This window comes from Ostrea edulis, chromosome 9 (assembly GCF_947568905.1).
Source record: "Ostrea edulis chromosome 9, xbOstEdul1.1, whole genome shotgun sequence".
NCBI classification, from domain to species: Eukaryota; Metazoa; Mollusca; class Bivalvia; order Ostreida; family Ostreidae; genus Ostrea; species Ostrea edulis.
Window position 1 is genome coordinate 6204633 of NC_079172.1, and position 65527 is coordinate 6270159.

General features: G+C 36.9%; 2 protein-coding genes across 3 annotated transcripts in view; both read right to left on the reverse strand.

The window, feature by feature from the left end:
- Positions 1–19863: 19863 nt before the first annotated feature.
- LOC130049945 (uncharacterized protein K02A2.6-like) lies at positions 19864–22977 on the reverse strand. The gene has a single exon (XM_056148196.1). It carries the CDS (start codon positions 22975–22977, stop codon positions 19864–19866), a length of 3114 nt encoding a protein of 1037 aa, XP_056004171.1.
- A 28494-nt stretch (positions 22978–51471) lies between these two features.
- Positions 51472–65527, reverse strand: part of LOC125658790 (uncharacterized) — a 19880-nt gene continuing 5824 nt past the window's right edge. For both annotated transcript variants that reach the window (XM_048890208.2, XM_056148358.1), the window contains exons 4-12: positions 65273–65372; positions 63167–63286; positions 62619–62675; positions 60902–61069; positions 59973–60279; positions 56683–58432; positions 53755–54460; positions 52744–52899; positions 51472–51990 (exon numbers count right to left, since the gene is read on the reverse strand). In XM_048890208.2, the coding sequence (XP_048746165.2) occupies positions 51826–51990; positions 52744–52899; positions 53755–54460; positions 56683–58432; positions 59973–60279; positions 60902–61069; positions 62619–62675; positions 63167–63286; positions 65273–65372 (3529 nt within the window). In that variant the 3' untranslated portion in view covers positions 51472–51825. The remainder of the gene's footprint in view (positions 51991–52743; positions 52900–53754; positions 54461–56682; positions 58433–59972; positions 60280–60901; positions 61070–62618; positions 62676–63166; positions 63287–65272; positions 65373–65527) is intronic.

Sequence of the window (65527 nt, forward strand, 5' to 3'; positions counted from 1 at the left end):
GGGCTGTACAGCGTGTGGTGTGATTTTTCGAACTTCTTTATTACAAATTTTCTCAAAAACACACAGGAATTATCTATTGTTAAACTCCGTTGTAACTGGTAAAGAAGAGAGCATCCCAGTACAATTAATTGAGATGTACCATGAAGCCACTAGAGATCTCAAAGAGGAGCAAAAAGCTAAAGTGAAAATGACATTATCAAGGTTTCAACATTTGTTTTCCAAGTCGAGAGACGATTTTGGAAGAACTTCATTAATTAAACACAACATAAACACAGAAGGTGCAAAGCCGACTAAGCAACCGCCAAGACGTTTACCACACCATGCAGCAGAATTTGCCAACAAAGCGGTAGAGAATATAATTGAGCGGGGTATAGTTGAACCCTCATCAAGTCCATGGGCTGCCGGGGTAGTATTGGTAGAGAAGAAGGATGGCACTAAAAGGTTTTGTGTAGATTACAGGTTTCTAAATAGTAAGACTGTAAAAGATGCATACTCCAACAAGCTGGGCTGAAATTGAAACCCTCTAAGTGCACGCTGTTTAAAAAGGAAGTTGTATTTCTTGGTTGCAGAGTGTTTTGCATGGAAGCGCAAACTGATCCTCAGAAAATAGCAGTGATTGAAAATTGGCTTGTACCAATTGATGCAAGTAAAGTGCGATCTTTCTTGGGTTTATGCGGTTATTATAAGAGGTTTATAGCTGGCGTCTCCTCTCTAGCTAAACCATTGTTTAGGTTGACAGAAAAAGGTAGAGTGTTTAAATGGACCACAGAGTGGCAGGGGGCTTTTGAAAAACTAAAAGGTCACTTAGTTAGTGACCCTATTCTTGCTCCTCCTGACTTCTCGTTACCCTTTGTTCTCGATACCGAGTCAAGTAGGAATTGGTGCACTCTTGTGACAGGAAATTGAAGGTCGGACGAGAGTAATTTTTTATGCTAGCAGAACTCTTTCAAAGAGTGAACGTAAATACTGTGTGACAAGGAAAGAGCTTTTAGTGTATACATGCCAACATTTTCGTCACTATCTATACGGACACAAAGCTATTGTTAGAACTTATCATGGCGCGTTAAAATGGCTGATGGATTTTAAAAACCCACAGGGCCAGGATGCAAGATGGATTGAGTTTCTTGGTACATATGATCTAGATATAAGACATAGACCAGGTGCAAAACACTGCAATGCAGACAGTCTGAGTAGATATCCATGCCGTCAGTGTGGGATCACTGAAAAGAGTGACATTGATAAGAAAGACCCCAAAGTAAACATTATACATGCAGTAGACACAACCGAAGATGAGAGTAATATGACAATAAAAGAACTTCAGAAGGAAGATTCTGACCTACAAAAGGTAAAAACCTGGGTTATTAACAAGAAGCGTCCAGAATTTACTGAAATAAAAGGTGAAAGCAACGTTGTTAAATCATTATGGTCTCAGTTGAATTCTCTAGAAATTGATTTCCTTTGTAGAAAATGGATAGGTAATAGAAAGGCGTTTAGGCAGATTTTAGTACCATTGTCTGAAAGAAAAGAAATTCTTAAACAATGTCACGATGCACGTACTTCGGGTCACCTGGGTGTGACCAAAACATTGGCAAGAGTTCGAGAAAAATTCTACTGGACAGGCTTGCAAAGTGATGTAAGAAACGATGTAACAGGGTGTCCACAATGTCGGAAGAGGAAACATCGGTCTGCAGGGAAGAATTTCATGCAGTTAGACCAGACTGGGTATCCCTTAGAACGGGTAGCTACAGATATTATGGGACCCTTGCCTGAAACAGATAATGGTAATAAATATATTTTAGTAATATCAGATTACTTCACCAAGTGGACGGACGCGTACCCATTAAGAAACATTGAAGCACTGACCGTAGCCGAAGTCATAGTAGAGCAATTCATAACAAAATGGAGTGTGCCAGAAATTATTCATAGTGATCAGGGCAGACAGTATGAGAGTAAGTTGTTTAAGGAACTATGTAACCTGCTTGGTATATCAGAAAAACCCGAACTACAGCTTTTCACCCAAAGTCTGATGGAATGGTGGAAAGATTTAATAAAATCTTAGCTACAATGCTGAATGCTTATGTGTCTGACCATCAGCAAGACTGGGATAAACATTTGGCATATGTTCTCATGGCATATCGCTCTGCAGTTCACGAAACCACAGGTAGTACCCCAAATATGCTTATGTTGGGACGTTAAGTACCCACTCTACTGGATCTAATGTATGAATTACCAAGTGATATGAAACCAAGTAATGTTCATCATTATGTATGGAAACTTCGTGAAACACTGGAAGAAGCGTATAAATATACACGCCAGATTAGTAAGCAATCTATGCTAAGACAAAAGAAATATCATGATCAAAATGTGGTTGGTAAGAACTTTACCGTGGGTGATGATGTAATAGTGTTTTTCCCACAAAGAAAAATTGGAAAATCTCCAAAGTTGATGAGTTTTTGGTATGGTCCTTATAGTATAGAAGAAAAACACACCGATGCTACATACAAAATACGAAAGAAAGATGTCGATAAAAAACTCATAGTGCATGTTGACAGATTACGTCCTTATGGGACTCAGGTCCTAAGTAATGAATCTGAACAGTTTATTGAGAGTCAAGAAAGTACGCAAAATGAGAGTCTGAATGATGAACCTGAAGGTGATGAAGTTAAGATAGATTTGCTTGGAAATTCAGAACTCAGAAATGGCATATTCTGATCGCAGACAGCACAGAAAGCCAAAGTGGCACAGTGATTATCAATTCGATTACACTCCGTAACTGAGTATTGTTACACTTTTGTAATCAAAAACAATATATATACAGTATTGAAAAAAAACACCTTAAGATTGTTAAAATGTAATTTTGTTTATGTGTGGGATAGAATAGGCATTAGAAGATACCACTTACATACTTGACACCTAGAAAACCAGGATTCATATGTTCGATTTGCTTGGTTCGCCTTCCGTCACAAGATGAGTGGAGTAACCATTTGTTGGCATGTGGTTTGGCTAACATGAACAAACGAAAGTTTGAATGTGACTTATGTGACCAAGCTTTTGGGAAAAAGATGATTCTCACCAGGCACATCAAAAGGGTTCACCCGAGTGTAGAACACTTCAGAGCAGCTATTCCAGAGCAAGTAGAGTCTACACCAAAGCCTTCCCAACGAGAAGAGGAGTGGGACAAAGACCCAGGAGAACTGATCTTTGATGATACAGATCTGGAAGTCAGTAGAACCCAGTGTAAAAGAACAACACCACGTTTACCAGGCGTTAAACGCAAAGCTAAAGTAAAAGAAACTGAGAATGAAACGGACATCATTGAACCCGATTCCCAAGAGGCGCCCTTGGAAGATCACCACTGTTCCTGTTGCAAAAATACCAGAAAAGAGATAATTGATGCTGGAACGCAAACCAACGGTGAAGCTTGATGAACAGAAGAAAACAGGTCATCAGAAAATAATTAGAGTGATCAGGAGATACCAAGAGAAGGGTGAAAGTGTAGAAAAAATTGAAGAAGACGTTTGGTATGATTAACTTAAAGAAAACATAAATAAATTATATTGGGTTTGCAATGAAACTGGGTATCTTACCGCTAACAGACTGTTATGTTGGTACATGTGTTGATCTTTATGTTTACAAAATGAATAATAAAAACATTATTAAAACAAAGAGCAAAGAGTTGAGAGAATCAACAAACATGCGGGACGCATGAAATCAGAGGCGTGGGTAATGTAATGATAATATCCTATAAAGAGAAACGTTCTAATGAACTTGATTTATGTGGGAATAATGGAACGACCTGACTTCCCTTGGAGTGGACTACTCCAAGGGTATATAAACTGCATCAAGACGGCCCTCATGAAGTGGCACCCCCCGTAACCGCAATTCCTGGATCCGCCCCTGATTGGAGTGAGATAGACAAGAAATCTACACATTTCAAAGAAATTATCGTGCAAAAAAATATCATGGGGGGGGGGCTAAGTAGTATCCATACTTCAGGTGCCTATGTTTATTTAACCAAAGATTGTTGCCCCTAGTGGGTCCAGGGCATAGTCTTGGTTGGGGCCCAGAGTGCGAAACCCCTAGAAGCTCCTGGATTCTACAGATTTTATAGGGCTTGAAATATGTTTCCTATTTAGTCATTTGTACTATTTTCTATCATTTTTGATAAGGTGAAATTAATAAACGACGGAAATTTAAGGGGTTTTTTTTTGGGGGGGGGAATAAGTTCTCCCCGTAAAGTAATTCAAGAAATCAAAAGATTCTGTCATTTATTTCTCCGGGAGTGGAAGAAATTCTTGCTTCTTTTATCGTTTAGTACATTTTTCTAAACACGATTCACCTTAAATTTGAAAATTTTAGAAGGGGGGGGGGGGTTGCACCCCCTCTCCTTAAATCCGCCACTGCCAATATTGATTTATGTACAATCGTTTCACTTTTTTGTAAGCTTTAGAGTTTGCCTTCCACTGGTATAATAAAATAACAATCTTTAAAGCTAACAAGAGGCCCAGGGGCCTTATAGGTCACCTGAGTATCATGTAACAACCTTCCAATGTTTGAATTAGGTTTGTGTTTAAATATAAGAATTTTACTTTTGGATGGAAGAAACATTGAATAGCTATGTGGTCATGAAGTACATGTGTCATTTTTATGTTCAATCAATAATCCTCTTTAAAAAAACCTAGGTATGAGACATCATAAAGAAAAGGGTTATTTACTCCTTAGATAAAACCAATATAAAAAGATTTTCAAAGAATTTCTACAATTTCACTATATGACCAATAGAGCCCCACCCTAACACAAGAACCCCTGCCCCAGGGGCCATGAATTTCACAATTTTGGTAGAGGGCTCAACGCTCATTATAATTATGCCCACAGTTTGGCTTCTTGATGTCCAGGAGTAAAGAAGAAGATTTTTTAAAATTACACTCATTTTGATGGTTTTTGCCCCACCCCTCAGGCCCCAGGGGGGCAGGGACCACGAATTTCACAATATTTGTTCCCCTCCACCCACAAATGCTATATGCCAAAATTGGTTGAAATTGGTTCAGGGGTTTCAGAGAAGAAGCTGAAAATGTTCAAATGTTAACGCACGACGAACGACGACGGACAAAAACAGATAGCAATAGGTCACCTGAATGATTCAGGTGACCTAATAAAAAGTGTGAAACGATTACATAAATAGAAGACAATGAATCCACAAATTTCAGGAAAAAATCGGGGGGTGGGGGTGGGGGTGGGGTAGTATCCGTACTTCAGGTGCATGTGTAAATAAACCAAAACGAGTAACACTGGCAAAGAAAGAAGAATTTACAAACACTACCTAAATATGTTACTCCAAAAAGATGCAAGAATCATTCTTGATCCATTAAGTGAAAATCACTCTCAAGAAACTTTACTGCCCTTTCATAGGAAATTGAGGGCGTCCTTAATACTGCGTGTCTTTGTGGTCCTTTTTTTCAAAAAAGATGGGAGGTGTAAGAGAGATGGAGAAGTTTACCTCATAAGAGTCTGAAAATTCTTGAAAAGCAAACACGAAACAGATATAACAAAACCCAGTTTAAATCCTAAATCGCTGGGGGGGGGGGGTTGATTGGTTCGTTAAATTTTACAATTCAAACATTGTTTTAATAATTGGAGGTAGTCTATAGCTCAAACTTTGTTTTTAAAAGTTACCAACTATGCATGTACAGAAAAAACCTTTGGCACCCCCTGCTATTGTTACGCGTTTGATAATTATTTTTGTATACATTTGAGTAGGTTGATTTACACTAACATTGATTTCCACAAGAATGAATTACACGTGAGTAAACATATTTCAACAAAAAAAATTGCATTAGAGATGCGTGTTCAATATGATTAACATGTTCCGGTCATTGATACCTAATATTTTTGTCCACAGTGTGAAATGATTACAAGATAATGATTACATGCTTTGTTTGCACATGTAATTTCTGAAAAGTAATAATGAAGAATTGATGATATTCTGAAGATATCCTTAACCCTGATATAAAAATTGTTGAGCACTGCGAAAAATCACACAAGGGACACAAATATAATAAATGAATAAAGTATTGTACATCAATATCATTTGTCAGTAATTACATGATGCTGGACCGCAACCAAACTCTGCCAGAGTTCGTTTTAGCCCGGACCGCAAGTATTCTCTCACCAGAGGGCGCGTTACGCAAGCTTCCCTTACCTCTCTCAAACTCCCCGTCGAGGCCTCATTACGTCACCTACGTTAGTTTGTGTCTAAAACGACCTCTGGCGGAAGTTTGTTACCTCTCTGTCAACGCTTGAAATCACGTGACAATATAATCACATGATATAAACAGCCATTCGCGTTTCCTTTCCTTTTAAAGGTTCTGGCAACAGCTGATATATCAGGCTTTTTAACATTAAGCTGTTTGCCTCTCATTTTGCAAGTTTTAATGAATGTTTTACATCCTTTCTTACTTTTGATTACATGTTCACGTTAAATCTCTACCACGTGAATGACCTACAAAAAATCTCTCGCTGCGGCCTTCAATTCGACATTTAGGTATATATCGATGACATTTTGTCTATTAACAATAATAACTTTCATTCATATGTCGATTTGATATATCTCTCAGCCTGTGAGCTCGAAATAAAGGACACCACAGAGTCGTCCACTTCTGCTTCATACTTAGATATTTTATTGAAAGTAGACATTAACGGCAAACTGACAACTCAACTGTATGACAAACGGGATGATTTCAGCTTCTCCATCGTCAACTTCCCATATTTATATAGCAATATTCCATTATCACCTGCATATGGTGTTTATATATCTCAACTGATTCGATATGCAAGAGCTTGTTCTGCGTATAGTCAGTTTTTAAATCGAGGTAAGCTACTGACAAACAAGTTGATGGTACAGGGATTTCAACAGTCTCGGTTGAAGTCAGCATTTCGCAAATTCTACGGTCGTTATAACGATCTAATTTATCAATACAACCTATCCTGTCTGGTGTGTTTCACACCGATTGTTAGGCCGTTCTTGGCACACTGATTTGACTGCGGATAACTCCGTTTACCTTATCAGGATATAGGGCTCACGGCGAGTGTGACCGGTCAACAGGGGATGCTTACTCCTCCTAGGCACCTGATCCCACCTCTGGTGTGTCAAGGGGTCCGTGTTTGCCCAACTAACTATTTTGTATTGCTTATAGGATTTTTAAGATTGATCACTGTTCGTTATCTTCACCTTGCATTCATATGCATATTACGAAGTAGTTCCAAATTTGGATCAGAAAACTGCGATTTTAAAAAATGTACAGTAAGCACCAATTTAATTACACCAAAAGCATTTCATAATATGACTAAATATTTAGTCCAAAACATAAATGTTGGATATTAAAACTTTTACAAGATTTCTGTGAAAAGTCGTTGACAGATGTCTAGTGCTGGTAGCGTAGGGAACTCGGAGTAGAGAATAGGACCGCAACGTATTATGCGCCACCTGTATTCAGGAGAAATAACTTGCGCTGTACACTGCATGTGATTAATATTTCCCGCATAAATCGTATATATGCTGGGTTGGTTGGGATTCCATCATTTCCTCTACATGCTATCAAATTTACTCTGCAAAACGCTGATAAGTTTAAACAGAAAGATAACCGTCAATCGTGCACTGTACTTGGGTTCCATTTGAACAAAATGATCTGAGAATTTTCCATATGATTTTGAATAAAAACAATATTTACTGTGCTGAAGATGTGAATTTTAGTAAGAAACTTAGCTTACGTTAGAAGGATTCTCGGTCCCCCTGCGCCACAAGCTTTTCACCACCACCACCCCCTCCCCTACGCCACATGGGGTGTTCAGTCAAATACTCGGCATACATGATTTTGTGTTGGTTTCGTCAGTCGAATATTGAGTTCCCATTCAAAGAAAAGGTTTCTGGTCAAAAAACTTGGGACTTTGTGCTGTAGGAATGAAGATTTCTCATTAAATACACCGAAAAATATACTCGGCGCCTACCCTACTTGTATATTGTCGAAGTGTTTGAGTATTTCCAAAGTGTTCTAGACTCCCCAATTGCTAGTGCTAGCTTGTCAATAACCATTGTCTTCCGTGCAATACTTATGGCTATCTAACTTCATTTTGATTAAACACAATCAGCCTTTGAATACTTATTGACCTACTTTCTTCGCTTCGAATTCACATCCCCGCGCTACACCGATCACGGTCCCCGCATGTGGCATTGTACACGGTGTAATTCGAGTTTGCTAAAATCTGATAAAACATGCTGGCTTTCATGAAAATGGCTTTAAGTAGGTCAAAATTGCGTTTCAAAATCCGGACATTTTCTCTTAATGTGGTTTAAAAGACAAAATAACTGCATGAGTAATGATATCTATTATCAATACAACAGTGCAATATACAAATACTTTTAGTCATGAAATTAAGCTCTTACCCTCAAAAACTCGAATTTTCTGTTTTGTAATCATTTGTCTTTGTTCTGAATTTTGCATCTGCAAAGGTTCATACCCTACAGATTGGCACGTTTGCATCCACACCTGTTTAATGCAGTCGATAGACAAAACTACCTACGCACATCCATGTCTTGGAAATAGCGCTAGCAAGTTCAAAGTGATTAGTCTGACACTTTCCTGCATGTGTTCCTCCTCCTCAAATTAAAATGCCTCAAATATTGACATATCAATTTGAAACTTAATCTAGAAATGAATTCCATTTTTTATATATGCTATTATTATTTAATGCAACATCTATGAGGGTAAGAACCGCGACGGTTTTCATGAACTGCGTTAGCGCATCATGAAAAGTGTGCGGTGTAACATTAAATAGTGACCCCGTTGAAAAACCCACGTGACGCGTTGCTGTTCATACCCTCGTGTACTTTCAAAAATGAAATTTTATTTCTTATATTCACGTTATATTTCCATTTCTGTTGGAGAATTCCCAGTCGTTAAAGTAGTCATGCTATATTTTTCAAGATTTATACACTCATCGTTCACATCAATAGAGAAATCATTTCATTTGGTAATTATGATAATAAATTAATATCATAGGCACTTGGTTCTGTATAATGTATAAGCCATGACGTATGTATACTAATGATGTATCTAAGTTATGACGTCTGTATACTAATGATGTATAAGTTATGACGTATGTATACTAATGATGTATAAGTTATGACGTCTGTATACTAATGATGTATCTAAGTTATGACGTATGTATACTAATGATGTATAAGTTATGACCTCTGTATACTAATGACGTATATAAGTTATGACGTCTGTATACTAATGATGTATAAGTTATGACGTATGTATACTAATGATGTATCTAAGTTATGACGTCTGTATACTAATGATGTATAAGTTATGACCTCTGTATACTAATGACGTATATAAGTTATGACGTCTGTAGACTAATAATGATATCAGTATACAGACGTCATAACTTATATACAGAAACAAGTGTCTGTGAATAATATCCTTTATTTATGCAGGTATACAAACTACTTTACATTGTGCTCCTGTCTTTAACATATATCCCTATCGCGAAACCTACACACTGTATATCATAAAACATGAAAATATCGCAATTAATTTACTTACAGATAGGTTGGTAAAGATATCGATGACAAAACCTCAGAAATGTAAATATGAATACACTGTAGATATAAGTTGCACTTGATCTTTTATCGTACATCAGATGATAACATGACAACAGATGCACAGATTATCGAGAACAGTGAATGACATGTAGAACTATTTTCATGTAACGCCTTTAATCATGCAGATAAATCTACATATCATTACATTTCACATCATCTGCACCCTAAAAGTCTTAGCGGTAACAATTGTTTCCCCGGTGAGAAAGATCTCTTCAGACAGGAGGACAACAAGACCTTTCGTGTTTTCGTTCGAAGACAAAAAACGCCCCAACATTAGTTTGAAGAGGAACGTTTTCATTCTCTAAGTAGCTGGTGTCATTTAGCCTAGCTGCAATTATGTAGCCCTATCCGATTTTTAGCTCACCTGAGCTAAAAGCTCAAGTGAGCTTTTCTGATCACCCGTATTCCGGCGTCCGTCCGTCTGTCTGTCTGTCCGTCTGTAAACTTTTAACATTTTTGACTTCTTCTCAAAAACCACTGGGCCAATTTCAACCAAAGTTGGCACAAAGCATCCTTAGGTAAAGGGAATTCTAAATTATTAAAATAAAGGGCCAGGCCACCTTCCAAGGGGAGATAATCAAGAAAAGGTAAAAATAGAGTAGGGTCATTAAAAAATCTTCTTCTCAAGAACCACTGGGCCAGAAAAGATGAAATTTATAGATAAGCTTTATTAGGTAGTGCAGATTCTAAATTGTTAAAATCATGGCCCCCAGGGGTCGGATGGGGCCACAATAGGGGATCAAAGCTTTACATACAAATATATAGGAAAAATCTTTTAAAATCTTCTTCTCAAGAACCACTGAGCCAGAAAAGCTGATATTTACATGAAAGCTTTCTGACATAGTGCAAATTCAAGTTTGTTCAAATCATAGCCCCTGGGGGTAGGATGGGACCACAAGGGGGTATCAAATTTTTACATACAAATATATAGGAAAAATCTTCTCAAGAACCATTGGGCCAAAGAAGTTCACATTTACATGAAAGCTTTCTGACATAGTGTAGATTCAAGTTTGCAAAAACCATGGCCTCCAGAGGTAGGTTGGGGACATAATAGGGACTACGGTTTTACATGCAAATAGATATGGAAAGTCTTCTGATATGGACCAAGGTGACTCAGGTGAGCGATGTGGCCCATGGGTCTCTTGTTTTTTATTCTGACGTTTTCGGGATAGGGCTACAATTCCATAGGATCTCCGTAATGGTGCAAAATAATTTTATGAATAACCGATAATAAGCTACGTCAACAAACGAAATCATTTAAAGCTGGAAGTTTTCGGATCGTATGGGGCTTTAATAAATATTTGAAGGTATATTTGGACACAAGTATAGTAGGAAAATATGTTTAAAAAAATTTTGATATTAAATTTATGAGACAGCAACACAAGAATACAAGGATATAAGGCCTCAACTGTGCGCAGCTTTTTGTGCGCCGTAAATCGAAAGGTTTTTATAAGGGGTGGATCTGTAGCTCTCTGTTCCGTCAAAATATTTTTTCAGAGAGCTACAGTTCTGCAGCTAATTAAGAGACTAACGAATGAACTTTTTTGCATTTAAAATAAACTGTTGATATATTTTTGTTAAAAATAACACTGTAATTTAGATAAGTTATATACAGAATACTGATGGCGTGGTACACCTTTAGACATTGTAGTGTATTATGTTGTTATGCATCGGGTTCGATGTACGTATTATTAGTATTAAAATATAGGCATCCATCTTGTATTGTCGTATAGCACATGGTATCAGAATAAACCATGTCTGTTCTTAATTTCGAGCAACAGTCCATGGACTGGGACAGTCCCGATATTTATAACGAATATCTTAGATTCAGACAGCATGTGGAATTTGTTTACAAAGGTCCCTTGTGTAAAGCTGACAAAAAGGACAAGGCGGGTTGGCTCGGAATGTGGCTAGGGAAACACGGACGGGAAGTCTACAAAACACTTACCTGGGATGAAGGGGAACAAGATGATCCAGAGATAATCTTGAAAAAGTTTGAGGATTACGTAAGACCCCGGAAGAATAAGAGAGCCGCAAGATTTCGCGTGAAACAGAGAAAACAAACAGACGGTGAGTCCTTTGACAATTTTGTGAAAGATTTGAGACTGATTCTTATGGATTGTGAGTACGCAGATACAGACGACATTCTTGTCGACGCGATTATCGCAGGCGTTGCGCACACGAAGGTCCGAGAACGCTTACTCGACCAAGGACATGACCTAACAGTCGCCAAAACCCTACAAATAGGCAGACAATATGAACTCTCTCAAAAACAGCTAAAAATGTTCCAAGGAGCTGAATGCTCAGAGGCTCAGGCAGTATCCAGTATCAAAACCTCTAGACCACAGCACAACAAGAAAACAGTGCGACAGACATCAAAGCGGAAAACTAGTGTTCCAAAACAACAGAATTCTAAACCTATGTGTAACAGGTGTGGTTTGGACCCTAGTACGAACCATCCGAACAACAAATGCCCAGCTCTGAAAAATACATGCCGGTACTGTAAACTGACTGGACACTGGAAATCAGTATGCCGCAAGCGACAACAGTCTCAGATGAATATCAGCGATGTGGACGAGCATGATCTTCTCGATCTTCTCGCTACAGATGATGCAAGGTGAAGATAACGAACAGTGATCAATCTCATAACTCCTACAAGCAATACAAAATAGATAGTTGGGCAAACACGGACCCCTGGACACACCAGAGGTGGGATCAGGTGCCTAGGAGGAGTAAGCATCCCCTGTTAACCGGTCACACCCGCCGTGAGCCCCATATCCTGATCAGGTAAACGGAGTTATCCGCAGTCAAAATCAGTGTGCCAAGAACGGCTTAACAATCGGTATGAAACACGTCAGACAGCATTTGACCCAATGCGAGGTTTTATTGACGAACTAGATCGTTATAACGACCATAGAATTTGCGAAATGCTGACTTCAATCGAGACCGTCGAAATCCCTGCACCATCAACCTGTTTGTCAGTAGCTTACCTCGATTTAAAAACTGACTATACGCAGAACAAGCTGTTGCATATCGAATCAGTTGAGATATATAAACACCATATGCAGGTGATAATGGAATATTGCTACATAAATGTGGGAAGTTGACGATGGAGAAGCTGAAATCATCCCGTTTGTCATACAGTTGAGTTGTTAGTTTGCCATTAATGTCTACTTTCAATAAAATATCTAAGTATGAAGCAGAAGTGGACGACTCTGTGGTGTCCTTTATTTCGAACTCACAGGGATATATCAAATCGACATATGAATGAAAGCTATCATTGTTAATAGACAAAACGTCATCGATATATCTAAAAGTCGAATTGAAGGTCACAGCGAGAGATTTTTTCTTCTCACGTAGAAGTTTTTGAATAAATTCTGCTTCATATGAATATAAAAACAGGTCAGCTAACAAAGGAGCACAATTCGTGCCCATGGGAATTCCAACAGACTGTTGGAAGACCTGATCACCAAAGACCACGAAGATATTGTCAATGAGGAACTCTAGCATATTTTTTATTTCAACTTCAGAGTACTTGTGCGTGGAATCAGAGTGGTGTTTAACAAAGTAAGTTTTTGAATGACTGATCACTAGATATGAATATTTCCGTTTTTGTTGAAGAAGCAACTGTCTATGATGTCAAAAAGTCTAGTCTTTAATTTATCGTGAGGAATGGTCGTGTATAGTGTTGAAAAGTCATAGGTTTTAATGCTATTGATTTGGGAAAAATTCTGTGATTTCAAGTTTACTAAAAGTTCTTTAGAATTTTTTAGAATCCACATTTGATTAACACCACTTCTGGCATATGTAGTCGCACAGTAAGTTTGAAGTTTCTCCTTCACAGCTGTTAACATTTTCGTGAGGAGCAAAGATACATGTAGGGGCTTGGTAGAGCACTTACTGGATCCAGCAATGTATCTTGTTTGTAAGGGTTTTTATGTAGTTTAGGAATCCAGTATAGGTACGGTAACTCATATTCATTCGACCCATTGACTGGAATATTAAATGTGTCTAAAACTGAAGCATGGTTTTGAAGAATTTCGTCTTTTGAAAGGGCAGTTGGAGTATAAGTATGATTACCAAAAGTGGAATTAATGCCAAGTTCGTTTAAAATACAGTTGTAATAATGAGCCTTACAAACAAAGACAATGTTGTTACTAGCTTTTTCTCTCATATCTACGTATGTAAGATACAGATATTCTATGAAAGAAAGGTATGTAAGATATTTCTATCTTTCATATCACGTGACGTTTATCTTACATATCCCGTGACGTCATAATCAATACACAACTAGCTTGAAACTTACCTCGCCTCCATTGACGAACACTAACGTCTTGTACAAATAATGACATATTGTAATGTCCCTGATAATCTCCAGGTGTATGTGACCGGACACAAAAATACACATTCCTTGGACAATTACCGCACACTCAACAATAGTCACAAATTCCTCATACACCTATGTCATCCTGTGCATTAGGCCCTATGCCAGTTCACAGAAACCCAGCCCACACGGTCTATTACTTCTAGGCCTACCTCCACATTCACTCTGTCAACGTCTACTGTCCGTGTCTCAGGTGAAATAAGTGCCTTCAATGTCCATGAGACTCGAGTTCTTGCACGCGTGGAAAACGAAAGTCTAGCCATGTCCATATATCCACCAACAAAAACCACTTGGAATCTCTCTTCACACACTCGTCATTAAATAACTGCTCAATTAATATCAATGCTCCTCTAAGAAAAAAAACGTGCAGTTGTGGATTCATATTCTGATTAGGTCTGTCTAGCTGCAGAACTGTAGCTCTCAGAAAAAATATTTTGACGGAACAGAGAGCTACAGTTCCACCCCTAATAAAAACCTTCGATTTACGGCGCACAAAAAGCTGCGCACGGTTGAGACCTGATATCGTTGTATTCTTGTGTTGCTGTCTCATAAATTTTTAAAATAGCAAAAAATTCTTAACATATTTTCCTACTATAGTTGTAATATTCATTAAAGTCTCATACGACCAGAAAACTCCCAGCTTCAAATGAATTTGTTTGTTGACGTAGCCATGTTAGGTAGCCGCTACAGTTCTGCAGCTAAGGTCTGTCAAAATGTTTCGCGCTGATGGACTGTCGAGTTACGTCACGCATCACCCTGATTATTGATTTATTCAAAGAGGAATAACTCTAATACAATTCACTTATACACTCGTCGGCCGATTTTTTGTCGGCAACGTAGTTGTCAAAATGAGGGTCGTAGAATTCGATTCTGGTGTTATTTTTAATGTTCAGCGAAAAATTAATTGGGAATTTCTCAAAATGGCGTCGCTAGGCACAAGGAAAACAGAAAACTCTAGAAATATAAGAGAAAAATACTCTCTTATGAGTTGCCATGAAATATTAAGGTGATTCCACCCTCGGAGTTGCAAAAAAAGCGGTAAAACCCTCGGCAAAGCCTCGGGTTTCACGGCTTTTTTGCAACCCTCGGGTGGAATCACCTTATATTTCATGGCTACTCATAAGAGAGTCTTATAGTCAGCTGGAACCAAAACATACTCCTCATGTAACCTATCTAATTCTTTTATCACTTCTGGTTTACTAAACACAGAAGGATAGATGGTACGTACTTTTGTTTTCATGTGTCTAATGCGGGATTTTAATATCCCTCTTATGCTTTTAACCCATTCTGACAATGTATCAAGTTCTTCTTTTTCATATTTAGCCCATCGTCTGGCATAATCTTCGACAGATCTCATAATAGAGATGAAGTTCTGTCGCCAATTAAAAGACCGAGGTTCTCTGTATTTAGGACCTTTAAGAATAAGTGATTTGAGGTCCTCATTTTCAACTATATCAACATCACCAGTAATGACATGTCCAGCTGGACTGTAGTTGAAAGAAGATGAAGAACAAGAACATGTTGGTGGATTACGTATAAGATGGTCTATATCTAAGCACTGCAAAGTTTGTTTATAATTAAAAAGTTTGGATGCAATAGTAGAAGTATAGCTGTAGGAAATACAGGGTGTAGACTTGAACTTGAAATAAGTTGGAATACACGACTGAACCCTTTTATGACGAAGAATGTTGCTTATTGCTTATGTTGACGGCATCTATTCCTTTGTTTGTAAATTTGAGCTTAAGGAACTGACGGCATGATTTGGAAGGAATATCATCCATGGTCCGTGCTGGTTTATAGAGCCTGTGGTAGGCAACATCCATAATCATAGAGTTAAGTCTATATTCAGGGTTTTATAGCATATCGGTTAGTGTACAGCTAACTAGGTGAGAGAGTGCTCTAGTCTTGTTTTATAAAATGGGGAGGAGTGTAGTCGGGTTAGATATTACAACTCGTCTCGGGTCACTTCCGGTGACCTGTGACGTAGGGAGATATATATATATACTACCAATTCCTGGAGCGCGGGAGTCTTGTGCATACCCTACTCCTACCTTGACGTGCTGCTTTATATGTTGTGTGTTCATATGATGCCTGCTTAGGTAACTATACTTTGTTGTATGTTGTTACTAATGTATTAATGCTATGCATTAACTTGTGTATATCTATACGTTCTAGTATACTTGTTTGTTTACATATTGTCAAACTAATCACAGCGAGTTTGACAACAATACAATGCAGGCCCAGTAAACCACACAGGTAAAACTCTCGACCACACAGGTCTATCATTTTCACACATTGGGCGGACACACCTTCCCACTTCCACGACTTGGTCAGAACTTACACGTAAGCATTTACAAACCGGTCTGAGCCGTGACCAGCTATCCGTAACGATTATATGGTGAGAACAAACTATGGAATGCCATAACAAGCATAATAACACAAACTCAAATTGTGACAATGTGATTGTCATACATTTATTAGATGTAAAGCAAAACACTGAGATTAGAGAAAGTTAAACGAGAGAAAGCTTTCAATTGTTACGTCACAGTAGAATGACGCAAAAACAAAACGTCAAACGTAAACATTTCGTAACGTATTTCAAAACAAAAACGTAAACATCAAGTGAAATGCAAAATTGCATTCGAATGGGAATATTTTTCTTCTCATTTGTTATTTGTGACCGTTACTGTTCACACTGAAGTTATCACTTTCTCCCTTGTGCCATTAAAATTTATCTTCTAGAGGGAGACAGCACATTTGTCACCCTGCGCGTGAGGGAGACATCACGAATTGTCTCCCTCCACGTGACCAGCCCTTGACCAATGAAATTGACTGTATTATTCTGAAGGATAATAATACAGAATAAAGACTATAAACATACACAAAAATGTTAAAATAAGATTGTTAAAATAAAATTAGAGAATAAAAATGTTAAAGTAGAATTGTTAAAATATAATTGTGGCACTGGTATATCTTCTTACTTACTCGTTAATCACGATTGAAACCTGTCGAAATTTCATTTAATGCAATGTCAGAAAATGATTTTTGTGATTTCAAAACGAAGTGTTTGCTTTTACTATCAATTCGAAAACTCTCATTTGAATTCCTTCGCATCTCACTAATCTCTCCACAGATGAGTTTCCAAAAGGACGTCTCTTTCTTCCGGCGTTTGTAGAGAACGAGGAGCGGATATGTGCACGTGTCACAAAGAGCGAACCAATGACAGAAGATCCAGAGCATGTGGGCAAACGAGTGATCATAGATAGCGGGATAGTGGTCTCCGACTATCGTAATCACCTGTAGTGGTAACCATAATATAGCATAGGCGATGACGACGAGGATTAAGAAGACTAGCGTCTGCGAAAAAAAGAAAAGAAACATATCTAAGTAGCCATAGAGATGCGTACTTGTCAAACTCGTAAACCAATAAAAATCTGTAAACATACAGGGGGGGAAGGATGTACTAAGTACTTGCAAATGATAAAAGATGTACGTCTTGCTGAAATTATTCCGCAAGATGAAACGGAAGAATTGATTGAATATTGAGTTGTTAAAACGTAGTCGTACCTTTCTCTTCGATCGTTTCAGCATTCTGTCTCTCGTTTGATTTTGTTCTCCTGGAACCTTTCGACGAAATACAGTCGTGAGGACACGGGTGTGAGTAACGGTCAAGATGACCAATGGAATCCCGTACTGAACTAAGGCGATAGCAATGGTGTAGCTCTTTCTCATGTAAGGAGCACTCCAATCCTCAGCGCAAACTCCGTAGCCGCCAGGCGTGAACTCGTCCAGAAATATGACCTTGCTCTGTAGCACCGCAGGTAAAGCAAAAATAGCAGAGAATATCCATAGAAGAATTGTAATGATAGCTCCATTTCGTTTTGTTAGTTTTTTGGCTGAAAAATACACGATGGATCGATGACGATGAAGAGTTAGCGCTACTAAAGAACAGACCCTCTGGATGATCACAACTAGCTGAATGTAGGACGTAACTGGACACAACCATCCAGGAAATGCCCAATAGTAAAATACAATGTTGCTGACCACCGTGAAAGGCGTGCACAGGAGGGAAATTGTTATATTGCTAATCGCGAAACTACATACAAACAGTGCACTCACTTTCTTTCGTTTCTTGGTAAGAAGACAGCATTTGATAATGAGGCTGTTTCCAACCACGGAGAGAAGAAGAATCACGATGTATAACCCGACTAATATGATTCGAAATGTATCCGGTAAGGAATAAACATCGTCCTCGGATGTTGAATTGAAGTCTGAGGAATTGACCATCATCATCTCTGAATTTGTGCATCTATTTTCTTGTAAAACTTCGTTAGACTGAATAGATTATCGTTTTCTTTTCCACAACGTGACTGGTTAAATGTCGTATTTATCTGTCATTAGCTATAAATTAACACCTAGAAGCTCGCGCACTATACTATGGAAGTTTCAGTTTATATATGGTAGTGATTTTCTTAAAACCTCAACCAATTCAAGCCTTCGAGACACACTATAAGAATATATAATAACGGTGTAATGAAGTTGATTCAGTTTTGCTGATTTAGTGTTTTGTATTTTTCGTTTGTTTTGTTTTTGATGCGAATGGGTTATCGTAAGAGTGAGTCGGGTGTGAGTTATTTTTAGTTGCTAGTATAAAAGAGACCGGTTTGGCTGGCTGTAAATTAGATATGGCACGGTAACGACATCAGCTGGGTGCCACGTTGACAGGTCCTAGAAGTTCAGGGGATATTTATTTTCCTGTCAGATTTTATGTAGGACATTTGGAGAAATATAACTACTGAAATAGGAGTTTGTTCGGAGGGCACATCTTTTTCCTAGCCGTGCGTACATGGGTGTTTAGAAAAACCACTTTCATTCCGAGGGCAGGCAGAGAGTTGTGGGATTCGGATATACGGAGGTCCATGCGGATATTGTGCTACAATATGGAAGGGCGTGGTGTAGATCCGTAGAGTTGACGATACCTCGTGCAAGGCTTGCATGGTGGTGGATTGTTTTCCGTTCTGGGCGTGCTTATTGCAAGTTGGCGGGAAACCGGAACAGTGTCTTCAGAGTGCAGATTAGTTACATTATGAAATTAAAGTGCCTCGAAATTTAGAAATAAAAACAAAGAATATTATATTACAGAAAAGGAGAATTGAATATTTGGAACTTTTTCTAAATTATACTACTTTTGAATATTGTTTTAACTTGAAAAGTTAATACTTGTACATTTGCTTTACATCTGATACGTACTATCGAACTTTTTAAAAGAACTGTTTACAACGTATCAGATATCTATATTGTTGTAGTTTTCTTAGTAATACATGTATTTAATAAAGGCACTACAGAGCCGTTACGGTTTCACGAATGCTTTATTTACACTATGTACATGTTAATAGTAAGACAAGCAAACTCAGAATGAATATTAGAGTGCTAAGGCATGGCATTATCAAATTACAAGTATGAATGAAATATCAGCATTTTCCCAGGCTAAAACTGCAAGGCCAGCAAACACGCGCGGTCCCCAACGGAAACACCTGTCAGATTCAATAAACAGTTTATATCATTACACCTTCCCTTTGAGATTAGAATTTACGGTAAACAAATATATGCCTTAGCAAACACAATTAATTTTACAATTATTTTTTTCTGAAATAATTTGAGGTAAGAGGTTCAAGCACATAACCTACCGTTGGAGTGTTGTCTTTACCACAACCTCTTACAAGATAATATATCAATGATTACACAGGAATACATTGAATATATAATCATATAAATCCTATATATATATGAGTCTGATACACCATAAAGTTTTTTACATTACAAAGTCTGAGAATTTTTCAGGCACCTTTATTGTTCTGCCACTGCGCGTTTTCTGCACGTGCTCGATATCGTTCTGCGCATTGTCATTCACTGCAGCGTTATCGCTTTCGATCTCGGTGTTATTTCCTTCCCCAGATTTGTCAGTTTCGCTGTTTTTCATCAGATGTCTTTGATTTCTACGGTATTCAACTCCTTCGGATTCTACGACATATGATCGTGGTTCCGGACATTTCTGTACAATTACTCCTTCCTTCCATGGTTTATTTTCTGATTGAATGTTAACGTTGTCTCCCACTTTCAGATTGGGTAGTTCGCGTGCATCACGGTCATAATAAATTTTTTGTTGATTCTGCTTGTTGACAAGAGCAGTCCGAATTTTACGGGTCTTGATATGTGGTTTCAGTAATGCCTCGTGCGTCGGTAATATGGATCTCGTCCTGCGTCCGAACAGAAGTTGAGTAGGAGTTCCTACCCCGTCGATCGGTGTGTTACGTATTTCTAATAATGCGAGGTTTGGATCCGTTTGAGCTTCATTTGATTTTTTCAGGAGGTTTTTTACAGTTTGGACTGTACGCTCCGCCATGCCATTACTCTGTGGGTAATGTGGGGACGATGTTGTGTGCTTGAATCCATATTCAGTAGCAAATTTCCTGAATTCGTCACTGACGAGATTCGGTGCATTGTCGCTGATCAGTTCCTCGGGTATCCCGTGGCGAGCAAATATTGGTTTTAATTTTTTGATGATACTGGAGCTGGTTGTGCTCTGCAGTTCACATATTTCAAAGAATTTTGAAAAGTAGTCCACAACAGTAAGAAACGATTTTCTGTTTAGCTCAAACAAGTCGAGTCCAAGTTTCTGCCATGGCCTAAGTGGTACTGGATGAGGTTTTAGAGGTTGTTTGGGTTGTCTCCTTTGGTATTTATTGCACACTCTGCACTCTGCAACTTTCTTATCTATGTCCGAATTAATTCCTACCCAAAACACAACTTCTCTGGCTCGACGTTTGCATTTTTCGGCTCCCATATGTCCATAATGCAATTGATTCAGGATGTCGCTTCTGAGTTTCGAGGGTATAATTAGTCTACGACCCTTTGTGACAATCCCGTTGTAAAGACTGAGTTCCTCTCTAAAATTCCAGTATTTCTTAACGAAATAGTTGCACTCTGTAATATCATCTGGCCAGCCTTCAAGAATTATTTTTTGTAAGGCATTTATTTCTTTATCTTTTGCAGACTCTATCGCCAATTCGTTTACCTTTTCGTCCGATATCGGCAAGTAACGAACAGCAAACACTTCAAATTCATCCTTGTCACTTTGACTTGATTCTGACTCAGTCGCACGGCTTAAGGTATCCGCTATGTACAGATATTTCCCTGGTTTGTATTTGACATTCAGGTCGTACGGCTGTACTTTAATCATCATACGTTGAATGCGCGGTGGCGCCGATGACAATGTTTTCTTGAACAAACTCTCAAGGGGTTTGTGGTCAGATTCTACATGGATGTTTTGTCCATAGATGTATTGGTGAAATTTCTTGCAAGCGAACACAATTGCTAGCAGTTCCTTTTCTATCTGTGCGTAATTTCGTTCCGATTTGTTTAATGATCTAGAAGCATAGGCAACTGGCTGTCCATTTTGTAAAATGCAGGCTCCTAGTCCTGTTGATGACGCGTCTACAGAGAGTGTGATGTCTTCGTCCGGATTAAAGTACTTTAGTACTGGAGCACTGATGAGCACGGACTTCAGCTGATCAAAACTTTGTTGTTGTTTTTCATGCCAGTGCCATGCAACGGTTTTTTCAAGTAACTCCCTCAAAGGCTCTGTGATCGTGGCTTGGTTTTGAATAAATTTTCCTATGTAATTTACCATTCCCAAAAATCTCTGCAATTCTTTTACATTTGTAGGCTCTGGGAATTCACTAATGGCTTTGATTCTGTCATTACAAGTTTTTAGTCCATCTTCTCCGAAAATGTGACCCATATATTTAACTTCATTCATCTGTATTTTACACTTCTTCTTGTTCAATTTTATTTTCTCATGACGCACTGCCTTTAGAACTCTCTCGAGTCTTTCATTATGCTGTTGTACAGATTTACCCCATATAAGAATGTCATCCATTATGACATCACATCCTTCAATTTTTTCAAAGATTTGAGACATCCTTTTCTGGAATACTTCTGGCGCAGATGAAATTCCAAATGGCATTCGTTTGTAGCGATACCTCCCAAACGGAGTATTAAATGTTGTTAGCTTTGAACTTTCCTGGTCAAGTACTATACCCCAGAATCCAGAGGAGGCGTCCAAAGTACTGAATACTTTGGCCCCTGCAAGCTGATGTGTGATGTCATCTACGGTTTTCATAGGATAGTGTTCTCGTTTAATAGCTTTGTTAAGATCACGGGGATCCAGACAAATCCTCACTCTGTTTGGTTTCTCTACTATAACCAATGAGTTTACCCATTCAGAGGGCTCGTTGACTTTTTCTATGACGTTTAATGATTCCATTCTGTCCAGTTCTTCTTTTAATTTGTCGCGCATTTTGAAGGATACTTTTCTCGGTGCATGAACAACTGGTGGAACAATTTTGTCGATATGAATATGATGTTTGCCTTTCATGCATCCTATGCCCTCAAACACATCTGAGAAATCTCGAAAAATTTCTTCTGCGGTCTTAGATTCACTTACTGTTTCAATAAGTTTCAGGATGTTCATTTCCTCACATGACGCTAATCCTATAATGGGATCCACCTTTCCAGGTACAACGTAAAACTGCAGCGCATAATATTTATTCTTGTGCTGTACTGTGCACCGAATTTTGCCATCTATCTTTAACTTGTGGCCCGTATATGATATAAGTCTTGCTTTAGACTGCTGTAATTTCGTTATTCCCAATTTATCGCACATGTTCTTTGGAATAATGTTACACTGAGCACCTGTGTCTATTTTGAACTTTACATTTGTATTTTCTACTTTCAGTGTCGTAGTCCACTTTCTTCGGGTGTCATGTGTATCTTCTACAGTTTCTATTCCGAATTCACTGTCGGAATCTGATTCTGGGTCAACTCCATGAATTTTCTTGCTTTTTGTCTTCTTAGATCGGCACATTTTTGCGTAGTGATTCGGTTTTCCGCATTCGTGACATGTTTGTCCGTAAGCTGGGCATTTTTTCAAAGCATGTGATTTTCCACATTTTTTTACAATTCTGGATATGTTTTATTTCGGTTTTATTTGTTGCTCCAAATTTCTTCCCACCTCTTTTCTGAACTGCATCGATTTTTTGTTCCGTGGATTTTGATTCCACAAATGTTTTCATTTGGTTGTCAGATGTTTCCGCCGCCCTGCAGATATCCATTGTTTTATCCAATGTGAGGTCGCATTCCCTCAGTAGTCTCCTCCTTACCGAGTCACTGGCGATTCCACAGACAATTCTGTCGCGAATTAAGGAATCATGTAAATCTCCAAATTCACACGATTTGGCTAGAATGCGTAATTCCGTCACATATGCATCTATTTTCTCACCGGGATTTTGACTCCGTCTGTTAAAGATGTGTCGTTCATACGCCACATTTTTCTTCGGATTGCAGTATGCGGTAAATTTCTCAATAATTTTGGCAAGTTTTTTCTCATCCCCTGCCTCTGCCCAGGTGAATGTATTATATATTTCAAGCGCATCAGGTCCTATGATGTGCAAAAAGGTGTTGGCCTGGATTTCTTCGCCTTTTTTACCTATTTCTGACGCAGACAAATAAATTTGAAACTGCTGTTGAAAACGTCTCCAATTTTCTTTTAAATTCCCATGCAAAGTCAATGCACTCGGTGGCTGAAGTCTTTGGGCCATTGTTAATCCGATAATTAATCCAGTTTTACTTCTGACACCATGTTGTAGTTTTCTTAGTAATACATGTATTTAATAAAGGCACTACAGAGCCGTTACGGTTTCACGAATGCTTTATTTACACTATGTACATGTTAATAGTAAGACAAGCAAACTCAGAATGAATATTAGAGTGCTAAGGCATGGCATTATCAAATTACAAGTATGAATGAAATATCAGCATTTTCCCAGGCTAAAACTGCAAGGCCAGCAAACACGCGCGGTCCCCAACGGAAACACCTGTCAGATTCAATAAACAGTTTATATCATTACATATATTGTCAATTACTTAATCATGTAAATTTGTGTTAAGAGTGAAAGGAGTGAGTGCATATTTTTTTTTATATTTAATTAATAAATTTGTTATTGTTTATTCTACAACTTATCGTTAGTCTTTGCTCAATCTGACAAAATCCAAAAAGAACTCGTTAGAAACGGTTTTGGCGTTCAGTCCCCATCTCATGTTCCCACCTGTCTTATGTTGGATCATCCTCGCGAGGTAATGATTCCAATGAAAATAGAAACATTTAGCTTGTCAAGATGATTTTGGTTATGATAATCAACAATATATACAGTAGAGGATTTAAGAGGGGCACCCCCCCCCCCCCCCCCCCAAGTTTTCAAATTTAAGGTAAATCGTGGTCTCTTGTTTAGAAAAATGTAAACGATAAAAGAAACAATATTTTTTTTCCACTCCCGGAGGCATGAATGTCAAAATATTTTGATTCATCGAATTACTTTTATTGGGAGAACTTACATCCCCCCCCCAAAAAAAAACCCTTAAAAGAAGGTATTACACGTCTCATCGATAAAATAAAGATATTCAAATATATGATAAAATCAATTGAAACTTGTGTCTTGATTCAAACATTTTTGAAAATAAGTTTAAAAGACGTGTATTAACAAGAATTAGCCAAAATAATCTGCAAGCAATAAGCGATTTTTATGATTTTTAGCGTTAAAATATAGGGGTATCCCCGAATTTCAGAAAAACTGCCTCCGTGAAACAAAATAAATATAGCATGAACATGTTCTTCGAGATTTCCTCTAAAAAACTGTCGCTTTGAAATTTTGTTTCATACGGGCATTTTGGGGTAAATTTCAAAAATTCGAAACGATTTCACTGATATCATTTTCAACTTCACCTGTACGTTAATTTTCCGATGCTACCCAAGTTCTTCAGTGGATAAGAACCGGTGTCAAATATTTATTGGCAAGATAAACTCGATATGAATTAATGATAAATCAACCATTGAAAAGCGATGGGAAACGGTATGGGTGTTATACAAAACAAAAATGTTCAAAATATTATATTTACATATGAGAAACTTTTTAGGATAGGGAAGTCTGATTGTAAAATGTGTCCAATTTGTATGCTAGAATGCGAGGACGTAATGCATTTATTTATCAAATGTAAATAGTTGGCTGAATTTAAGTAAATGATATAAGCCAAAAACTGTCCATTCTGTTCTTTCTCTCACAGAATGGACAGTTTGAGGCTTATATTCTACTTAAAACATTATATCTTTTGTTCTAAGAATGGACAGACTCGGGTAAACCCATTGACAATGATAATTATGAATAGAGCTATTTTGAATAGTCTGACAATATAACCAGTCTTGTGTAGAATTCTGTTTGTTTTGTTCACTTATTGGACAGTGTCAGGTGAGTAGTCTTCTACTGCAGGTTTTATATTCACTCTTTCTATAGTACTGAGCCATATCAACATGTCTTCCTCTGATGGGGAGAGCATTTTCATTGCATAATCAACATTTAAGGATTTTAGTGAATTAGTGTTATATTCTGGAGATGGAGAGTGAGAAAGTTATGGAGCCAAATTTTGATCTGAAAAGCATCATGGTTTGTTTATTTTGTAAAGAACGACAACTATGGTAGCAGGGGACAGTTTCGCACTATAGGCCCGGTCAACTTTTTAAAAAAAAATGGAAATACCCCATATTTGAAGTGATATTACATGTGTTAAAATGTATTCAATAATTTTAGGATGCATTTCAAATGTAGCTGAGTGCTTAATAAAAATGTTGATATACAACATGTAGGTGTCACCATGATTCCTAGCATATAGATGGGTGCAAATACGAAACTAAGACACGTGGTCAGTTGCTGAAGAAATTCCGGTGAAAACATGCAGGGTCTAGCAAAAGGTCTGTAGCTGTGAGGGAAGGTGGATGGCCCCATATGAGAGGTAGATTTTTGAGAAGGGCAGATAGGGTTCTTGATTGTGCACAATGTCTAAATCCCCATGTTTGGTACTGTGATGGTGTGGGGGTGGTTCGGATTAGCCCAAATGAGGGAAAATCAAAGCAAAAAAGGGGAACCTGTTCAGAGCATGTTTTGTGCACCAGCACCAGTATTTATAGATTACATGTAATTTAGGTTCATAATTTATTAACTGCACTAATATGAAATACAAGTATTGACATAAAAGAGAAATGTGATTTTTCATTAGTCTGTCAAAATCTGACTTTGGTATATACCCCCTATCCACATGTTTCAAAACCAAAGAAACTGTCCCCTGCCACCCATACTTGTAATTGTCAAGATAACGTGTACGTTGATCGCGTGAATATTAAACGAACAACTTGTTGAAACAACAAAAATGGCCGCATTCTGTATCGCACCGCACACCGGTAATTGCTGCTTTATTGCATTGTTCAGTTAAAAAATGAACTTCGTCAATTGCAGTTATCTCTGATTTTATGCAATTTCTATAGTTTATAAAATTAAATCGTTTACATTTGATGTTGGTAGAGAAGGCTAGTCTGGCTACTTCCTAAGGTGCACTCGGGTTGTTTTCATGTTTGTGAAAAATACGTGAATTTGTAGTCTTGTTGTTTGTGGTCGAAGAGAGAGAAAATACCGTGTACGGTGTTGTTTTTCTGGTATCGATAGAAAGGATGTCTTAGGGTTGATATGAATACGAGCAATAACCATAGTTCCAGTAAATTAATTGTACAATTTTACAATGCATTCCATAATGTATGTGATAAACATATGAAAATTTAGGGGGCCAGTAAATTTTACTATGGGTCAGTAAATTCAGACAGTTCACTGGTCCGACTGGCCAGCAAGTTTTAGATGTTTTTGACTGTTAACGCCAGCCAAAAGAACCCAATATGCCTATCTCGTAAAATGAAATTATTCATGAAAGCGAAAATAATAATTCAGAATTAGGATATGCTAATAAAAAAAACCATAAAAAGCATTATGAAGAAATTTCGGAATGTGCCTCTGAATCCAGCGAAATTCAAATACAGTATGGAAATATGTCTTTCAAATTTAAGTTTTGATGCGATATAGTAATGGCCAATGGAATTTAAAAATTGTGAATCTTACGAGTTGAAGCAGAGAACTCTACTACAGGGAAATATCGTTTTTAAATATTTCAGTGATTTTTCCAGTATCTGTGTTGATTCTTACTTATAGGGAATTTAAAATTAAATTTGTATCTCTTTGACAAATGTATTGCAGGGCCGTAAATTAACCTTCAATTTGGAGGAGGCAGGAAATTAGGCGGGAGTCTGGGGGCCGCCCAGGCCCCCAGACGCTGAGCACATTTTGTGCACACTGAACACGTTTCGTGCAAAATCCTTGATTCTAGGGCCTTCTAAGATGTTACTTGACTAACTCATTCTAAAAGAAAGATTTGGAATGCTTTTTAAGGGAGGTATCATGTTCTTAGTTATTGGAAACAACATAAATTCTAATGAACTTTAAATTTTAATTTTTTTTGGCTCAAAAGTTGGAGGAGGCAGCTGCCTCCTCCGCCTCCATGTAATTTACGGCCCTGTATTGTCTTCTCTTATTTTCAGCCTACCTGTAGACGTCTAATAAGTTATTGGGTTTACCTGGCACTGTCCAATAAGTTGAAAATTACTGTCCATCATTTTTAAGAACGGACAGTATCTGTCCATTCTTAAAAATAATGGACAGCAATTGTCAACTTCTTGGACACCTACAGGTAACCTTTTCACTACATGTGGACTTTCTTCTGTATAACAGCCTAAAAAGACAAAGGATTGCGTAACAAAAATGTTTTAAGAACAATTTTGTTATTTATATCATCTTGAATCGTTATTGAAAGATTGTGAAAGTGATGTTTTTAACAGATTAAACTTTGAAGAAATATTCATGACAGCATTACATAAGAGTACCGAAAAAGTGAATGTATTTTTTGTGAATTATTTTATATCAGTATGCGGATTTTATATTTATAGAAGAAGACTATTTTGCAAAGTGAAAAGAAAATTGATATTGAAAGGCTTTGTAGATATACATTGAGACATTACATTTCATATAACCATTATCAATTTACTGTTTTAGAAAAGAAAATGAAACTGTTTAAAGTTTTTCTTACATAGAAATCCTCTATTGAAAGAAACAGAGGGAATATGATTGTTCATATTTTAGATACAAAGTGTTTTAAATGTGATTGAAACTGATGATTAGTCTGTGATATCTGTTTAAATGTTAATCAATAAAAGGGGGGGGGGGAAGGGTCGTAGAATTTAAAGTGTAAAGAAGTCACCTTTTTTAACGACCGGGTTCGAATCCCTCAGGGACACAAAATTTATTTTTTTTCAATATTACGTTTTCCATCTAGATTTTTTTCTTAATTAAAACACACTTACAATGTGCCGGGTTTGAAATAAAATTCCAACCTAGACACTGTTTAGTTTGTAAATGTGAGTCGCAACAAACACGCCGAACACAGCATGTGATACCTGTGTTTTAAAAGTCAAGGCTCTTAAAGCTGACATGAATTAATAAATATAGTATAATTCTATATGTCCGCCATACTTCTCTACTAATCCGCCATCTATTGTTATATGTATCAGGGTTCGCATGGTATATAAGGGGACGAGCTTTGCTACGCTTCACTTCACATCAGTGTCTTCGATTTACCTGTGCGGGTAGCTTCGACAGGTAACACGTACATCTCCGATACTAATTTATAGGACATCAAGAAGAAATGAAATCACGTTTTGGAACACCGCGCAGTGCTCAAAATTATAATAAACATATCGTACAGTAGTAAATCATTCTAAATATATATATTTGGATAAATAAATATAGAATGCCTTTTCTTTACATGAACATGCGTACATTTGCAGTAAATATGTCAAAACTATACAAAAATGCGGAAAAATATTTCATCTATTATCTATTGATAAAATGGAATAAGCAAGATGTATACAATCTATACCATTCACAATTACTTCAAGTAAAATGCAAATACATAAATACTACTGTACTTATAAACATGGCATGTATGCTCGCCATGAAAACGCATCGAATGCGGACGACTGTTTACCTGGGCCTAATCGTAATATCTGTAAAGGACCGCAGATGTACGTGTACACTTGTCGAAAATACTCTAAGTAGTAGTAAAACTCCCTTTATTTGCATAATCCATGAAACAAAACGATAAACTCCATTTGCATTCCAACAGTAAACAACATTGTCCATTGTACAGACTGCGACACACTTAGCCCGTGCCGATCAGCTTTCTTCAATCAGGGGAAGTATCAGAGTATAATATTTACCCTGTATTTTACAGTATTGTGCATGAATCCTTATACCATATTATTTACTGGTCAGAGTATTGCAGATTTATAAATCAGGAAATCATTAAGGTACGTAAATTTGCATATACAACACTGTATGAGTGTATGGGTTGAGATTGAGAGAGAGAGAGAGAGAGAGAGAGAGAGAGAGAGAGAGAGAGAGAGAGAGAGAGAGAGAACGACGATAGAGGGGGAGAGAGAGAACCGATGATCTTGTAATAATCGTGCTCTTATTAAGACAAATGATATCGTTAATTCAATAAAAAGAGAACAGTTCTAGTAACTCAATATTGCTGTTATTAATTGATAATGCAGATTTATTTGATTCATTTAGAGCACGTAATAATTAAAAATTTAAACATATTTTTAAACAATGTTATTTTCAATTTTCAATTACTTCATTTTATGCTCATTTGGCGCTCAATAGATCTTATATATCTATGCCATTTTGCGTTATTACATTCTGCGTCGAACTCGACGCAAATTGTACTAATGCAAAATGTAATAATCGAGTTTATCATATTATGCGTCGTTATCAAACATCAAGGGGAGAGGACAAGAGTGTCTGTCCCCCATCTTTAATAACTATCCCTTTTTTTTATCTTTTTTTTTTTTTTTTTTATCTTTTAATGCAAATAAAAGATATATTGAGTGACAACCCCTCCCCCACTTACCCCAGCTTGAAAGTTCTGATATAATAGTAGAAGACACACACCACCACCAATTAAGAAAATGAAGATATTATGAGGCACTCATAGTAGAGGACTCTAACCACCCCATCCCACCCCCAACGATTGACGAAAATGAAGTGTAGGGGAAAATTATTGAGGTAGTCAAAGTAAAACTCTTATTTTTTTTATTTTTTTTTTGCATTTTTGTCTAACTTATCTAAACTTCCAGAATGTTGCATTAGTATACAATCAATATTTTGTAATTTTGAGCAAAGCATAATGTTTTAAAATGTTATTTCATTTGTTTCTCATTCCCTATATATTACTATCGGAGATGTGCACTGGTCGAGTCCACCTAGAAAAATCACTCAGGTGTGACAATTACATTTGGGGTATATACGGGTAGAGTAAATTAGACTACCTGAGAGAAATATGGCGGATAAGATGAGGAAGGTGTACGCATTTATTAATTCATGTCAGCTTTAACGAGAATATGTCAAACAAGGTAAATAACTGTCAAACATTCTGAATGGATAAGACAATATGTATTCCAGTAGAAAATTGCTATGGTAATCAATGTTTTCAGGAGCATGTACTTGAAATTTTGTTGAACTTTATCAATGCGTATTAAACTTCCCATATTTTGTTTTGTGGTCAGAGTTATGTACAGATGGTACATACGAGTATAAGAGCGTTTAGACGGTAGCATTATAGAATATTAAATATTTGTTGCACTCGTAACCCTATACATTGTGTCTAATATACAGAAAAATTAAAACAATTTAATTAATAATAATAAAATATTTGAGGCTTGTCCTTAGTACTGGGGAATCCCACAGGTATGTAAATGACAAATACGTAATAAGAGTTTAAATAGGAATGAAGGTAAGTTCTACGTCACAAAGCTCCGATTAGGTAATATTACCGCTTCTGTGTAACATCCTCTTAGCATAATTTTATCATTTTCACCTTATTAAAGATGACAGAAAATAGTAATCAAAGTACTGAGAGTACTGAAAAGCGCTAAGCTGACTTCAATAGGAACAACAGTAAAGAAAAAAGTTCATGCATTATTCTTTATTTTCGCACAAATAAATAATACAAACATGGATTGGAAACAATGTCCTGAAACTTTTCAACATGTTGAAATATATACCTTAAATAATGTTGTTAAAAACAATGGTCACTATAATAATTTTGGTCCCACCCAGAACTAAAACCCTGTCCTTGGATCGTGAAATTTACAATTTTGGTAAAGGACACCTGCTCTTTTTAAATATCTATAATCAGAATTTAGTATCAATAGCATTACCACCGCTGCGGTGGTCTAGTGGTAAAGTGTTCGCCCTGTATGCGGACGGTCGGGGTTCGAATCCCGGCCGTGACAGACCTAGGTCGTTAAAACAGGTAATGACAGTTCCATCGCCAAACTCTCTGCCTCAGGTGTGAATATCACGGGTCCTCGGAGATGGCCTTAAAAACGGATGGCCCGTGTCACAGTAGGCGTGGCACGCTAAAGAACACTGCTCAATGACCGTATGCGCCGAACAAAGGCCTAAATTTGCAGCCCTTCACCAGTCTTGGTGAAGTATGTCTCTATATGAATTAAAAATTATCGAGAGGAATGTTAAACAAGATACAATCAATCAATAGCATTATAGGCTATGTTATTCAAATATTTTACACATAAACACGTTATATCTAGTTTGACCCCACCCATCTTCCCAAGTCAAGGGTTTCTGATCCGATCCGCTCCGGCCCCCACCCTGGATCATGAAATGCTCTACATGATTATGCAATTTTTTTTCCTTACAGGTTTGATGTTGTAGAGAAGAATATTTTTGAGAAATTTGTCAAAATTTGGTACAAAATCAGAAAACAGTTGTAATGGTAGTTTTCGGTAAAAAGTGTTCAATTGTTATTATGCAGCTAACTTTCTGTTGTGTTTCAGTTTAATAGTGTATGAAATAGACATACAACTAAAATGAAACAAATGAATAGTTTGATACATATATGTATGTCAAATAATGATAGAAAGAAACAAACAAACAACTGGACAAAAAAGAAAAATACACATAACCTCAGACACTAACTAACAAGTGCCACATATATTCATGTCAGAACACATCAATAATGCAGGTCTATGAAACACTTTACATCCATTTCATCACCTCACCAGAAATCATTTAAATACATACATAAACATGCATTTGTATGACTTGTACTAGAGAATCCAGTGCATAATTATCTGTATATAGCAATCAAACCATGAAAGTGGAATTATTTTTTGTAATCAATAATGAAGTTGATTTCAATTCAAAATCAGGTTGGAGAGAATGTGAATCTAAATAAGTCAGATAAATACATGTACAACTGAAAACAAAATTTAGGAAGTTATTTAAAAAGATGTTCATCATACATGTGTAATATTAATAACTTTGAAACTGAATGCTGCGTTATCAACAAGAGTGGAAAGAGCTCATTTTTAACATGAAAGTTAGTGCAAGAGGATATACTAAATCGAATATGACAAATTAGACTAACATATATGCATGGATTTACATTTAGGCATTGTAGTGATTATTTGTTATACGGAAATCTAAAAAAAAAAAAAAAAATCCAAGAGTTTGTACACAGGTACATTAAACACTGTACTCATCAACATGTGTGTATTACACCCTTGTGTAAAAGCTCATATTCATATTGCAAAGGAAAATCGTCAATTTGTCTGAATGAGACATAATACACATTGCTATTGTTTGAATTTTATAAAACAGTTCTTTATATGAAAATGTAAATAACCCTAGCAAAAAAGCATAAGATTCGCAGCTTGAGTAGGAGTTATATTATGGGGGGGGGGGGGGGGGGAGAGAGAGAAAACGTAACAGAAGTGACTCGCAATAAATATATAATATTTACAGCATGTAAATGTATAAGCTCAATGAGAATCCCAAGCTAGGCACTTAAAGGTTACAAAAGTAATTTTCAAACGGTAATGTTCAAACTGCTGTTAGAAATAATGAACAGGCATCTCGCCGAAAAAAACTAAATGTATTTTTTATATGAAAAGATCGTTCAGCGAAAACAAAATGTGGAGACAGGGAACAACGACAGTAAAACCATGCCCCCTTCCCCTCCCTCATCCTTTGTACGTTCGGAAATACATGTACCATATGCCTATCATTGTCAATTGTTTGTTTGAAGTACAAACAAATTGAAAACACGATTAATTTTCATAGTGTGTAGCGTGCTGTGGACCGCAAACCATTTTACATTAATGCTTGACACAATGGCAATGTTTATCTAACACTTGTTCTAACCATATGTATTTCAGTAAACAGCCCTCGTAAAATTCCAGGCGGTGTTTTGAAGACTTGAAACCGGGGCATTGTCTTCCGTAAGCGCAGACCTATAATTTTGTACCTTTTATCTTTTCCCTCCCCCCAAGATCATTATTTTCAGTCTTATTTTTGAAACTAAATAACGAAATCAAATTTGACTGTGTTGACGATGATTCTGAAGAATATCTTGGTCGTTTAGCAATAGTAAGGTAAGCCTATGTTACACCGTTGCATCCTCTAAATTCCTGCACGACCTACTTACAAATATGATCGGGGACGGTGTAAGTTGTTACGCAATATCGTCCTTCTGAGACACCGATCTCTGTCCTTCGCTGTCAAAACATAATCGTGCACAAGTTCTTTCTCGTTCACGATAAAATTGTACCTGTTTCCATAGCAACCATGATCACTATCTAATTTTTAAATATATTTTCTTGAATATGTTATATAGATGTTTCATTCAGGTGAGTTTCGTGAAAATCGGTGACTATGCGTGCCGAAGTTTTTTAAGTGGTTACAGAGAATGGCTCTTAAATACGACTTGTTTACTACAGTGATGCATAAATTTGCCTATAGGTGGCGATAAACCGGAAACGTGATGACGAAAGCAAAATCCAACTGGCGACAATAAAGCGCAGCTACGCCTAGCGCTTTAAAAATGACTACATAGGAGACATTTCAAGCTCCATAAAATCTGTAAAATCCAGGAGCTTCGCCCCGGACCCACTGGGGGCTTCAAGGGACTGATTCACGATTTTCCCTAATTTTGTTTTTCACTTTTTATGATCAAAATATAGTAGCTCATTTTAGAGAGTGTATTATTTGTTTTGTAAACAAAGATTGCGGTGTCTATTGTTTATGAAATTTTCTAAAGTTCTAAGTTTATCACATTTCAAGCATTTTTTGGGTAAAATGTGTCATCTAAAAGTTAAAATTTGTGACTATGCAAAATTAAGATGCCTTATATTACAAAATTGATATGTCACTGGTTTATATACATAAAAAGATTCGAGTCTTTGTTTACATAACACAGAATTAGGGCTAAAATATTGCTTTTATTCTTGCTTTCAGAAGATCAAAAGTTTGGCTGTCAACATTAAATGCCTTATATTTTTAATGTTTAACATAAAAAAATGAAAGATTTTTTTTTCTTCAAAAAAATCGTGAACCATGCAGCCCCTTTTAAGGTGGCCCCCAGATCCCCTGCCTCATACATTTGCGCCTCCTAACCGCAATCCCTGTATCCGCCCCTGGTGTATACTAATATTCAATCAACCAGTGTAATCAATCAATTAGCTGCAGGACTATATAGCTCTCGGGGGATAATATACCAGAGATATACAGGTTCACCCTTATAAAAAATTTACAATTTTCCTGCGAGGTTTTAGATCGTTGTATTCTTGCATCGCCTCTCAAAATTCTAATATCAAAATATCCCTTACATGTTTGGGGGTTTTCACTACACTTGTCTCCAAACATACTTTCAAACATCCATTAAAGCCTCATACGAACCGAAAACTCACGCAACTTCATAAAAATTCGTTTGTTGTTGAGCCATGTTAGGTTGTCGGTCAATTCGAAAAATATGTTGTGAACATTTTGAGACTGTGATGCGAGAATACACCGGTATCAGACCTCACTCGTGCGCGGGAAATATAAGGGTTGGATCTGGCGCCCTCTGGTATATCCCTATTTTTCCCAGAGAGATGCAGCTATGTGAATTCCCTCATCAATAGAACAACAGATAGAACACAGTGGCATTAACAATCTGTCTAGGATTGTCAGTTGTGCCACATATTTGATGGTTCAGGTCTCCAGAAATGTTGGGGTAGATTTATGGGCATTTTTTTAATGTCATAAAACTGAATGTTTTCGAATTAGCTAAAATTTGCATGCAATTATAAAAAAAAGTTTATTGAAGCAGGGACATAAATTCACCACATGTTCTTGATATACATAAATGAGCGAGGATATGCATATTCTGACCTTAACCTCATCTTACTAAATCATGATTTGGAATACTTTTGTAATCACGGTGCCTTTTCATGTGAAGTTTCATTTCTTAAGCTCAAATATGAAAGAGCATAAATGTTTTGAAAATCATGGTGTCCCACGACTACTGTGAAGAGACCAATCTTCCAGTAGGACAGTCTTAGAGGGATGCAAATGGACTTAATATGACGTAGTGGTGCATTCCTATTGAGACTTATATCATCCTTTCAGACTGTCTACAATTTATATACATGTACATGTATTATCCTTAAATATTTATTATCACTATACGGTCAACTTAAGACTACATTGTTTATACATTATTCCTTGAGTAATTTCTATGTTATTCTACTGTTGCTATATCTACATCAACGTTGTATATGATATTTCTATGACTTTGAAAAATAATAACAAATATTTGATATATATTATTATACATATACTAATATTATGTATTTATATATAAATTATTAATGCCTTACATAAAATAATAATTATACTAAAATACATTCAGTCCAATGGGCCCCTGGCACATCGGTGAGAATTATGTGGGTGTGGGCCTGGCACATCGGAGAGAATTATGTGGGAGTGGCCCCTGACACATCGGTGAGAATTATGTGGGAGTGGCCCCTGACACATCGGTGAAAATTATGTGGGAGTGGCCCCTGGCACATTGGTGAGAATTATGTGGGAGTGGCCCCTGACACATCGGTGAGAATTATGTGGGAGTGGCCCCTGACACATCGGTGAGAATTATGTGGGAGTGGTCCCTGACACATCGGTGAGAATTATGTGGGAGTGGCCCCTGGCACATTGATGAGAATTATGTGGGAGTGGAACCCTGGCACATTCGTGAGAATTATGCGGGAGTATCCGAAGATATTTTATCCCAAATAACATTATGTACACTTTCAAATGAATTATGGAATTTAAAAATACGAGAGGCCCATGGGCCACATCGCTCACCTGAGTGACCTTGGCCCATATCTGAAGACTTTCCATACATATTTGCATGTAAAACCTTAGTCCCTATTATGGGCCCAACCTACCCCTGGAGGCCATGATTTTTGCAAACTTGAATCTACACTATATCAGAAAGCTTTCATGTAAACATCAACTTCTTTGGCCCAATGGTTCTTGAGAAGATTTTTAAAGATTTTCCCTATATATTTGTATGTAAAATTTTTATCTCCCCTTGTGGCCCCATTCTATCCCCGGGGGCCATGATTTTAACAAACTTGAATTTGCGCTATGTCAGAAAGCTTTCATGTAAATCTCAGCTTTTTGGGGTCAGTGGTTCTTGAGAAGAAGATTTTAAAAGATTTTCCCTATATATTTGTATGCAAATTTTGATCCCCCTTTGTGGCCCCATCCTACCCCCGAGGGCCATGATTTTAACAAACTTAAATCTGCACTATGTTAGAAAGCTTTCATAAGTATATCAGCTTTTCTGGGTCAGTGGTTCTTGAGAAGAAGATTTTTAAAGATTTTCCTATATATTTGTATGTAAAATTTTGATCCCCTATTGTGGCTCCATCCAACCCCCGGGGGCCATGATTTTAACAAACTTGAATATGCACAATGTCAGGAAGCTTTCGTGTAAATTTCAGATCTTCTGGCCCAATGATTCTTGATAAGAAGATTTTTAATTGACCCCACGCTATTTTTGTATTTTTGTGATTATCTCCCCTTTGAAAGGGACATGGCCCTTCATTTGATCAAACTTGACAGCCCTTCACCCAAGGATGCTTGTGGCCAAGTTTGGTTGAAATTGGCTCAGTGGTTCTGGAAAAGAATTCGAAAATGTAAAAAGTTTACAGACAGACGGACGGACAGACAGACGGACAACAGTCGATCAGAATAGCTCACTTGAGCTTTCAGCTCAGGTGAGCTAAAATAAAAGTAGTTCAAATACTTGATCTATTGGAAATTTCACCCGTAACCCCAAAACAGAAAAGTATGTAAAACAATTATTTATATCGATTATCGAATACGCAAGTTTCGAGATTCGTCCGAGTTATTTCCCCCTAGAGAACTCTCCTTACATAATAAGGCGCAAAACAATTTGTTAACGCGCGGGGACAATCTCTACCCAGAGTTATCGTTTCTTACACTCACAAAGTGAGAGCAAGGAACGACAACTCTGGGTAGAGATTTGCGCGGGGAACAAATGCCCATAACTGCATAAGTGAAAATGTACAGTAAGTTTTATTTATGCAGTTTCATCATCCGAATTCGAACCACACAAACCAACTAAAAAATAAGTATTTAGGAAATAGGGGGTAACAGAATACATGAAATGCTTATAATGGGTGCGTTCAATTCTTCCAATGGCAACTGTTGGTCTTTAATCACCATTGTTAAACAAATGGTACCAAAGTTCACCAAAGGTAGTTACCATTGGTATATTTTCCTGCAGGCCGTATCTGTGGGTTAGAATAGGTCTTCAGTACCCCCTTGCTTGTCGTAAGAGACGACTAAATCATAATGGATCGGTCCTTTGAATGAAACCGCAAAAACCGAGGCCCCGTGTCACAGCAGATGTTGCACGATAAATATCCCTCCCTGTTCTCAGGCCGTAAGCTCCGAGCATAGGACTAGATTTTGCAGCCCTTCACCGACAGTGGTGACGTCTCCATATGAGTGAAAAATTCTCGAGAAGGACGTTAAACAATATACAATCCAGGGGCGGATCCAGGAATTGCGGTTACGGGGGGCGCCACTTTATGAGGCAGTGGGTCTGGGGCGAAGCCCTGGTGGGGGCCCAGGGGGCGAAACCCCCGGAAGCTCCTGAATTTTACAGATTTTATAGGGCTTGAAATATATCTCCTATTTCGTCTTTTGTACTATTTTCCATCATTTTTTATGAGGGGAAATTAATAAAATGACGCAAATTTTAAGGGTTTTGGGAAAAAATTAAGTTTTCCCAATAAAGTCATTCAAGAAATCAATAGATTTTGTCATTTATTTCTCCGGGAGTGGAAGAAATTATTGCTTCTTTAATTTCTTACATTGTTTAGTACATTTTTCTAAACAAGATACCACGATTTATCTAAGCTTGAAAATTTATGGGGGGGGGGGGGGCTGCTTCCCCCCTAAAATCCGCCACTGCAATCAATCAATCGATCTTGCAGGCCGACCACATTCGCGGAAGAATAGGTAGAGCGGGAATTTCGTTTATTTGTGACATTTCAAAATGGCGACTAATATCACTGTCATGATCGTGTGCAGGATTGGACAAAACAAGATGGCAGACGGCATTTCCAAACAAAGGTAGGCTCTTACCGACTTATTAGACGACGAATTTATGAATTTAAAACACTGCCTGGCCAGGGAGGCATCATTAAGTTGATTGGTTGTTGGAATTCTTAATCATGTACACGTACAACTGTAAATTCATTGATCGAAGTTGACGATGTTGCCTCGATAGAATTCGAAGCGGGCGAAGATGTTTCTAATCATGTTTTCATACATTTTAAGAAAGATACTTTAGGTAAAATAAACTCTGCCCATATCTTTTGATGAAAACTTGAACCAGTGTATGCGATGCCGGATTGGACTTCAATTTTGGTTCAGGATTGGACCCTCTTTTTATCTTTATTTTCAAAATCCTTTATATTTTCGAATCTCGACTTCACTTTATCATATTTTAGATTGATTAATGTAGCTTATTAGATTCTCAGACATTTCCAACATGACCATGGTGTATTTTGAATTTTTTTTTTACTGTTATCAAATTTCATCGTCGTTTAAGTTCCCAACGACGACAATTGCTACCGTAAAAATATCCATTCGCTGTCTCCTTGAATTTAAACTAATATAACAGATCTATACATGAATCAGCAATCTTTGCTTAGGACAGATGTTACGTTGACTGTTTGTATCCAGGATATATAAGGCCATTTTGACCTATAAAACACATGAGAAATTATCATCATTTTATAAGCCTCTGTAACAATATAAATTCGACGTTTCCTGAATTCAATTAACCCGCTTACATATTCCCTAATTCCAAACTCTGTTGTATAGATGTTCTCCTTTGTTTCAGGTACCAAGCTCTAGAACTTCATTCCATGAGATGGGTACACTACGAATGTGCGAAATTTGTGGTGAGGAATTTAAGACCAATTCTGAATTGCGTAGGCATGTAAAAAGGAAACATCAACCAGAGAAATTGTCTTCGTTTGTGACCAGTGCAACACACGCTTTTGCACATTATAAAAGAAACATGAAGTAAAAACAAAATACAATGTTTTCTGAATACACGAGGTGCATACATATACCATGGCAGCCGTTTTATATATCCGTTTATGTACATTATGAAACGATTATTTTTACGGTATTATGCTTTGTTTTACAGAGATACTACTAATCTTTTACATTGCATTTTACACATGTTGATTTGTCATTTCATTGAACCAGAAGTGTTCTAAGTCTTACTTGTTATTAAATATATTTCAATGTTATTGCGTTTGTATTGAACTGATAACAACTAGTGAAAAAATTGCATGGAAGATTTGTTTGGAAATGCCGTCTGCCATCTTGTTTTGTCCAATCTTACACACGATCATGACAGTGAATATACGTGTCCATGCAAATGTCGCCGACATTTCCGGTGTAGTATTAATTGTCACTGCAAATGAGATTAAATGACGAATACTGCAGATTCTTTGTTTGAGAAAAGGCTATTAAATATATATCGCGGTATATATTGGCCCTTGCAAGATCGACGATCATTTTCCGACATTTGAGTGTAGAAGAAAAACGAATTTCACAATTTGTAATGTTCTGTTTCTGCATGAGCAAAGCAGATATCAATTGATTTGTGGCCATGATGTTACAATAATTGCTGGTCTGACACCATTTGTTACCAATGGTTACCATCGGTAACTACTGGTTACCATTGTTAATTTCCCTACCAATGGCTAACAAAATTCTTTTCACAGTTCTGAGGCTACCAGTAATTACCATTGTCAAACAATGGTACCAATAGTACTGTAGGCATTGGTTCTAACAACATTTTTACTGTTGGTAGAACAGTGAACGCAACTTATATCACGTTATTACGTTGCTCGTACATACCATATATTATTATACTTTCATGTAAAATACTCGAATCTGATTGGTCGAGAAGCATTTGAAAAAACATATTGTTACCCTCTGAGAACAGAAAGCACGCGCTCCAGGGTGATAGTATCTAGCAACGGGTAACAGTACTTGACAACGGGTGATATTATAAAAAATTATCACATGCGTCAAATTCATGCGCGTACGGTTCGCCGTAGATTGTTAGACGACGTCATTTGAGCGTTTGTAATAAACGGGAATACCCGCATCGATATACGAAATATCGCAGTGACAGTTATTGATCAAATGTCAACAGACGTAAGTTTTTCTGCTTTCCTGTTTACATAACATTCAGTAATATGTTTTACGGCGTGACCGTGTTTGAGGGCGAAGCAAACAAATTTTGGCATTAGTATCTATATCCAAAACAAAACAAAAACAACCCGAAGTTAGCACGAGGACGAGGACTAATTTTGGATATTTGATCCGCCTATATATTGAACGCGGGAAATATAAGGCAATTGATGTTAACAGTACATTGTGACGTCATATTCAGCGTCGTTATTTAGCAAATTTACAAACATGGCGTTTGAACCACAACAACAAACATGGCGTTAATGGTGGAGTGATTATGTATGATTAAGAAAATAAGATTTACATGCTTTTACGAATTTTATGTAACATCTCAGAACGACGTGAACTAGGGTAGACGAGATTCAAAATGGAGGAATACATGTCCACGTGCTAGTATTCGAATCGACGCCATTAGGTACCAAACTTTTCAAGTTCAATAGGTATGGTTTAATTTTTCATTATTTTCCTTTTAAACATGTATATATGTGTTGCCTATAGGGAGAGCTCCGCTCTCACGGCCCTTCGGACCGTGAGAGGGCTTCGCCCTCTATAATAAAACAAATATTGCATGTAGTTGAGGGTAACATTGAAATTTTCACCCCTCGATAAACCATTGTCAACCTCGGCTACGCCTCGGTTGACAATAGTTTTCTCGGGGTGAAAATTTTCAATGTTACCCTCAAATACATGCAATATTTATATTATTATACCTCAGTATAAGAATGCCATGTAACGCGTAATCTGATTGGTCTAGACGGTCACGTGCCAGGGAGGACAAAACTTCATATCTCCCTCTCAGACATCATATTATTTCCCTATCATATTTACCCCTTGGGCAGCCTCGTGCATTTTCCATAAATTTAACGTCAAAGTAGACGAAGTGTATTGTGACGACACAATAAGTCCGTGTCATTCTACTTTCATAGTTAGGTGGCAGGGGACAGTTTCTTTGGTTTTGAAACATGTGGATAGGGGGTATACACCAAAGTCAGATTATGACAGACTAATGAAAAATCATATTTCCCTTTTATGTCAATACTTGTATTTCATATTAGTGTAGTTAATAAATTATGACCCTAACTTACATGTAATCTATAAATACTGGTGCTGGTGCACAAAACATGCTCTGAGCAAGTTCCCCTTTTTTGCTTTGATTTTCCCTCATTTGGGCTAATCCGAACCACCCCCACACCATCACAGTACCAAACATGGGGATTTAGACACTGTGCACAATCAAGAACCCTATCTGCCCTTCTCAAAAATCTACCTCTCATATGGGGCCATCCACCTTCCCTCACAGCTACAGACCTTTTGCTAGACCCTGCATGTTTTCACCGGAATTTCTTCAGCAACTGACCACGTGTCTTAGTTTCGTATTTGCACCCATCTATATGCTAGGAATCATGGTGACACCTACATGTTGTATATCAACATTTTTACTAAGCACTCAGCTACATTTGACATGCATCCTAAAATTATTGTATACATTTTTACACATGTAATATCACTTCAAATACGGGGTAATTCCATTTTTTGAAAAAGTTGACCGGGCCTATAGTGCGAAACTGTCCCCTGCTACCTTACGTGGTGTTTGGAGATCAAGCCTTCCAGCAGTCTGTTGGAATTCCCATAAGCACGGATTGTGCTCCTTTATCAACCGACCTGATTTTATATTCTTGAGGCAGAATTTATTCAAAAGCTTCTACACGAGAAGAAAAATCTTTTGTTCTGGCCTTCAATTCAACATTTAGATATATCGACGGCGTTTTATCTATTAATAATGTTAATTTTCATTCGATATATCCTAGTGAACTCAAAATAAAAGACACAACAGAATCTTCCAAATCTGGTTCATAATTGGATATTTTATTGAACGTAGATGTTAACGGCAAACTTAGTGACAAACGGGATGACTTCAACTTTTCGATAGTCAACTTCCCACCTTTATCAAGCAATATTCCATTATCAACTGCATGTGGTGTTTATGTCTCTAACTGATTAGATATACGGGAGCATGTTCTGCGTATGGTCAATTTTTAAATGAAGGCAAGCTACAGACAAAAAAGTTGATGTTTCAGGAGTTTCAGTAGTCTAGTTTGAAGTCAGTATTTCACAAATTCTATGGTCGTTATGATATCGATCGTATTTGCAAATACAACCTGTCGTTAGGTCGAATGTTCTCTGACGTGTTTCATACTATAGTAATTGTTAGGCCGTTCTTTACATATTCACTTTGACTGCGGATTACTCCGTTTACCTGATCACGGCTCACGGTGGTTGTGATCGGTCAACAGGGGATGTTTACTCCACATTGACACCTAATCCCACCTTTGGTTGTCCAGGAGTCTGTGTTTCCCCTACTTTTCTTGATGATTTATGAGATTGATCACTGTTCGTTATCTTCACCTTTCATGGAAACCTGGGGATGGGGCAGGTCGTCCTTAGGATTTATCTAATTGTTCGTGTTGTTGGTCATTTTAAAGCTTTCAATAATTTTTAGCTGAATTCTCTACTTTTTTCAACAACAAAAAAAGTGCGCTGCATCAAACACTGTGCAACACTACGATGATAATCAATGGACATCTCTCTGTGACATGATTTATGTGAGTGCCACGTCTTTTTCTTTAACTGGGTTTTTTTTTTTTTCATTTCAAATGACAAAACGACATAAAATAAACAAGTTGAGTATGATTTAATAACAACACACATAATAAAATGTGCACAATCATAATGATTCAGACGGGGCGTCGTATTCATGGACCTGACTCTTGTCAACTCTGTCCTCAACCTAAAAAAAAAATTATTGAACATCAGTTTCCAATGAATTTTCTGCTTAATCAGTAGATTACTTTTATTTGTGTTACCTTTTCTTCAAATTTGATTTCATCTGAGTTACAAAAACTAGTCAGTACGTGTCACAAACTAATTCAGTGAGCATGCTGATACCAGTGACGTCAGTGACATTGCAATATCAGTACCAATCGGAACTCCTCGAATGTCTCGCGAGGAGTTCCGATTGATATCAGTACAATATATTCGATCGTTCATCCTGGATCACATGACTTTGGGGTCATTCAAGAAAACCAGTGACAAGTTTACACAAGTTCTCAACATAATTAAGCAAATTCAAGGAGTGGTCCCTCGTTTCGGGGTTTTCTTCGGAAAGGGGGGGGGGGGATCGATCCAGATATAGTATTCTAAGGAGTCGAGTAAGAGTATATATTTTTGTGATAAACTGACAAACTTAACAATTCGTTTGTGAAAGCGGAGGAAAGGAGAAGGTAGGGAGGGGGGGGGGGGGTAAAACGGGAAAGACAACTCACCGAGTAAGATGACGTTATCATCATCAATGTCGGGGTGATAGACCGTCCGGTACATGGGTCTCCTGTAGACGGGGCGATACCGGTAAATGATGTAAGCAGAGACATACGAAACGAGGTACAACGCCATCAACAACATACACAGGATTCTCAACATCTTTGCCGTATGTGCTGTGAAAAATTTTAAATCGGTAGTTTAGATTCTGTAGAATGTTCTGAAACTCAATGCAACAAGGTATATGGATATCAAACTAAAAGCATCTACACGTGATCAATCAAGAACAAACAGATCTACAAATACAATCAATCATAAAGGGTCTACTTATTTGAATTACCTCACCAACTTTTAAAGTACATATCCTATGCTAAGCAGGTTCTTTGGCATTTTTTAGTTCATTAAAAGACTCTAGAGAGTAAAAAAATTTCTTTCAGTACTACTATTTTCCCCACAAAACCACGAATATTTTAACAATTGTTATAGAATTACATCCAAATAAAAAAGTGGAAAAGAAGTCTTACACTAATTCCTGGCCTTGTCGTAGACGTGGGCTAGTGTCTCTATATATTCTATTCCTCTCCCTATATCTTTTATATACCGTGGCTCGGACTGGTCACACCCCCTCGTCAAATATAGGTACAAGGTCATCAGAGATCAAAACAACACCCGCGACACTGACCAAAAGTGTCCAACGATAAACTGGACGTAACGCTCTACTCAAATTCTTGTAACGGTCATTACGATGCATAATATCTAATTAAAGACAAGGTTTAAGGTGTAATCGTGAGATACATCTCCATTAGCTTCGACTGGCAGGAGTAATTATTAATAATTACAGAACAGTATTCTATAGGGGAGGCTCTTTTACATGACTAGACTGATTCATGCAAAATATCCCATTTCATTAATTACGCGATGAAACATTCTCTCCTACATTAGAGATAGTATGATGAAATAAATATTCTTCTGATATAGGGGAAAAAAATTGACAATGATCTAATTTATTCATGCCTATAAATGTTAAAGCTTAGCGAGAAGTTCAATAAGAAAATAGCGTATAATATAAACATTGTCATTTGTATTTTTTCTGTGATTCTATTGATTTTTCCCTTTTGTCATCTGGGTACCAGTCATGTAAAACGTAGTGAAAGTATGATCGGAGCATAAACTAAAGTGAAGAAAAAGGAGACTCGTTATTCCCTTGACAATTAATGCTAAATGTAACCGTTAGTTTGTCAATCCTGATGTCTGATTACGATATAAAATCTGGCACATATACATACGAAATTAGACACAGGTAAACAGAAATACTCGGCGTTTATTGTTTATAATCAGAATGGCATTGCCTACCGATATAATAATAAATCTTTTACATGCCATTAGATACATTTTTTATTTATGTGTCTGACAACACCTGCTATCTATCATCCCTCATAATTTATTAAAGATTATTACAGAGGTAACTTTATGAGTCCATCGTACTACCTTGGACGGTAAAAGGACCACTGGACAAGACCCACCTAAACCTGGGTCAGAAGCATGTATATTTCATAACGGTTCTATTTTGTTGTAATTGTAATTAAAAGATTTATATAGCGCCCTATCAACATTAGTTCTCTAAAGCGCTTTACAAATGTGAAAGAAAATTAAGATAATATAAAATCGATGTGCACATACATGTGAATAAAATATTCATAGTGTCAGAATTAAAATGCATTAATATTATTATTAATATATATCGATATGATATGATTACCCTAATAACATATGAAACAATTTAAAACAACCCTTAGGAACAATTAAATACATAAAAAGGACATAGGCATAATAAGAAACAGCAGGGTTGTTGTTTTTTTTGTGGGTTTTTTTTTTTTTTTTGCTGTTTTTTTGTTTGTTTGTTTTTTTTTTTTGTTTTTTGGTTGTTCGGATCTTAGTGATCGTGTGGGGTTGTAAACTGTAAGGATATCCTTTATGTAAGCTGGAGATAGGTTGTTGAGAGATTTGAAAGTATGAAGAAGTATCTTATATTGAATTCTGTATTCAACTGGGAGCCAGTGAAGATCTATTAGAACAGGAGTAATATGGTCGGATTTTTTTGAGCGTGTTATTAATCTTGCAGCTGTGTTTTGTGCCCTCTGAAGTTTGTTGATGAAATGTACGCATGTTTTCCTTTATTAACCATCATGTCTAGTTTCATGCATTATCTATTTATATTTAAGAGTCTAATTGACATTATTTTTGTCGTGGTATTTCAAAATCAACATAGACCCTGGTGGATTTTTCAATATATGTGCATGTCTATTCTACCTAGCTTTCTCTCGGATTATACTTATATATATATATATATATATATATATATATATAATATATATATATATATATATATATATATATATATATAAACAGTATTTATTTCACAATAATCTGATATAAATTTGGAGATTATCTGGGATATACCCCTTGTATTATATCGCTTTCTAATTTACACTTTATGATATTTCCCATAAAGGTTAACATTTGTTTCTATCTGCTAAGTCTAAATTTAATTCACCCACCATGAAAAAAGAATCTATCTGACTGAAATTTCACGGTGTGTGTAGTGTTGAAACAGAATCATTTACAAGGCTTGTGTCTCTTATGTACGGAGGTTTATAGCCGCCCCAAAAGACTTTTACTCTTCTTTTGCCTCCAGTTCAGGTCTGTGGGTCCGGCAACATCGGATTGCAGATCTGCTATGCTTGAGGACCTGGATTGAACGACACGTGCAGGTAATAATTGTCCATAGAGAAAAACACATCGGGAAATGAAGAGACCAATTTCGTCTCTGCTTAAACAAGTCGACGGTGTTGCTTGTCAACAAACTCCATGCATTGCATATTTTGGGTGTGTGTAAGATAAATTGTTTACATTATCTCTAGATATTCATTCACATTACACAATATTGCAAATACCAAATCAAGCAAACAAAATATCAACAACAAAAAATATCAACAAAATACCCCCCCCCCCCCAATCATAATAAAAAAAAAGAAGATAAAAATCCACCAATTTAAAAAAGCCCCCCCCCCCCCCCCCCCCCCCCCACACACACACACACACATACTCACTTTATACGTTTTATGAAGAGAAGCAAAGACCAAAAGTTGATAAAAAGAACATATCTATAAACTTTTTAAAAACCAAAATCTATGTAGATAATACTTTCATAAATGTGTGCGTTAAGTGACAGGTGTGTGTGTGGGGGGGGGGGGGGGGGGGGGGGGGGGGGTGCATGTGTGTGTGTGGATACCCATTCCTGCACGCTAGACCGCTAGAACATCTTAAAACTTGCTTTTAAGAGGACATTTTCGATAGCTGATACTTTTGGAAGTACATGTATCTATGTACATTTGTTTTGGGCGTTTGCCTGAAAAGTGCGAAATGTTATATCACGGGTCTTTTGGATCGGAGGTTCCCTGTTACGGGACGATAAAGAAATCTTACTACTCTAGGCTTGAATAAATTTAAACCTTTACAAGCTGTAAATGCCACAACCCCTTGACCATATTCTGTAATCAACGTCGTCTTGAAATGTGTCATAAATCGCAATATGGTATTGGTTTGGAGTGTGCCATATTCTCTCAAAAGAGGGCGTGTTACTGAAGAGTGGCTTTGCCATAAGTTCTAACTGATGCATATGCTTCTGGAGAACAATGATTTATACCCTTCCGTGGTCAATATAAACAGTTAAAATTGGTAAAGCAACGAAGGAGTTTGTGCTAGTCAACCTCCAACACGTACGGCGGTCAAAGGGAAGTACAGTGTACATATCAAGGTGGGCGGAACATTACCTTGGCAGATCTTTGCGTTATATTTATGTACCAAACCAACTTTTGCAAGAAGATTGGGGGTTTATCACTCTGCATAGAGTCGATCATATTCGTGAACAGACTCGGCTTACTACACACAGGGGCGGATCAAGAAATTGCGGTTAAGGGGGGAGGGGGCTTCATTAATTTAAACATATTTCATTGAGAAACACAACAGGATTGGGCAACAGGCATAGTCTATGTAGATCAATCCAGCCCGTTAGAAGAAAAAAGAAAATAAATAGTTTGTTAAAACAAAAATAAAATAATTATAATAATAATTTTGCAATTCAAGTCATATGAATACTCAGAACTACCAAATAGAATATACATTGTAGTTCAATTGAAAAGGAACACCAATGTCATGAAATTGCTGCAGAAGAATATCTCTTTGATGATTATATTTTGAACATTCAAGGAAATACAATGTAATGCAATGCACATTTCCTTCAAAGTCATAGCCACAATGCAAACAGTGTGGATCATGTCAAATTTCAATAAATGAGCATTCAAATTACTAGCTTTATTCCGTAACTGACAAAGAATAATATTTTCTCGTCTATTGCCAAAACTAAAGTGCTCTTTGAGTTTTGGAATTTCCATCATCTTGAGTTTAGACTTGAATATGGATAAAGTTGGAGAATTCTTTATATCCGCTTTTAGCTCATTCCAGAGTTTGATTGTCGACGGAATAAAACTGTTGTATAGTAAGAAGATGTAAGGGCGCGGCTTCATGAGGCATGGTCTGGACTACATGAGGCAGGGGGTCTGGGGGCCGCCTTGAGGCCCCAAGTGGGTCAAAGGCGAAGACTTGTTAAGGGCCCAGGGAGCGAAGTCCCCGGAAGCTCCTGGATTTTACAGATTTTATAGGGATTGAAATATGTCTCCTATGTAGTCATTTTTACTATTTTCTGTCATTTTTTTAATAAGGTGAAATTAATAAAATGACGCAAATCGTAAGGGTTTTTGGAAAAAATGTAAGTTCTCACTATGAAGGTAATTCAATAAATCAAAAGATTTTTTCATTTATTTGTCCGAGAGTGGAATAAATCATTGCTTCTTCTGTCGTTTACATTTTTCTAAATAAGAGACCACGATTTACCTTAAATCCGCCACTGACACAGGTGGAGGCGAACAGCGTATAAAGGGAGGAGAGAGAGGGGGAGAAAAAGGTGGTGTAGAAGGGCCCCTACTGGACAGTCTGCACTATAAATCTTCACCATCGGCGAAGAGAAAGGTGGAGGAGGGGAGAGAGAAGAGGGGCTAAGAAAAAGTGGACTCCCCATGTCCACGCCACCCCCGCACAGTATATATATGATTTTTGATCAGTCAAGAGGGCATCGCGTACAGGTCTATGAATATTCAATGGTTGTTTACGTATGTCATTTGAATATTTATATTTAAATTGCCAACTTTGAAATGTCTTGATATTTAGTAAATCTCCCCGGAAATCACGCGGTTCTCTCACTTAGCTTGAAGCAAACATGTTATTGAAGCTCTCAATTAACAGTTTATTTCTAAAAGTTACTGAACATCAAATCAAAATGATGACATCCTACCGGTAGTTAGGATTATACCGATCAGAAAATCATTCCATCAGGGTTTTTCCCCTCTCTCTTAAGTCCAGGCATACTTATGTAGCATAGATTAAAGTTGATCGATCCTCATGTGATGTCATAAGTTTTTGCAAAAATCTTTATTGATAAACTTTGTGCATGATAGAAATTTATCTTTTAGAGGAATTTTATTCACTGCATAAAATAAAAAAATCTGGTAAACTATTGATACTGAAAAGGTTATATTTTCCATAGATAATCAATTATTTATTTATTTTTAAAAATTTGTCAAGGGCAATAACTCCAATGCTGGTATTTCTTCTGCTGCATGTCTATTATACAATGATTCCCCCAATATCTACATTTGATTGATACGTATTTATGAATTAGCAGTTGTTTTTAAACTGTTCAAATTTAAAATTTGTCTTTTCAACAAGTTTTTATATATTTTTATTCTGTGTTACACAAATGTGTGGTTTTCTGATACTGACCAATACTTCTGTTTTTGTATGTCTGACATCTTTAAAAAGGTGGCAACATATACATTTTCTTTGGTTATTGTAAACCATATTAAGTGAAAATTGATATAGTTTTTCCACTTTCAACCATTAATACTGATAATTCACATGAGGATGGAACTACCTTAATGCATGCAATAATTGAATTATTGCTTTCTTCAATTCTATTAATGATATCATTTTAAAATTTCAATTAATGCACACAATAATTCAGAGAGAGAGAGAGAGGGGGGGGAGGGGCAATTCAATTTGTTGATATCATTAATTCATTTGAAGAGAGCAACCATTCAATTAGAGAGCTCATCAATTCAGCAGAATAATTAATGCTATCAACAATTCAATTAATGGCCCATTAATTCAGAAACGAAGATATCATTTATTGTTTGAAGAGATCTTTAATTGAATTGTTGCAGCATCAAATGAAGTGATGATATCTTCAAATGATTAAAGATATATTCAATTATAATTGAATTTATGTTAATTTGGCGCGCCATACAAAACTTAGTCGCTCCGCTACGCCAAAACTTTAATACCGAATAAACATCAAAATAACAACTCTTTACTTGGTTTAGTACAACATAAGTATTAAGGATGAATGCTAACCAGAGAAATTGATGTGGATGGAAAATGGTGGAGAAGTACAATATTTTGAAATTAAATAAATATTCACTTTATTTAAGTCAAAAAATGTCCGTGATCTTATGGTACAGCAGTCAACATTCTAAGTAATCTACTGAATCAAAAAGGAATAGACAAGTATTGTTAATAGTTAGATTTTCATTTATATCTTATTAGCATCTTTCGCTCTTGACAAAAAAGGGCAAATCACAAGTTTGACCAACCCTGCTTGTGCCACGATGTGTGAAACTCAAGATGCAAATATAGGTAGTGATTGCTCCTTCGCAAAATGCTTAGCATATATACAAGATAGAGTCGTAGGTCTTTCAGAGAGAACTTCAAAACAAGGCGTTGGCACATGAAAGAACCCTCACTGCTGCAATCCATAGCACCAAGCACAAAATTAAAATTTCGAGGTACTTCACTTAGTGACATCTCGGTATGAGGGATGTAAAATATCTATAAATCAGATTGTGCTTTATACCAAATTTTTGAAATACGATTCGCATCTTTCGCTCTTGACAAAATAGGGCAAAAATAACAAACTTTGTGATGCCATGATGTACAAACTGTTAAAAAATCAAGGCATAATCACAGATTTTTAATCCAAAAGCATTTTCTAAATATTCTTTATGCCTAAAAGTGAAAATAAACTTTGAATTATTTGAAAATTCACAGATGAATTGTTTGAAAATTCACAGAAACAAATGAAGCCAGATGTAAACCTCAGCCTTTAATGAACACCAATATCCTGAATCCACTGCAATATTACATCAATTATCTGTTGTGGTATCTATAGAAAATGTGCTATTAATTACTTATCACTGCTTGCCAGAAGAAAAATATAAATTATCACCGCTGGTGGAAGTTTTTATTGATCAACAACTGTTTGTAAATTTCTAACAACATACATACAGCAAAACTGTAAATAATACCTTTTATAGCAGTTAACTGTAAACTACATACTTGTTAATTTAATAAAATAAAAATAAAAACAAAGACTCATTTCTACTGTATGTGTAAACAGTAATTATAGCAGGATAATTTTTCATCACAATTCATTTTCATCCATTTCCCCTGAATCCTTCATGATTGAATTTAATAAACAAGGCTAAAACAAATGATAACTAAAATTCAAAATAAGGGAAAATTCTTTTTCAATATAAAAAGGCTGAAATTTCCTTGACGTATACAATATTTGGTCTACCCTACACAATGTCTTTGAAGGAGTTTTCATCTAATAACAGCTGGAAAAGATCTGGATAGCTTCCACGAGGATCAACCTGTCGTGCGATACAGTACGTTCTCACCGCCTGCATCAGATGGCCCACGCACCAGTTTCTGGACTGTACTGCTGCTACAACATCTTCCAACTGTCAAAAATAAAAAATTATAAAGCTCTTGGATATGCCATTCATAGCAGAGGTTATCAGTGCATAACATATTTGGGGAAAATAATTTTACTAAAAACCCTGATGCTCAACATCAACTTTTATTACAGTGTCAGTTCAAATATCAAGCAGAGCTGAATCTCAACCAAGATTAGGAGACATCAAGACCTGGGGCGCGTTTTACAAAAGAACTTATGACTTACGACCAACTTTACATACTGGAATTTACCAGTTTATTGTAAGATCATTCACTCCAAATGCAAATTTTTTTAACAAAAATGTTGAAAATTAAGCCTTAGAAAAGTTTTACTTCATTCAAAGTAATAACTGTGTAATAGAATTTAAGACTTGCGACTTTGTCGTAAGTTGTTTTGTAAAACGGCCCCAGGCCTGGAGAATATAAAACTTTTCGAACACTTTTTCATACTCGAAAAATCCAAGCTTTAATTTGTTCTCATTCTCAAAAGTGTAGGCTATAAAACTTTTATAAACTCAATCTAATACTCAATTGGAGTGCATGCTCAAGATTTTTCGAATTGTTTCGAAGCTTGCTCAGAGTTGTACTCAAAACAAACATGGCTGAGTTTGAGTATGAGTACAGTAAAAGTTTTATAACCTCCAGGCCTGGTTTCAGGATTTTGAGATCTTCAGCCAAACCCTGGCAGAGGTAGGTGACCCATGAATGCGCTCGTCACATTACCAACATCCATATTCAAACCTGCTCGTTCATCTTACCTGCAGAAGATCCTCGTGTTGAAATGTGTAATAAATGAGGTGAGGGACCCCGGCATACGAGGCTGCCATCCACTGAAGTATGCACTTTAAATGGACATCCCCCCTGAAGGCTCCACACCCCCAATTCCCTGTAGCAATAGGGCGGCCACAGGCTTTCTGCAAATAAAATTCCATAGAATTACAAGTAGATCTTGCAAAATGAAATCTTGATTTGTAATATAAAGTATGGATCTACTGTACATTTGATATTAAAATATGCCTGGATTCAGTCTTCATCAAACTAAAATGCTATATCTATATTAAAATACGCCTGGATTCAGTCTTCATCAAACTAAAATGCTCACCCCATCTTAGAAAACAAATGCAATCTAAATACAGTTTGATATGGCTTCTGATATAATGCTTTTACCCCAAACCAAACTGAAAAGAATGCTATTGTACTCTGAGATCCATGTATCACCTATGGAATCATAGTCTAAACAGCAAGTTTTACTTCAATTCTGTAACTTTGTCCTTTCCCAATAACCTTAGTTGATGATAATGAAACATACTTAGATCATTGGCAACCAATGTACCAAGAGCTTCCAAAAACCCTGGACTTTAACACAGGTAAATGTGCCATACAAACGTTTGGTTTCTACTTTTTTGTGAGGTTCGAGGGTTGTCCGTAAAGTTCGTGGACAAGCATTTAAAGAGACTTTGGCACCACACACTTGAAAAAAAAGATACCATGAAAGTGTGCCATTCCATTCCCCATCTACAGGCATTTATTTTCAAGTCATGTTAAATTGAAGAGCATGTTATGCACACGTTTATTAACACCTGTACCCTATTCAGTACATAGAATTTAAAATCTGGGTCATATATGATAGATATTAAACAGGTAATATGAAAATCAATATTTGCCACTTACAGTGAATTGTGTCAAAATATTTGGATACAATTCATGTTGGTCTTTTTAGGAGGTGTTGTTGTTAAAATGCACAAGACATTAAATAAATATATACGTACCTTCTTAAAACAATCCATTTCTCTGATGATGAACTTGACTGATGTGTCCAACACTTGCTTTGCAAGAGTATCTGCAAATTCCTCAATCCTATAACATGGCACGTCCAAAGCATCACTGAAGTCTTCAGAAGATGTTGATTCTGTGTCTATAGAGCCCTCCGTCTGCTGCTGAGCTCTAATCTTCTCAACAGCAGTTAAAATGGCATCTTCAAGAACTTGACTAGACATACTATCAGCCAGATTTAGCAGGCTATCAGGAATAGGGGATGACGTTTTGAATGGTACATCTCCCTGAATAAATGTTGAATCAAGCGAACCTCTGAACACAGTCTCAATGGATTCCAACACAATACCTTGAGCAAGTCTTTCAGCAAAATCTGACACCGCCTCCTGTGATAACTCGCAAAAGGAAAGAGCTCGCCTGGCTTCCCCACCCCTGTATCTGCTCCCTGATGCAGAAGACCCCACTTTGCTACCTGTGCTTTTCTTTCTCTTTCGTTTGATGCTTGAACTTCTTGTTGAAGATCTCCCAAAACTTGAAGAAAAGAGCTCCTCCTCAAAGCTGGATAACATGGGATCTTTGAATCCACTCTTGCTACTGTGGAAAGATGTGGATGATCCACTTAAACTGCGGTTTGAAGTGGATAACATCGGTATCTGGAGAGTGGGGACTTTGCATTCAGTTTTCATTAATTCTTCAGCAAACCTTGAAAAGACAAAGTACAATTCCTTTTATAAAGACAAATGCCAATCAAAAGAATACCTGTAATTTAAGTAAAAATACTTGACGAGAGGCCCACGGGCCACAATGCTCACCTTAGTCACACTGGTCCCATTTATGAAAGATTTTTTTTAACCCTTATTTACACCAAGCAAATTTGAATCCACACATCATAGGAAAGCATCTATAACAATATTACGAACATGATCTTGCAGTTGTGTACAAGAGAAGATTTTTAAAAAGATTTTTTTTTGTTTTTGGTCTATATTCATGTACTCTGTTAAATTTGATCCCCGAATCTAGCCCAACTCTTAAACCTAGGGTCCATAATTGAAGGGGGGAAAAAGCATTCCGTAAGTATTGCATAGCAATACATGTCACATGTCCCTTACTGACCTCATGTCATGTCAAGACATCTGCTTAACATTTTGCGTGAATAATCATACGTTAACAATTACACATGAATAACCAGGTCCATTAAAATAATAGCCATATATGACAGATTCAAAATTCCATATTTTCCATGTGCAACAACCTTAACTTAGCAAAAAATCAATGGACTGGAACAAACTTTGAACTCAATTTGTAACTTGTCATGGTAAAGCAATGTACCAAATATCAAATGAATATCTGCAAGCATGATGAATTTTTTTAAAGACAAGATTGCTATGCATAGCCATATGTACCCCACCATTACAAAAAAAGTTTACAACAATAAATAAAATGCCAAAATACACACACAAAGTTAGCTCACCAAATTACCTTTCTAGGATTGAGAGTCGCATGTCAAAAGGAATACACAAGATGATAGTAAACTTGTTCATTTATCATTTTTTATTGTTGAAGTAATTCTACCCTCCTGTGACATCATAAGATTTTGCCAAATCATTGATTTATTTAGATTTACACATATTACCAAAAATTTTGTTGGAGTCTTCTCCAATGGTCATTGTACAAAACCTTGTTCAACATAAAATATTTCAAAAGTCTAAGTTTTATATAAAGGATCAATAATATGTCTTAAAATATTGAATCCAAGGTCATTAACTGTTTTCATAGAGTCCTTTATCAACTTCATTATGCGCTAGAATGATAGATTTTCTTTATTTTTAACTGAAATTTTGAATTTCAATTTTCTGACGTTGATATATGATTTTGTATATGTATGTCTCGTATCTTAAAAAGTGTGATGACCTATATATCTTATTTGATAATTTATTAGTTTGAACTCTTTTAAACTTTTATCAGATAATAATGCGAGTATGGAGTTACCTTAACTCACACATAAATTCAATTGTAATTACTATTGTGCGAATCAAAATTCTGAGAAATATTTCATCGATGACCTTGAAAATCAATAGGGTTTTCCCCCATTCATTGTCAAAGTATGCAAACTGAGATAATTGTCAGTTTTATGGTTCTCTTTGAATCTTGCCAATGAGCTTACACACGAACGTACACAAACATACACATTAGCGATGCTTCCGGTAATGTATCTCCTTTGTAACTAGTTGCATGAGAATATAATAAGATTTTCCAAGATTTCTTCTATATATTGAGACTCCATCCATTACCTACCCCTTACCCCGACTCACTCAATTGAGGTAAGGCGTCCCATACAGAAATAAAGTAAAACATACATAAAACAGTCTCAAGTTTTTTACATAGATAATATTCAATAAAAAAAATGCGAGAACCAATCGACATATTTATTTGTATGTAAAACTTTGGCCCCCTATTGTGTCCCCACCATTCCCCCGGGGGACAGGATTTGGACAAACCAGAATCTTCAATATGTCGGGAGTCAGGAAGCTTCCATGCAAGTTTCATTTTTTCTGACCAGTGGTTCTTTGGAAGATCTTTACAAAACCCAACACAATGATCTTTTCTTAATAGTCCTTCATTTGAACAAACTTGTATCCCCTTCACCCAAGGATACTCTGTACCAATTAGGGTTGAAATTGGCCAAAGAATTCTGGAGAAGATGAAATTGTGAAAAGTTTATACAACAATAATGACACTGACTCCAACAACGACACTGCCGACAGACAACAGAATATTTTTTATCAGAAAAGCTCATTTGAACCTTTGGCTATGGTGAGCTAAAAATCACATTATGCTTGATACATTTACTCCTTTTTAAAATTATTCAAGATCCATGCATACGCATCAAGGTTATTTATTTTTACAGCAAGAGGTTAACCCACTTGGAGAGGGTTGGATCCTTGAAACCACATGGTCCCTTCCTATTGCGGAAATCTTCTATGGTCCATCTTCTGTCCAGTTCCCTGGCATATTCCACCAAATCGTCCTCCGTGCAGCTTTTTGATTTAACTGCATAACGTCTGACACCTCTTCTGTTGTCTTCTGATAACTGCTTAGCTGCCTGATTGGACAGTTTCAATGGTTCACTGCTTCGACGCGCAAAACTGGAACCATTAGTTGCAGCTGAGCTCTGTTGTACTTCAATAAACGCATTTGTTAGCAAGTCTCTCGACAATGAAGAAGCACAGCAGCTGATATCCTTAGGACCTGATATGTCTTCATACGATTCTCCTCGTAAAATCTCACCAGGATGGATTAAACTGTTTCCCTTCACAATGAGTGTCTTTTCTGGCAGATAACCAGATGCACTGAATTTGAGCGTTGAGCCTTCAAATGTTTTCCCAGTTTCCTTCTGCACATCTTTCAGGGCATCTGTAAATCCCGACATTATAATATTTTCTGCAATCTGACTGTAAGCACCACTAAGTTTGTTACTTTTAGAGAGATCATCTGTAACAAGAAGAGTTGGCAGAGTAAATGAATCTTGACTGTTTGACGATTCAGACAGTGCCTTTGATATGGGGTCACTATTCTTATTTAAAATTACAGTGTCATGGAACTGCACATTCTTGGGAGATTTGGAGGGACTTGAGGACTGATCCCATCTTCTCCCTAGACTGTTACTCAATAATGACAAATTATCTTCTTTTTCACTGGAGGAATCTGTAATGGCATTGGATATGTTCAAACTACCCTCTTCTCCAGCCTTATTCTGTGTTGGCGAGACCCAATTCTCTTTCACTATTTGTACAGCACTGTGAATGGCACAGTCAACCAAGTTGACAGCAGCAATTCTCAATTCTGTTTCATCCACCAGTGGATAATTGTCTTCAACAATGCTTCCTGGGTAAAAACCACCCAAATATGTATCACAATTGTTCATATCACAGTCTTCATCGGAATCAGAACACACATCATCTGCTCTCACCAGTGGAATGTCAGGAAGTGACGAACTTTTATCCAAACATTTCTCGGAAGTCAAATTGGAAAGTGTCGAGAAAGCAGAAGGTAACAAATTATTTATAAAATCATCTGCAAATTTTCTAGCAACGGATATATGAATAACTGGAGTAGAGCAATTGGTCCTCAAAGAATTATCCTTAGTTTCAGGTTTATAAGCTTTCGGCTTCATAATGCAAGCTCCTGGTACAGAGTCATCAAAGTCCTGGACAACACTGTTATGAGCAGCTAAAGCAGTGCTTTCCTGTATAAGCAACATGGCTAAGCTATTAGCAAAATCACAGATAATAGGGCATCCCTCCTCCTCTGTTATCGTGTTCTGAATAATGGGTTGGTCCCTTCGTTGATAATTTTCATAATACTCTTCCAATTCTGAGCTGAAATCTGAGCTATATCTCGTGCTACAGCTGCTCCGCCTGGATCCGATGTCACTCAAATTTGAGCTCCGCCTCCTGAACCGGCTCACCCAGTCCTGGCACTCCAAGTCTGCTTGATCCAAACCTTCATCAACATCCTCCTGCCTTCTAAGATAACTAGACGAGGATGAATGGTCCTCGAATGACGAACAGCTATCGGATCTCTCATATCCTGGTCTGATACAGGCTTCCTGCATTGCTGAATACAGAATCTTGGTTACTAAACCATCCACCATATTGGTTATTCCATGTACATCTGTAAGATACATGTACATATCAATAAAATGTAAATAAAGAACAACACTAATAGTCTGGTTAGGCACTAATTTTGATCGTGGTTTTCATCTAAACGATTAACAGAGGCATTTGCTATACATGTAATGACATCTGACAGCTATTAATAATTGCAGTGATGAATTATAAATTTACTATGCATAATGACATAAACACATGCATTTCCCACAATCCTCTTTCAACAGCCCAAAACAGACTAAATTGTAAATCTATTTGGCTACAGAAAGAGTGAGACCTCATCAATGACCAAAGCGAAATTAAACAAGAAATGTTTGTAAACCATACATGCCCCCCGTGGTGTGAAATTGAAAAGGTTTATACACATGCTGCATTTAAATCTTAGTAATGCCAAACCAATTCAAGATATTGAGCAGACAATGTCGTCCTGTGTTCAGAGTGGATTGACCATGTGACCTTAGCAGTCATCTACTCCGACAGGTGAAAAGCAATATGCCCCTCTTCTTTGAAAGGAGGCATAAATATGTTAATTTTCATCCCTCAGTATTGCAAACATACAAAATTTTTATGGGGATATATATGACACCTATGATTTCCATGCATAACACTGCACTAAAGTCGACATTTCTGACAATTTTCAAGAAAAGCATAAAAAAATTCTGAATTCGAGACAATGAATACCAAACTACGATTTAGTCTAAGAACAATAAAACCACAAATCTTCATTTTTGTTTCTGAATTTTCAAAACAGAAACTAAAGAAATACATGGAGAAGAAATTTTACATCTATCATCTAATCTATCTATCTATCTATCTAAACACCTAATTATGGGGCCATGCTATCCCAAGGCATTTACTGTTATCTAGGCAAGGTCCAAGCAGAAATTATCATATGCTTGATTGATAGCATATAAATACAACCACTACTTCAAGAGTCAAGAACAATGACATTTGTTTAACGGGACCTGAACTGTATAGCTTTTTGTATAGTTCTTAGGTAAAAAGGTGAAGATCACTGAAATACTTTGCAAGAGCCAGCAATGAAATTTCTCAATAACAAAAGTAAGACCTCTGACAAGCTCTTAGATCAAAAGGTAGTCACTGGTAAATGCCACCAGGTCAAATAAGATGCATCTCTGAAAGTTCTGATGTTGTGATTTAGCTCTGATACTCTGACACAGAAGTCTTTTTTTAAAACGTTTCCTCTTCAGGAAAGCAAAAATCAAATCAACTACAGGTGACTCTCCATGATTCAAACTTTGATCTCTTGAAGTGAAATCACGGTCCTGATTTTTCTCTCTCTATAGATAACTAAGCAAATTTACTCTTGATCTCTCAAAAGTTTGATTTTTCAAAGTGAAATTTGAATCTGTACACCACCATGCTGACTGCTATCAAAACTTCAAACTACAGACTATGCAGGAGTGCACTTGGACTCTGATGTCAATCTAACCCACTGCACTGTCGTTCTGGCGACGTCTGACCAGGTAAATTTTAGGTAGGTGCTTTATAACCTTGGTATTTAAGGTATATGACTGATTTACCTGATCTATAGTTTTCAGCATTACTGAATCCATCTTCAGAGGCTGTCTGGTACTCTTCACTGTTTGCTCTCAGCCAATCATATGTTTTGTTACAATCTGACTCTGTATATACAAAAGGAAACAACCCTTCTGATTGGTTTTTTGGGGTTTCACAGCTTTTCTTGATCTTTGCACTGAAGCCAACAAAAGCTTTGTTGAGATCCCTTATATAATGACAATCTTGGTACTGTTTAGAAGGTGAATGACTCCTGTAAGATACTGCATCTATGGCACAGAGAGTGTTCTGTACAATTCCATTCTCATCAACCTGTAAATGATATCAAATTAACATAATTTTAACAATTTTTAAAAAGCGCATTTTACTGATTCTATTGACAGTGTGTAAATGATTGCATAGTTCTTTCTGAATGCTTAATGTCCATGATGATAAATTACATTCACCATTCAGTTCATAGTTATTAAAAAAATCAACAAATGACAATAAAACATTTCTTCAATATACAAGGAAATATAAAGGGTCTTAATCTTATATATTCGTGTATTTCAGTTAATCTAATCACCGTACTGAACCATTTTCTATATGGAATACAATTCAAATCATAAACTTTGATAGCCTTCACTTTGAAAAATTCTTGTATTCTTAATTTAGAAAACACAGCAGTATGGGAAAATGTGGTCCTAATAATAGAAAACGTACACGCTGATGTTCACAACTTTCATAATTAAAAGAATTTATGAATTTTTATTCAAGAGTAACTTTAAAAAGATATCATCCATAAAAAAGATGTTGTTATCAATACAAAAATATAATCTGTATCATACTTAAACCACTAATTAAAAAAAATTTAATCATCCATATATTGTGCAAAGAAAAAAACAAACAATTTTTTTTTTTAACTAATGGAAAGAAAGTCTCCCTCTTCCATTACCCCAGCCTGGTCCTGATGATTCCCTACATAGGTTAAGCTTGGTCCATAGCCAACAGTTGCTGAAAACTGTTCATATCCCTGTATGATAATGGCCTCATTCTCATCCATACACTCCATAAACAACATGGCCGATATCAACTCTGGGCAGACGGTGAACCGAATCTCCTCCTGTACAGGAAATCAAAAGATTATTGAGAGAATTCATAGAAGACTACTATTTGATTATCACACATTTATTGATAAGCATCAACATTGAAATTATGTTTTACATTACATTATTGATTACTTTATTCAAAGTACACCAATGTCATAAAATCTAGTGTAATGCACAGTTTTTTTAATGGAAATTTTAACTCAGATGGGAGGGGGTGGGGTGGGGGTGGGGACACAGCATAATCAAAAGAACTAAGAAGGATCACTCGATGTTTTTTTTTTCAGTCTTAAGTTACTAGTGAGAAATTCTGCTGCACTCATGATACTTTGTATGCCAGAGATTTAATTTCATCAGTTGTTTGCTAAATACTCAGCTATCACCTGCAGTATTCAAAAATGAATTCTAAAGAAATACTCTGAATACAAACTCCATGTTTATTGTGTTGCCTGCCATCTTTGTTTAAACTTGTGGTTGGCTTATCAAACTAGTACTCAGATGACAGTTAGGCAGAAAAATAAAGGTTGGCAAGTACAGTCAGCAAGAAAACAAGAGGCCCATGGGCCACATCGCTCACCTGATCCATCTTGGCCCTGCTGTTGTTCAAGGTCAACACCAAAACAAAATATGAAAGTCCCATCTTAAATAGATCAGGAGATATTTTTAATAATATTTCCTATATACATCAGTATATAATACTTTGATCCCCTAATGCAGCTCCACTCTACCCCTGGGGGCTATGATTTTAATAAACTTGAATCTGCATATGTCAGGAAGCTTTCATGAAAATTTCAACGTTTTTGGCCCAGTAATTCTTAAGAAGATTTTTAAAGATTTTCCTCATATATTTGCATGTAAAACTTTTATTCCCTATTGTGGCCCCAACCTACCCCCGTTGGGCCATGATTTTTACAAACTTGAATCTGCACTATGTCAGGAAGCTTCCATATAAATTTGAACTTGTCTAGCCCAGTGGTTCTTGAAAAGATATTTAAATGACCCTCAACCTATTTATGCATTTTTGTGATTATCTCCTCTTTGAAGGGGACATGGCACTTCATTAGAACTTTCACCCAAGGATGATTTGTATCAAGTTTTGATTGAAATTGGTCTGTTGGTTCTGGTGAAGAGGATTTTTAAAATTTGTCGGTGTATTTTCGCTATTTTCTCTTCTTGGAGAAAGGTGTTGCCCCTTTTTTGAACAAATTTGATCCCCTTCACCTAAGGGTGATTTGTGCTAAGTTTGGTTGAAATAGGCCTTGTGGTTCTGAAGAAAAAAAAAAATTGGGAAAAGTTTACCACGACAACAACAACACCAACGACAAAAAAAAAGTTTAGAGCAGAAGAGTTCACTTGACGACAGACAAAGAAAAGTTTTGAACAGGAAAGCTGACTTGAGCCTTCAGCTCAGATAAGCTAATAATAATAAGAAAATTGACAAAACCATGTATTTTGTTGTGATTTGATATTCCTAGTGTAGGAGTATCAACGAAATATATGACAATTTAACCCCCATGCAATCTAATATTCCACAGTATGCAATCAACATCTATGTCATACATTTACCTGAACTCTCCCTCTGCCTAGGACCCCTCCTCCAATGTATCTGTTGGCAAAGTCCACCTAAAATATTACATGACTCATGAGATCATGATCAAGTGGAAAAAAAGTAATCAACATTTATTACACCTATATTCATAAAAATTCATTCCACTTACATGAAAATCATGAGAATTCATTACAGTAACACCTACATGAAATTCATCACAATGTATATTCATTTATTATCAATTTCACATTCATTCTTGTTATTTGTTTATGACACTGACGACTGGTAACCTAATTTCCTACCTCGATTATTCATTCTTGTTATTTGTTTATGACACTGACGACTGGTAACCTAATTTCCTACTTCGATTATTCATTCTTGTTATTTGTTTATGACACTGACGACTGTTTATGACACCGACGACTGGTAACCTAATTTCCTACTTCGATTATTCATTCTTGTTATTTGTTTATGACACTGATGACTGGTAACCTAATTTCCTACCTCGGTTATTCATTCTTGTTATTTGTTTATGACACTGACGACTGGTAACCTAATTTCTTACCTCGATCGCCTCAGGGACAGAGTCTTCAATCTGTCCCTCATGTCTCACAAGAAAGGGGCAGAGTTCACAGTCACTGTTCAGCCATGTATCAAGGGTGGGTAACTCTTCATATGCAATAACCTGTACAAGTAATTGTTTAAACTAAAATACATCAAACATCTTGTTATCAAATCATTAATATATTGTTTGGAAATGATGATAGCACCATCTTCTTCAGCTTTTACATCATCATCAGAAAAATCACAGTTGTTCTCTTTTCTCCATACATGTGATAAATTCAATAAGGTGAAAGGGTGAGATCATGCCTAATAAGGGTGAGATTTTTATCAATGTTGTGATGACCCAGATTTGGAAAAATTTCCCAAACAATGCTCATGTATATATTGTTTAGAAACCAAAAAGTGTTCCTCCTTTTCAAACAAATTTGAAACAAGAATATGATCATCATTTTTATCACAATTACATGCAAAGATGATTAAGTTCTCAGACCGAATCCCCCATAGTTTGATTTATTTATACTATTTATCTAAAAAGATATACAGATTTTACGAAATACATTTAGACATCTCTGTAGTGGAGCAAATCAGCCGTAGCAGACTGGCGTTATTCCCCTGACCCTAAGCCAATGATTATCGACAGCTTTCCATGTCTAAGATTTGCATACACCCAAGCTAATTAACAACCAATTTTTATTAATCAGCCATGTAATTTATGTCCAAAATTTACTTCACTTTAATATTATCTTTTGTAGCCGACAATTTGGTAAGCAAGATATAATGATGTATCTGGCACTTCCTCAACTTGTAAGGCTGAACAATAGTGATGTGTGTTGCTGCTTTGAATAGTGAGACAAGTATTTATTAAATATACAATTAATTGTTAAATATACTGGTAATTACGATAACTGACGTGGCTATAATATTCATGTATAAGCAGATGACCTGCGGATGACAGGCATGAGTTTAGGGCTTCATCTGAGACACGGGCCTATCACACTTCATCTGAGACACGGGCCTATCACGCTTCATCTGAGACACGGGCCTATCACACTTAATCTCAGACACGGGCCTATCACGCTTCATCTGAGACATGGGCCTATCATGCTTCATCTGAGACACGGGCCTATCACACTTAATCTGAGACAAGGGCCTATCATGCTTCATCTGAGACACGGGCCTATCACACTTCATCTGAGACATGGGCCTATCATGCTTCATCTGAGACACGGGCCTATCACACTTAATCTGAGACAAGGGCCTATCATGCTTCATCTGAGACACGGGCCTATCACACTTAATCTCAGACACGGGCCTATCACGCTTCATCTGAGACATGGGCCTATCATGCTTCATTTGAGATACGGGCCTATCACACTTAATCTGAGACAAGGGCCTATCATGCTTCATCTGAGACACGGGCCTATCACACTTCATCTGAGACATGGGCCTATCATGCTTCATCTGAGACATGGGCCTATCACACTTAATCTGAGACACGGGCCTATCACACTTCATCTGAGACACGGGCCTATCACACTTAATCTCAGACACGGGCTTTTCACACTTCATCTGAGACATGGGCCTATCACACTTTATTTGAGACATTGGCCTATCACACTTCATCTGAGACACGGGCCTATCACACTTCATCTGAGACATGGGCCTATCACACTTAATCTGAGACACGGGCTTTTCACACTTCATCTGAGACACGGGCCTATCACACTTCATCTGAGACACGGGCCTATCACACTTCATCTCAGACACGGGCTTTTCACACTTCATCTGAGACATGGGCCTATCACACTTTATTTGAGACATTGGCCTATCACACTTCATCTGAGACATGGGCCTATCACACTTCATCTGAGACATGGGCCTTTCATGCTTAATCTCAGACATGGGCCTATCACATGTATGTTTCTCAGCAAAACCAAATGCAACTTTCCAATGATACTCCTCCTAGGAACCTGATCCCACCTCTGGTGTGTCCAGGGGTCCGTGTTTGCCCAACTATCTATTTTGTATTGCTTGTAGGAGTTATGAGATTGATCACTGTTCGTTATCTTCACCTTGCATCTACAAACCCCTTAACTAATTAACACACCTGTCGCAGGAAACGTATGTTGCCTTGTATAATACTTGGGTCTTTTCCAATCCTCTCAAAATAGTTGAGAAAACATCGGAGTTTGGCATTTTGTGAAGGACTGAAAAGAGTAATTTGATTGTTTGATATGATTAAAATATGTAACTGTCTGAGCTGAAAAGAGTTTACAAGATGAAAGTTTTCAAAATGAATCTTATAACATCTCTCTTCTTTCTGAAAGCGCGAGCTTGATACACAATGAAGTCTACTAGTAAA

Excerpts from the sequence above, each read along its gene's own strand:
- LOC130049945 (XM_056148196.1), bottom strand. The coding sequence starts at position 22,977 with ATGTGCCGATCTAAGAAGACAAAAAGCAAGAAAATTCATGGAGTTGAC.